This window comes from Pinus tabuliformis, chromosome 6 (genome assembly GCF_031772625.1).
Source record: "Pinus tabuliformis cultivar Carrire ecotype Pingquan chromosome 6, CPIR1, whole genome shotgun sequence".
Lineage (NCBI taxonomy): Eukaryota > Viridiplantae > Streptophyta > Pinopsida > Pinales > Pinaceae > Pinus > Pinus tabuliformis.
Window position 1 is genome coordinate 1,063,447,598 of NC_142292.1, and position 72,089 is coordinate 1,063,519,686.

Here is a 72,089-nt window from a genome sequence, read left to right on the forward strand (position 1 = left end):
AGCCATTATGCGAAATATCTACAACAGTGTGTGAGAAAATAGAGAAGGCCAGGAATGAGCTAGATCAGGCCGAAGAAGCCATATCCGATTATATTGAGTGGCAAGACACTGACGAAGGGAAAGCGGCGAATTTGTCCCGAATCCATGAAGCGTACAAAGACATCCTCTTCACGGAATGGAACACTCAGGTAATGAAAGCAGAAAGGGCGGCTTCCAGGTGTAAAATAATTGCCAGCAATATGATCGACCTAGTCAATGATACACTTTATTTGGCAAATATGATCTCCAAGTGCACACCTGGAAGCATAACAACAGCAGGTATGCTTGAAGAATCAAGTTATCATGACTTGGAGGAACAGAGGAAGTTAATTACCGGAGTAAATACTTTAACCTCTGATGCATATTGGCTCTTTCTAATCAAGCCACATACTCAAAGGTCTGCTCTCAAGTGTTTAACAGATGGCCTCAGATGCTTGATCCCCGACATTCAAGATGCTACATATGATGCCCAGCTAACTTCACGTCTCAACACTCCACCAGAAGTAGAGCCAATGCTGGCGATATGTCAGCTAAGGAGTAAAGGCAAAGAACCCACCGAATGAAGCATTGCCGCCAACTGCCAGATTGCTAAGAAAGATGGAACAAACATTTATTGATGCCAATTTAATAGCTTTTCAGTTGTTTAGATATTTAGATTAGTATAGTATTTATAGACCCTTTCATTGTTTTGGAAAGGGTCGTAAAATTTTGTAACAGACTTAAAAGGCTGAAGTTTGCACTATTGTGCTTCAGTCTATATTCTTTTGTGAAACTCGACCAACGGTTCTGAATTTTGATTAGAAGGCTGTTTTACACAATTGCGCACGACTGTCTATTGTTTGGAATGCTTTCTGATTTGAAGGAAGGACTGCGACATAGTGATTAATATACTGGATTGATCGAGCAGCTTACATGGTACTATTATCTGTATCTGTGTTCCTTCTTATTATATGAATTACTGTGTTATTATCTTTGCTATTGTTGAATGCATGTATGCGATATAACAACGAATCTTCATTTCGTTTCACTATTGAATGTTTTGATGATTTGTTATCTCTTTCACCCATGCATGTATCAATGATATGAATGATTAAGTGTAGTAATTCGCTCTAATCGCTCTGCATAACTAATTATGCAGAGCAATGTTTAAATGGTTTTAAACATCTATGCTTATAGTGTTAGAGTCATCTACATGCCTGCCTTAAAGCACAGATCATCAAACGCTACGCTTTGCGAAGTGATAAATCCCGGGATCCGATTATAGTTATTACATTTTGTTTATAGTTTAGCTGTCCGCTTATTACCATCTTATGTCATAAGTCACTCATCCATCCCGTTCACTTATAATTCTTGGGAAACTGGTCCCATTATCCCCAGTCGGAACCACTATTCCAAACGGAAAAGGAGCTGCACTAAGGTCCGGACCGGGTGGTTTCCCCTTTGTTTTGGCAGCGATTTTCGAGGCCTCAACATATCACTAGGGAAAAGCTATGAAATCAAGAAAAATCGAAGAGAGAGCTCTATTTTTACATGAAGCAAAAAATGCTTTGTTTTTTTTTTTTGAAGCAATTAGCGGTCTCGAAATGACCTTGAAATGGTCATTTCAAATAAATTTCAAAGGTAATTACCAAAGGAAACATATGGAGAATGTAATCCTAGTGGTTATACAATGAGATTTTCAACCTTGAGTCATGAATATTTCAAACTTTAAATGGATGAAAATGAAATGATATTTGTGCAATCAAACATTTTTAAAACATGTACCTATGAATACTTGTGCAATCAAATATTTAGAAGACCTGTAAAAAAGAATGATGCAAAAAAGGACTCGTAAGAGAAAATGATGCACAAAAGGACATGTAAAGGTTGTAGTAATGACTAATAAAGCCTACAACACTAAAACGAGTAATTGAAATGCATGGAATAATAAGTATCTTTTTATCTGGAGTACAAGAACTTGGTTGAAGACTAAACATAGAGAAAATTGAAAAGTAAAGTGGACTAGACTCAGAGACAATTGAAAAGCAAAGGGCAGTCTTGCAAGAGTTTTTAAATTCTCCTATACGTAACTCAAGAAGAATTCCAAGCAGATAGAGGAACGCCAGAATTTCTGAGAGCTACAAAAATTGAGCTGCGGCTAGGAGGAAAAGTAAGAAATGAAAAACTAGAGACCAAAATTGATTTTATAGCCATAAATTGATTGAATGAGTTGACCTTGTAAAAATTATGGCATACGGAGACTATAGTTTCAAATAAGAAGAAATCCCAAAAATTATAGATCTTTGTATCAGTAAAATTGAGTTTTCAAAAGAAAATCTAGTAAATTTCGAAGCCTTTAAGAGTTGAGTTGAATTTGGATTGTGTTAATGGGTCAATCAATTGGGATTGAGTTGGTTGGCTGCATGGGAAATTATAAATCCCAAACCGAAGCTTTGGTTTGCATGAGCCTTATTTAAAATTTGGCATGGCATTTCAAAAAGAAGAAATTTGTGACTGCCAGACATGGGTGTAATAAGTAGATGAAGTCCATTTCAAAGGAGGGTAAATCAAAACTTCCAGAATACCATTTTGAGGGCGTGTAGGCTGCCAGAAGTTAGTTTCAAAAGTGTTAGCTGCAGTGATACTAGAGTCTATTTTTTTGGATATGCAAGAGTGATATGACACAGTAAATTATAGTGATAAGACATTTCAAGATCTAAATTTCAGTGGGACGACAACAGACAATAGAGACATAAAAATATAGTTGTTCTTCTTCAAAACCACATAGCACTCGTAAGTAAAATACCTCCTTAAAAATATTTTCTCAAAATAGAATTCTTTGAGATTTGAAAGCAGATTGCAATTAACAGTTTTTTAAGGGAATCATTTTAGAAAAAGGTTTTTCCATGAAGTTATTTACTAGTGAAGGACATTTACAGTGGCACTGAAAGCAGAAAAAAAAAAAAAAAAAAGCAGAGTCATAAAACCTTAGATATGGAACGTAAATTGGAACCTAAAGGGTTTTACCCTGAAAAATGGACCAAGGAAACATTGGAAAAGCTTTACCAGGTTGGTTTACTAGAATTTTTGAGAAAATTTGATGGTTATGATGCTAAGGTGACAGAGACACTTGTATCAAATTATCATGATGAAGAGACAAATGTAGGAGATGTCACTATACCAATCACAGAAGAATACTTTTCTCATGCTACATGTTTACCATTAATAGGAGAGGGATACCACAAGGGGAATAATTTCAAAGAAAAGATTTGGAATTATTTCCTGGAAAGACCAAGAAAACGAACACTTGATAGGTCAAAAGGAATTCCAAGAGAATGGCTCAAATAACCATGGGCTTAATTAACCCTCAATATTAAAAAGTATTTCACTTGTGATGTTAGATATAGTGTAGTACATTTATATCATATAAGGCTTCTCCAACGCATAAAAGGGGATATTAAGATCAACCTCCCTTATTTCTTTTCAAAATGTTTATTGAAGATGATTGAATGAGTAAAGAACAATAATGAAAAGAAAGAGGTTAGCTATTATCATCATGGGTTGATCTAGGTTCTTATTGAACATCAATTAAGAAATAGAGAGGAGACTTGGGAAAGTTTTCTTGAGAGGAACAATTTTGTGGAACTTCAGGAAGAAGAGGAGCTACTTAGAGATGTGGGAACCTTTGAACATTTACACATTTCTAAACAATCATGCAGTCACCATCATACCCAATAACAAGATCAAAGAAGAAACAGGCTCAAGATAAGTATTGAAAGAAAGAAGTCCTTCACATCCTTTCCTAGAAATTCAAAGAAACGAGTGTCATAAGAACCTTCTAAAGAGGACCAAAACATTGTTGAAGAAGAAATTTCAAAAAAACTATCTCTTGATAGGGCTTAGCAGTTACATCATGATCTTATTAAGAAATTGGAAAAACAAGCACATGAAAAACTCAAAGAAATGGAAGGAGATCCTTGGTATCATCGTCTTATTCAACATATGAAAAAATAACTAAGAAAATAAAAAATATCTCTAAAGAGACTCGTGGAGAAACATCAAAGAGTCATAAGGAGGAACATACCAAGGTAAAGGAGTTATAATAGTTAAACACAAGGCTTCAAGTCACTAAAACAATGGAAAGGCATTTTAAAAAGGAGAATGAGATGTACAAGAAAAAAAATAATCAAATTGTTAAGGAGAACAAGGAGCTCAAGAAGAAAACAAAGACATTGGAAACACAAAACCTTCTCGTTTCTAAGCAAGCATTCAGATGTCTGAAGGAAAAGAAGCATTGGAAATACAAGTATGAAAAATAAAAGGTAAAAGCTGAAGTTTATAAAAGAGAAGAAAAGGAGCAAGAGGGAATTGACATACTCTTACAAGCAGCACAAATTGAAGCATCTACACCAACAAGAAAATCAATAGGCAGGTCAACAGGGAGATCAGCAGGTAGGGGAAGAAGGTCCAAGAGGAAGGACAACCAGGACCTATGAGACAAGAGCCTCTTCTTTGTGAACTAAAATTGAATAAGATCATTATTCAATTAGTGCTTTCTTTGCATTCAACATTTCATACTTATATCTTTCTATTTGTAATATGAATTTCCATTCTTTTAAATATATAAGAAACTACTTCCTAAACTAATGAGATCTAAGATCGATATACTTTGGGTGTGTTTCTAAGTTTACCAACCTAGATTGATATTAAATATATTTTCTAACTTATCTCAATAAATTGGACTTACAATTACGTGTACAATTTACCCTATATTTTCCTCCCTTAGGGTCATATCATACACATTTAACCCATATATTCCCCCCTTGGGTCCATACCATTGTACCCTCCTCAAAAAAGCTTTGTCCTCAAATCTTTGCAATTAAGGCTACTACATGTGATTATTATAGCATATTTTGGCACCTACATCTCTTGGATGTCTTGATCCGGCCACCATGCCCTTTAAAATTGCCTCTTGTAGCTTGGGGTTACTTTGAACACTACTTAAAGTATATCCATGGTACATGTCATTCCTACTCACTAAGTGAGAGTTTATACATAATTGTTGTTGACAAAAGAAGCATATGCCTCAAAAACTAACTAAAAAATATAAAAATTCATGAAAATTATGTGCTATTGAGTGAGGTTTATAGTAAAACTACTTTAATTCCCTAAAACGTGTGTGAAACTATCTCAACCAAATTGAGTTGGTCTAAAATAAGCCTAATGGAAGGAATGAATAGGTAAAGATAAAGTAGTAGTAGAGTTATCCACATGATAGAGTGATGATAGTTTGTTGTAACCCTATGATTTTTATGACACTGAAACCTCTAGAAACCCCTATTTCTTGATTATTTTCTCCCTTTTCTAAATTAAGGAATAAAATCTTTTAGTTTTCTTTATTCTTGTTTGGAGGATATTTCTAGTGCAGTTATTGCGCAACTACATTTTCATGTAGATTTCTTGTTAAGTAGGGTTGCATTTTCATAGTATGTAAAAAGAAAAAACATCTTAATGTTTGCATTTTCATTGTGATTTTTTCGAAAGAAAATCAAGCTTTATAATTATTGAAAACTAAGCACGTTGAAGAATTATAGTTGTAGGAATTTGCAGGGTAAGTTCCTAAGACAGAACACCAAAGGACACCGCTCACAAATAGATCACAGATCAATACACCAGTATTTTGACGTGGTTAAAACCCTCAAAGAGGGAAACAGTCCACGGCCTGAGCCAACGTGGCTACTTCAGGCAATTTATTAATAAAAGAATGAAAATTTACATATGCTTCTCTCATAGATGGATTACCCTACAAATGACCCTCCATGCTCTTTAAATAGAGATCATGGACCAATCAGGTGTTAAGCCACGGATCAATTGTTGGTAATACCGAGGAGAGAATGAACCGTCGGATCACTACATATCGTGACTGTCGGATTGTAAGTTACAAAATGTACATAGTAAAGAAACACACTTTACCTAACTCTATACCTAACTCTATACTAGACCAAGTTGTACTTAACTATTTCCTATGTGTCGGAATATCCTAACATCCCCCCTTAAGAACAACTTGGGATAGGATTGAAGGATTTACAAATATGACACAATAGGAGAAGGAAGGAGGCACTAGAGCCTATCCCCCCCTTAGTGATAACTTCCTGAACTCCAATCATAAATCAAAGTTTAGCGAACTTCGCCTCTGTGAGAGCCTTTGTAAAGATGTCTGCAACTTGATCATCTGTTGAACAATATTGCACTTCAAGAACATGGTCGTGAATGAGATTTCCGATGAAGTGCATGTGCAGTTCAATGTGTTTGCTGCACTGATGTTGGACTGGATCTTTGCATAGCTGAATGGCACTTTGATTATCACACCAAAGTGCAGTCGGATGCTGCTGCTGAAAGCCAAACTCTGACAGGATCTGACGAAGCCACAAGGATTCCTTACTAGCTTCTATGGCACCATGATATTCTGCTTCTGCTGAAGAAAGAGAAATGGCACCTTGTTTCTTGCAAGCCCATGTAATAGGTCCTGAACCAAGAGTGAACACATAACCTGCAGTAGACTTCCAATCATCAGGGTCACCAGCCCAATCGGAATCAGTGAAACCAACCAATAGAGGAGATGCTTCGGCACTGTAATGAATCCCAAACTGAACTGTACCTCGAACATAACGAAGTATTCTTTTAGCTGCTTTCCAATGACTTTCATGTGGGTTTTGCATAAACTGAGCAACAAGGCCAACAACAAAGGAAAGGTCAGGACGAGTATGGGTTAGATACAAAAGTTTTCCTACAAGTTGACGGTATAAGGTAGTATCAACTTTAGGAGAAGTACAAGTGACTGAAAGTTTGACTCCATACTGAAAGGGAGAAGGGGCTGGCTTACAGTCTTCCATGTGAAAGTGGCGTAGAATATCACAGGCATACTTGGACTGAGAAAGGGAAATACCTTCCTTGGATTGCAAGACTTGAAGATCGAGAAAATAATGTAAGTGTCCCAAGTCTGTCATTTCAAACTTCCTTTTAAGGCTAGACTTCACATGGTTTATAAGGTTGGGATCACTACCAGTCAGGATAAGATCATCAACATAAAGAACAAGAATGATAAGAGACTTGTCCACTTTCTTGGTGTAGATAGTATTGTCAGAATGACACCTAGAAAATCCATTTTCTAAAAGAAAGTTATCCATTTTGGCATACCAAGCTCGAGGAGATTGCTTGAGACCATAAAGGGATTTCTTAAGCCGACATACAAGGCTGGAGTCTATTTGTATAAAGCCAATAGGTTGTTCCATATATATTTCTTCATGCAAGTCCCCATGCAAGAAGGCAGATTTAACATCCATCTGATGGACTTCCCATTTGAAAGAGGCAGTAAGGGAAAGAAAAAGGCGGATAGAGTTCATTTTGGCAACAGGGGAGAAGGTTTCAGTATAGTCAATGCCTTCAACTTGTGAAAAACCCTTAGCAACAAGATGAGCTTTATGTTTATCAACTTTCCCATCTGGTCCATACTTGGTTCTGTAAACCCATTTTCATCTAACAAGTTTTCGTCCCTTTGGCAGAGGAGCAAGATCCCATGTATCATTTGTCAATGATGAATGATATTCTTCATTCATAGTTGCTTCCCAATCTGGATGGCCTGAAGCTTCTGCAAAGGTGTCAGGATCATAATTCACTGAAGCTTGAGCCAGTAAAGAAGAGGCTCTCTCGAACTGAGAACGTGTACGTCGCTGATCTGTAGGATCACCGGCAAGATCACCTGCTGCATCCCAAGTAGCACGAACCCATTTTGGAAGTTGAGGAGCTGAAGGAGGATCCTGAGAAGGTGGGGGAGGATTTTCATCCTCGCTTTCATCATCTGAAGAAGAAATATTTTCAAAAGTAGAAGAGATAGGGAGAGGTGGCACATCCGCCGAACTAGGCTTGCAGGCCGATATATTTTCATCAAACTTTACATCTCTTCTAATGATAACATTTTTGGACTTAAGTAGAATAAGTCTATATCCTTTGACATCTTCAGAATATCCAACAAAAATACATTTTTCACTCTTTGGTTCTAAAGCTTTATGTTTCTCATCTGGAATATGGGCCCATGCTTCACTTCCAAAAACATGAAAGTGACTTACATCTGGTTGTTTGAGCTCCATGCTTCTTCTGGAGTGATATTCTTTAAAACCTTAGTAGGAGTGCGATTTATTATGTAATTTGCACAGTTAATTGCTTCTACCCAATAATTAAGACTAAGTCCTTTAGATTGAAGCATACAATTAGCCATTTCCTTTAAGGTACGATTCTTCCTTTCAGCTACACCATTTTGTTGTGGAGTATATGGAACAGTATGTTGCATTTGAATTCCATTCTCAGTGCAAAAGTTGATGAATGTGTTTTTAACATATTCTCTGCCATTATCAGATCTTAGCTTAAGAATTTGATGTCTAGATTGTTTTTCAACAAAGGCCTTAAAGGCCAAGAACATGTTAAATACTTCACTCTTGAGTTTTAAGAAGTATACCCAAGTGCGTCTGGATAAATCATCAATGAAAGTTAAGAAATACTTGTAGCCAGAGAATGAAGCAACTGGAAGTGGACCACATAAATCACTATGCACGAGCTGTAAAGGGGCTGAGGCGTGCCAAGAGGCACATTTTTCAAAACTGTCTCGATGATGTTTTCCGAGTACACATCCGGAACAAACACCATCTCTGCAAGATACCATTAGAAGACCTGTCACCATATTTTCTTTACATAGATTCTGAAGAGAGCGATAGTTTAAGTGACTAAATCGCTCATGCCAAAGTTTGCTCACTTCATCATTATGAGCAACAAATACTGAGGGAAGATTTGATGACCCAAAGTTGTGAAACTTATACAACCTTGTAGAATCATCAGCAATGCTAGTAGCTAAAATCTGTCTAGGATCTCTTAGGTCCTTAATTACAACATCGTGAGGTGAAAATTCAACGATTTTACCTTCACCTGAATGGGTTATCTGATATACAGATAGAAGGCTGCAGGATAAGGTTGGAACACATAATGCATCATTAAACTGACCATTGTCTAGATGAACAGTTCCAGTCCCTACAACACTAAGAGATCTATCATCACCAACATATATATTTTTGGTGTTACAATCATTTAAAGAAGAAAACATGGCTTTGTTTTTGGCCATGTGATAAGAAGCTCTAGAATCAATGAGCCACTCATGAGAATGAGAAGAAGAAGATACATTTAGTGCATAGCCAGACCGAGATGCATGACAACCACATGTAGAAACTGCCATTCCTGAAGATGAAGTTGAAGTTGAAGATTGCTCCAAATGGATGTTATGCTTCTTCATTGCTGCTTCGAAGGCTTCCATCTTCTTAAAGCATTTGGATTCTAAGTGGCCTTCTCGATTACAAAAGTTGCAATGTCTATCAGTCTTCTTCCCTTTGTTTTTATTTGTCTTATCATTTTGTTGAAATGATTTTTCATTTTGAGGCTGAAATTGCTTAGGACCCTTGTTTGGTTTAGGACCATTCTTTGTAGGATACAACTTCTTAGGATTCTTTGGATTTGGTTGCTGCTGGGCGGCTAACACTTTCTTAGAAGAGTTTCCAAGATCAAGAAGACCAAGGTGTAAGAGTTTTTCTTGTTCTCTTATTAAAGAATCACAAAAGGAATCAAAGGAAGGGGACTTGTAGGTTTGTCCTTGAGAAATGAAGGCTTCTCTTGTAGAATGGAAGGTGGAAACAAACACAGAATAGGCTGGTCCCAACTTAGTAAGAATGGAGTAGATAAGGGCTACTATCTTCTTTCTTAACCTTAACACCTTCCAAGAGAAGTCTAAGGGTCTTGAACTTGGACAAAAAATCTTCAATGCAAGAAAAATTATTGGGGTCCAATGTAAGAAATTCATTTTCAAGTTGATGGGCTTTAAGTTCATTTTTAATTCCAAAGACTTTAGTAATTTGTTGCAGTGCTTCATCAGGAGTATCAAGTTCTGCAATATGGAATCTAAGATCTGGAGAAATAGACATCCCTATCAACCCACGTGCTTGGTCTTGCCTATTTTCCCATTTAGCTGCCTTATCTTCATCTTTTGGTTTGGTCTCTTGGCCCGTGGCTATTCTGTAAAGACCTTTACTTCTAAGTAAATCCACAATGTAGGACCAAGACCACCATTGGAAGTAGTTAGTGCTATCAAGAATGACTTGGCATGGACTTTCCATTTTTAACAGAAACTAAAGCTATAGATGGTGAAACTAAGTGTACCAATGGAAAGATCTCGAAAAATTATGCCGTTTCAAAAAAAACGGTTCTGAAAACGGCTTCCGGATGAAGAAGTTATGGCTTTTTTAAAAAAATTGACGAAGTCGCCGACGAAGTGCGGGAATGTGCGGAAATGAAAAAATCCACCCCCACAAAATGGAGACTTGAACCCAAGACCTCTACTCTCATAAATTAGCTTTGCACCAAGTGAGCTATACAAAAAGTTAGAGAGAGAGAGAGAGAGAGAGAGAGAGAGAGAGAGAGAGAGAGTGGTTCTGAAAACGGCTTTCGGATGAAGAAGTTATGGCTTTTTAAAAAAAATTGACGAAGTCGCCGACGAAGTGCGGGAATGTGCGGAAATGAAAAAGTCCGCCCCCACAAAATGGAGACTTGAACCCAAGACCTCTACTCTGATAAATTAGCTTTGCACCAAGTGAGCTATACAAAAAGTTAGAGAGAGAGAGAGAGAGAGAGAGAGAGAGAAACTAAATATTTTCAAAAACGAACCTTGCGGCTCGAAGTTAGCTTTAGCCAGAAACTAAATATTTTTCTCAATGTTTCTAATTTTCCGAGATCACACTAAGGCGCAGCAGAAAAGAGCATATGCATGAGAAAAATCCTTCATTTCTGTTTCTGATTTGCCCAGATCACACAGAGTCACAGGGCAAAGAGCATACGCAGAAATGAAATGTATAGATACGGTAACAAAAAAGCTAAATAAACCGAAACCGAAATAAATACAGAGAAAATAACTGTAAACTGCAAATAAACACTGTATACCTCCAGATCTTAAAAATGACGCAGCTAGGGCTACCAGAAACCTTTTCACGTGAAATGAAAGGGGTTCCTCACTGGAACAGATGCTCCCAACACAAGAGAGCAGTCCTATCGGCCCGAAAGCAGTTAGAAATAGTAGATCTAGGAAATGACAGTCGGATGCAGTTCTACCGGCTTCAGATTTGGATCACCAACGGGCGCGGCCCTCAAATAGCTCTGATACCATGTAGGAATTTGCAGGGTAAGTTCCTTAGACAGAACACCAAAGGACACTGTTCACAAATAGATCACAGATCAATACACCAGTATTTTGACGTGGTTAAAACCCTCAAAGAGGGAAACAGTCCACGACGTGAGCCAACACGGCCACTTCAGGCAATTTATTAATAAAAGAATGAAAATTTACATATGCTTCTCTGATAGACGGATTACCCTACAAATGACCCTCCATGCTCTTTAAATAGAGATCATGGACCAATCGGGTGTTAAGCCACGGATCAAGTGTCGGTAATACCGAGGAGAGAATGAACCGTCGGATCACTACATATTGTGACCGTCGGATTGTAAGTTACAAAATGTACACAGTAAAGAAACACACTTTACCTAACTCTATACTAGACCAAGTTGTACTTAACTATTTCCTATGTGTCGGAATATCCTAACAATAGTAAAGAATTTAATTTTACTAGTTATTTGGTTTTCAATAACAATGTTGATTTGAGGTAGCATCGGATGTGCTATAGCCATGAAATTTGGTGGAGAGGCTAAAGCACATGAGATATCCAAGACCCAAAAATGGTTTGGGCAAATTCTAACCAGTTTGGGAGATATTAAAATAATTAATATTTTTAATGGAGTTCCTAAGTCCAAACTTAGGAAAAATAAAATATTAATGGGTATTAATATAAAGCTAGGTTAGAATGTTCCAAAAGTCATGGATCAAGCCAAATCTAATCTTAGTCATTGATTAGAGATTTAATTTCAGCCGTTGATGGACCAACGAGAAAAGTATAAGAGGAGGCTTGAGGGCCAGTTGGAGAACACACCAGAGTGATCCACCATTGTATTCTCTAGAGCAAGGTTTTCTAAGAGAGATAGAATCAGTTACTAGTAGTGAGGGGAAGTGAATACGTAGCAGAGAGGTAGAGTTGGTACTAGAGAGACAGTGTAGAGCCTAGAGAGGTTGACACAAAGGCAACTTGGTGCTATGAAGAGGCAGCTAGGAGCTACACAGAACTAGGAGAGGCCATCGTGTGAGACGCAGAGGGTGTAGGGGTTGACACAAAAGCTCCAGAAGCTGACGCAAAGGCTAGCAAAGCTGACACAGGGCAAAGAGGAAGTGTTGGAAGGATTTTGTGGGATAGGCTAGGTGTTGGTGAGCTGGGTAGGGTGACACAGTCCCTATCGGAGTGACGTAGAGTAGTGGGAGCTGCAATTGTTGCTATGGGATTGTTCATCCTGTGATTAATCAGTCAGAATATCTGTCTCTGAGGAGAGGTACTATTGTCAAGGGAATTCTCTGTTGGGTGAGCCATTTTTGGCACCCTTGTTGTATTCTGAAAACTACATAATAATAAAACCTTCTGAATAGTTGCATCAGTTTTCTCACATTGGGTTTTTCTGGGGACATTGGTCCAAAAATAATGGTGTCACTTGTGTTCTTTTTTCCTTTTAGTTGATGATATGTAGATGTTGATACTGTACTTGTGTTTATTTTTAGTATTTACATGGCAAATAACTTGTTAAGTAACTAAACAAGTAGAAATAAATAAACCAGATAGTACAGGAAGAATTTCTAACGGGTTAAACTTAGAAACTCCAACATGGTATCAGACCATGGTTACAGATCACGGGATAACTAAAGGCATCAGCCGACCAGAGCATTCGTAGTAGATTTAGCTGTCCCGGGTGACAAAGGTAATCCTTGCAGAAGGTGACAAAGGAAAGAGTGATGCAGAGGGACTGCATCATCATTCTAGGCTAGAGAAAGGTAGCACAGAGGCTAAGGGAGGCAGAATCAAGCTCACGCAGAGCCACATAGAGGCCAGGAGGGTTGAAGTAATTGGCTAGGGGAGCGGATTTGACAGTGCCAAGATTGCACAGAGCCAAGTGGCTCAATCCTTCAGTTTCTGGGGTATAGGAGGTTGCGGGTAATTTGCAGAGTCAAGCTGGTGGGGTACTATGGTCAGAACAGTACCTAATAGGGAAAGACCAAGGAGGAGGGATTTCTAGAAGGGAAATAAAGACTCAAAGGGAGTCGAATTGAGAACTTCCAAACGGGAAGTTGAGAGACTCAGTAAGAGTCAAACAGAGGACTTCCAGGAGGGAAGTAGAGAGACTCAGAGGATTTGACAAAAGAGAAACATAGTGGCCATGAATGGACTAAGAGATCAGGATGGGTTGGACGTGTTAGTTCCAGTCTTCGTAGCCTGTCACCAGGGATCAACATGAGCTCTTACTATGTCTGGTTTTGTTAGATGTTTTGCACATGATGTTCAACACAAGTGTGTCCATCAGAAGAAGCTTGGAAAAATATTTCCAATGGTATATCACACTCCCGTAACCGGCTCTCGGATTAGAAGATATGATCGAAATGAATGAGTGATTCTTGGTTATGCATGTTTTGAGATCAGTTGCTGCACACAATGACAAGTTTAGTACAAAATTGGTTTCTAAAATAATGGTAAGGAATTTTTCAAAAATGAAAGAGGTTTTTTTCATAAATAATAAATAACAAAAACCTCTTTCAGTTTATGCACAGGTGCTACTATGTGGGAGATATACAGTGATATTTGGAGCCTACATTAAAACAAAGAAAAATTTTCATATTTTTTACTGTTTTAGTCATTTTAGTGCGGGGCAATTTTACAACAGATGGAAAGTAATTTTTCAAAACCCAAGGAGGTTTTCGTTAAAAGGATCCATATAAAAAAAACCTCTTTCATTTTATTCATAGGTGTCATGGATTTGGATATGTGACTAGATCATTACAGCTCATTTTTACAGATTTAAATTTTTAATGATTTTCTGTTTTAGAGATGATTTTGTGGAACATATTGCGAGCTTATAAAAACGAATTTCCCAAATTTGAGAGAGGTTTTTCTCCAAAATGACCTCATCTAGAAAAACCACTTTTAGTTTTGTAACAGGTGCTATGGTTTAGGAGATATGAGATCATCTCCAACACCTATTTTCAGAAATTCGACCCAAGTTTAATGTAACTAATTCTATTTTGAAGAAAATGGTTGAGCTCAATCCCTTAGTACAAGGATGAGAAAATGTATATATTTTATGAATTTAATAGTGTAGGGGTTGGATTTTTCGTAGAAGGTTGGACTCTGGAGAAAGCCTTGAGCTTGATTATACATTCATTTTCAGTATTGTGGCTAAGGAATTGAGACCAGGATTTGCAGCACTCTTTGGGATTCATGTGGCAATTTGCCTTGGTACAGTGCTTCTCTTTGTGATTGTGAATTCATTTATGTGATTGCATTATCTATCTTATTTCTTCTGAACTAAACAAACAAGAGTGTAAGTAGAATTCATTGAAAGTGCAATGCTCTACTTGAAGTTTGCTTTAGTTGTTTGATGTTTTCAGTTGTTTGGGGGGGATTCATGATTGCTCTTGCCCTCTTCAACACCTCATCTGTCTTTTCCTTCCATCTCACTAAAATTTAAGTTCCAAAATGATTGCCTACCTTGGCCCATCAAGATCTCTGCAGAACTGACCCTAATCCCCGCACCCAAAAATGTGCCTTTCCCTCTGAGCCAACAAAACACTATTTTATCAAATCAACTCTTTGTACATATACCTAGCCTAAAATCAGAAGATATTTCAGTCATCCCAAGCCCCATAGATCATTATTTGTTGAGATTGACCTGGAGAGAGCCCTCTCTTGACCTGGTAGGGCTAGCTACTAGGCTGAGCATGGTTTGATGTTGGCCTTGGATCCTACCTTTTCAGCCTGAGGTAAATCTAGGCACTAACATAGTGGCGACCATATTGGGGAAGAAAAGTTTATTTGTTTGTTAAAATTCTTTGTTTTATAGACTACAGACGGAGCCTGAAGTTAGCCAGGTAGCCTTCGAAACGCTTTTGCTTTGCATTAGTGCAAGTAGATAAAATCTACTTCAGTCGATCTCCGGTCTAGTCTTATGAACTGAACATCTGATTTGAAAATTGCCCCAGTACATGTATCAAGTTAGATCTGATTGTTGATGGTGGACAACAGTCAGGCAGATATGAAGGCTGAAATATTCACCTGGCGACTCCAATTCAATCCAGAGATTCCAGCGCTCACTGAACTATTCATGCACTAAAATAAAATGGTAGGGTATGTGGCAGACCCTGTGTTTTGTGAAGCTTTACAAGAAGTTAGAGATCAGTTAATGGATATTGAAATTGATGAAGCATTTTTCATTTCCGTGCTTAAATGTTTGAGATCTTCAAAGTTTCCTCCTAAAGCTAAAACTAGTTTCTTTGAGTTAGTTGTTGAAAATTTTGAGAAGAAGATTCAGTATTTAAATGATCAGATCCAATCATATGAATTCCGAGATCCAAAAAAGTTCTTGGAAACTCTCCCTCCTTCAAAACAAGAAACAATAGAGCTGCCCGTGGATATTTGCATTGACAGTTTGCAGTTGGAGTTCAATATTGAGGAGTTGAGGCAGAAAACAGAGTCTGGTTTTTTTTATCCTATTGCAACATACATGGTAATTTTTTTCAGTTTGAATGATAGATCAAATTGTCTTTTACATAACCAGACTCGTTATGTGCATGTATGGATGTCAGCATTTACATTTGTGTCCTGGTTGAAGCACTTTCAAGCAGCATCCTTGTCACAGTTACTTGATTGGTTGATTTGGCATTACAACGTTACTTGATCTATTGGTTTTGCAGCAAAGTAGGGTAGATTTGTAAATAAATAAGCTGCCAAAGGCAACATTTCAGTTTCCGGTATTTGTTTATGTACAAGTTGCAGTATGTATATGTTTTTGGATTGTTATGAGTTGTTTTGGGTTTGCAGTTGTTTGACCATCCATGCCCAATGGAAGAGGCACTATCTACTTTCCATAGATCTTTAGTTCTTGGCACCTCCAAGGAGCTACCATCCCCATTGGAGCTGATGTTAGTTCCAGTCTTCGCAGCCTGTCACCAGGGATCAACATGAGCTCTTACTATGTCTGCTTTTGTTAGATGTTTTGCACATGATGTTCATCACGAAACATGTCACAAGTGTGTCTATCAGAAGAATCTCGGGAAAATATTTTCAACGGTATATCACACTCCCATAACCGGCTCCCGGGTTAGAAGATATGATCGAAATGAATGAGTGATTCTTGGTTATGCATGTTTTGAGGTCAGTTGCTGCACAAAATGACAAGTTTAGTACAAAATCAGTTTCTGAAATAATGGTAAGGAATTTTTCAAAAATGAAAGTGGTTTTTGTTCATAACATACTAAATAAAAAAAAAAACCTTATTTAGTTTATGTACAGGTGCTACTATGTGGGAGATATACAGTGATATTTGGAGCCTACATTAAAACAAAGAAAATTTTTCATATTTTTTACTGTTTTAGTCATTTTAGTGCGGGGCCATTTTACAACAGATGGAAAGTAATTTTGCAAAACCAAAGTTTTTTTTAGTTAAGCACGAGCCATATAACAAAAACCTCTTTCATTTTATTCACAGGTGTCATGGATTTGGATATTTGATTAGATCTTTACAGCTCATTTTCAGAGATTTAAATTTTTAATGACTTTCTGTTTTAGAGATGATTTTGTGGAACAGGTTGCCAGCTGCTGGAAAAGAATTTCCAAAATTTGAGAGGGGTTTTTCTCCAAAATGACCTTATCTACAAAAAAATGATTCATTTTTGTAAGAGGTGCTATGGTTTATGAGATATGAGTTTATCTTCAACACCTATTTTCAGAAATTCGGCCCAAGTTTAATGTAACTAATTCTATTTTGAAGAAAATGGTTGAGCTCAATCCCTTAGTACAAGGATGAGAAAATTTATATATTTTATGAATTTCATAGTGTAGGGGTTGGATTTTTGGTAGAACGTTGGACTCTGGAGAAAGCCTTGAGCTTGATTGTACATTCATTTTCAGTATTTTGGCTAAGAAATTGAGACCAGGATTTGCAGCACTCTTTGGGATTCATGTGGAAATTTTCCTTGGTATAGTGCTTCTCTTTGTGATTGTGAATTTTTTTATGTGATTGAATTATATATCTTATTTCTTTTGAACTAAACAAACAAGAGTGTAAGTAGAATTCATTGAAAGTGCAATTCTCTACTTGAAGTTTGCTTTAGTTGTTTGATGTTTTCAACTGTTTGGGGAGGATTCATGATTGCTCTTGCCCTCTTCAACACCTCACCTGTCTTTTCCTTCCATCTCACTAAAATTTAAGTGCCAAAACGATTTCCTACCTTGCCCCATCGAGATCTCTGCAAAACTAAGCCTCAATCCCCGCACTCCAAATGTGCCTTTCCCTCTGAGCCAACAAAACACTATTTTATCAAATCAACTTTTTGTACATATACCTAACCTAAAATCAAAAGATATTTTAGTCATCTCAAGCCCCATAGATCATTATTTGCTGAGATTGACCTGGAGAGAGCCCTCTCTTGACCTGGTAGGGCTAGCTACTAGGCTGAGCATGGTTTGATGTTGGCCATGGATCCTACCTTTTCAGCCTGATGTAAATCTGGGCACTAACAGGACGGAGCATCCAACTTCATGGTTTGGAAGAGTAGGATCTTGTCCATTCTAGACAGATATTGCATCAAGGACTTCACCTTGAAAACAATAGTGATCCCATTTGACCCAACTGAAAATGAGAACTATGAGGAGGAAATGGCCACGACGAAGTGCATCATCCTTGATGGGGTCAAGGATCATGTGGTGTCGCATATTGCTGAGAAGGACACCAAAAATGAGATATGGGATGCCCTAAAGAAATTTTACAGCATACTTCCATGCAAAGGAAGATGTTACTTGAAAATCAGTTGCAGTCATACCAGATGCATAAGGGAGAGAAGATAGATGTCTTCCTCAGTTGATTGAAGGAGATCTGTGACCAGTTAACTTCCATAGGGGCCACGTCAGATTAGGAATTTATGGTGAGGACTGCATTGAACACAATCTTAGAGGATTGGGAGGTATTTATCCAGAGCATACTGTGCAGGTCGAGCCTTGCAGATTGGGAGGAACTGTGGGTGGCTCTTCGTTAAGAAGAGATCAGATGGGTGACCAAGGTAGGGAGCAATGGAAAAGGGGTCAGAATCAAGAAGGAGGAAGAAGAGGATGTAGCTCTAGCCTCTGTGGGAAAGCAAGAGAAGAGGAAGAAGAAGAACCTCTCCAAGGTAAAATGCTTCCATTGTGGGGAACTGGGTCATTTTGCGAACTAGTGTCCTAGGAAGAAGAGTGAGGGAGAGGCCCCTGAGACCAAAGTAGCGCCAGTGAGGGTGGAGAAAGAAGTTGAGGAGGATGAAGATTGTGCCATGAGTGCTCATGTGCCACTTGAGAAGAAGTGGGGAGACATCAAGCTGTAGTCAAATGGACTACAAGCGATGAGGGGCATGATCCTTGAGGTACCCAACCTCTTGGATTATACCTTGCTACGAGAGCCCCGAAGAGAAGTAGCAAGACTAGCAGATGTCAGTAGAGATGAATGCAGATGGAGCGTCAGATAGTGTTACTGTGTAGGAGTCCCGGGATAGCACAAGGATAGAAGGCTGCAATAGTGCGAGAGGCATGGGAGTGTTGCAACAGTGCAGAATGGCACAGAGAGGTGTGCAATGGTGCAAGGTGCAGGGATTTTTTGCAACAACACAGAGGTGAGTAGAGGGAGCACTTGTTAGTAGTGGCATTGCTATGGGCAGCACGATGCAGCGTGATGAGAGGGGATGAAGTGCAGATGCAATGCTGTGAGGATGGACCAGCAACAACACAGATGCAGAGGGATTTTTCGTACAAATGCAACAATGGATGTGGTAGGGCCATGGGCAGTAGTATAGGATGTAATAGTGTAGAGGATGTTGGGTGGGGAGGCCTAACATCAGCATAGAGACTGGTGCTAGATAATCAGGGTGATACTCAATGTGGAGTATTACTAGAGAACAATTCTTGCTAAGAGGGAGTGTTGATTTGAGGTAGCATCGGATGTGCTCTAGCCATGAAATTTGGTGGAGAGACTAAAGCACATGAGATATCCAAGACCCAAAAATAGTTTGGGAAGATTCTAACCAGTTTGGGAGATATTAAATTAATTAATATTTTTAATGGAGTTCCTAAGTCCAAACTTAGGAAAAAAAAATATTAATGGGTATTAATATAAAACTGGGTTAGAATCTTCCAAAAGTCATGGATCAAGCCAAATCTAATCTTAGTCATTGATTAGATATTTAATCTCGGCTGTTGATGGACCAACGAGAAAAGTATAAGAGGAGGCTTGAGGGTTAGTTGGAGAACACACCAAAGTGATCAGTCATTCTATTCTCTAGAACGGGGTTTGCTAAAAGAGATAGAATCAGTGATCAGTAGTGAGGGGTAGTGAATACATAGCAGAGAGGTAGATTTGGCACATGAGAGACAATGCAGAGCCCAGAGAGGTTGACGCAAAGGCAGCTAGGTGCTATGTAGAGGCAGCCAAGAGCTGCGCAGAGCTAGGAGAGGCCAGCGTGTGAGACACATAGGGTCTAGGGGCTAAAGCAGAAGCTCCAGAATCTAACGTAGAGGCTAGCAGAGCTGATGCACGGACAAGAGGTAGCGCTGGAAGGATTTCGTGGGATTTCGTGGGTGTTGGTGAGGCAGGTAGGGTGACGTAGTCCATATCAGAGTGACACAGAGCAGTGGGAGTTGCAATTGTTGCTTTGGGATTGTTCATCAGGTGATTAATCAACCAAAATATCTGTGTGTGAGGAGAGGTACTACTGTTGAGGGAATTCTCTATTGGGTGAGCCATTTCTGGCACCCTAGTTGTATTTTGAAAACTGCATAATAATAAAACCCTCTGAATAGTTGCACCAGTTTTCCCACATTGGGGTTTTCCTGGGACATCGGTCCAAAAATAATGGTGTCACTTGTGTGCTTGTTTTCTTTCAGTTGATGATCTGTAGATGTTGATACTGTACTTATGTTTATTTTTAGTTTTTACATGGTAAAGTACTTGTTAAGTAATTAAACAAGTAGGAAGAAATAAACCAAATAGTACAGGAAGTGTTTCTAATGGGTTAAACTTAGAAATTCCAACATACAAGAATATGAAAACATCATAAGTTGCTTATTATTCTCCTTAATGATCAACTACATTATAAAACAAATTCTTCATTTAAAAAAAAAACAAAAAAAAATCTTAATATAAAACTAACAATAGTCAAGTAGTAGGACCTTGGATTAGGGTAAGAGAGTAAACTCTCCAAGCCCATGAAATCAAAATAGAATTGAATAGTGTCTGCAAAATCCATTTGTAGTAAGAAGTGCTTGCCAGGAAAGCACCTCTAACATAGGTGTCAACCATGAGATCAAAATAAGAAAGTGGAGGTGATATCCCCTTTTGACTTCTTTGATGGGATTATTACATATTTGAGAGTTTTAGATTGAGTTAGCAAGTCCTGAAGGTGACACCTCATCTCTCTCAAGATTTTGGTTAGTATAAAGTATTGTATTCCCTACCCATTCACATTCTTGACCCAAAATTGTTCCACCAGGTCACCAATTGTGAAGTGGTAACCTTACAAGTGGGAAGTTCTTTCCATACTTGAGACAAATGCATCATCACTATTTCAACTCCCTTGTAGGGTTCCCATCTTCATGAGGGTACTTACACCTTGGGTGATTGTTTTGTGTATTTTATTGTAACTATATTCCACACCTTTATTATTTGGAATTAGGCCCTAATCATCCCAAGTTAACTTCCAAAATTTTGTCTCAATCAACTCTTTGTTGTTCCATATCTAGGTCCTAGCCACTTTAGATTGAGATTTGGGAGAGTAGTGTTGAAATATGGCAACAAGAATATTCCAATTTAATTTGTCCTTGAATTAAATTATGAATTAAAATCGAATTTAGTCTTAATAGCTACTTGGAAATAATTAATTAATTTAGTTTAAATTAATTAGTTGGAGAAATTCAAGTTAGAAGTCTTTCTGAAGTCATGCAAGAGTTATCCCTTAAATTAAGGAGATAAGATTGAGTTATATTTGAGTTGTAATTAGTTAACTCATTTTACTGAGTTAAGTCCAATTAAATTAGTTCCAAACTGTTTGAGGAACTAATAGTGAGTTAACAATCAATTAATGAATTAATGCACTCAACTAGTGCTACTCCAGTTAATTGAAGATTACCTCATTAGAAACTCATGCATGTCTATTCTGAGAAAGACCCAATTGAGATAAATGTTCAAGGACAGTGTACTATCAGTTGCATGTTTTTTCTCATGGAGAAAACTCATGCATGCAGTCAAGGATTCATCCTTGATGATTGAGCAGTTTTGAAGGATTGGTTTTCCACTTGGTAATAGGAAAATCATCCACAAGGAACAGTGCAAGGAAATAGGAGCTTGGAGGGCAAAGAGGAAGGCTGGAGAGAAGCCAAGATTTCTTGTGAGCATTTGTGAGGATTGTACTGAGAGCTAGCTAGCTGTGGGAGTTAAGGCTTTGTATAATTCCTATGTATTTCCACCATGTATGATAATACAATAGTGTGGGGTTTTTTATATGAGGATTTCCCCAAAGTATTTTCATGCGTATTGTGCCATTGATTCTTCTTCTTATGGTTATATTATTCAGTTTGATCTTTAAGCTTTCGCAAATTGATAGTAGAAGTAGGTTATAGTATCCTACTTTGATTTATATTGCATTATCGGGTTAACCTACACAGATTTTCTACAAGTAGTTTGTTTAGTAACTAACCTTGGGAATTTTTTAGTTTGAGTATTTATGGGACCTTGAATTGTACATTTAGAGGCCCATAGATTAACTCTATCACCTAGGTATACATTCATTTCTGACCTTTATTATTGTGCATTTTTCTATTTTACAAGTCATTCCTTATGTTGAAATTTTTTCCTAAGAGATTTAACCATATTGATGACCTTTGTGACCTTTAGCAACCTTAGCATCATAATTTGGATGGGTTTTTGAAGGCCAAAAATATCCTCCAAGAACCTACCATAAATATAAGGGCCTTGTCCCCTTAGATATCAATATACACCTACAATATCACTAAAAATCAGAGTTATCAACAGTTAAAGGCAAGGTGGCTATGCAACAAGCCTAGGGTAACAATTAACATGATTCTATGGATTCTTGTAGGAGATGTATCCCTCATATTGAGGAGGCTTATCCATCACATTTTGTATAATAAGGGGAAATCAATTCAGTAAAAGGCACTTTCTTTTTTTAGAGAAGAGAAGCACATTATTACTTTGTAGATTTCTAGATTTTTACATTTCCATCTCTGTAATGGCAATTTTCCATTAATAAAAAGAGATGTTTTTTTGCAGGTTTTCTGAGTTGATTTTTCTTGAAGTTCCTAAGAAACGTAGGGAGGGCCCACCCACAGGAACTTTGGAAGCCTTCTTGTACTTTATATACTTTATTTCCACGCGATTCATTGAATTGTTATAATTTTTAATTAGTGTACAATAATATTGGCATAGTTTACTATTCTTGTAGCTACTTGAAGATATCATTTCTTATTTGTTGAGTGTTGATCATATTTTCCATGAGTTATTATTAGGTCCATGTACTTTATTTCATATTTATTTCATTCATTTACTTCACATATGCCATTTCTAGAGTTTTTATATATAATTAAAGGCTTTCATGTAGAAATACATGGTTTCATGTATAACAGACCCGAGAGCACTATTTTTGTGATATTATTTAAGATTTCATATTGATTATTTACATAGTATATCATACAATAAATTTAGCATGGTTAATTGAATGAAAAGGAATTGAAGAAGAAGTTTCCATGACTACCAAATTTCTTGCAATACCACAAATTGTCTTATATCACTTTGCCAAATGGATTTCTTTACTTTTCTACAAACAATAAAATAACATTGTTTTCCTTGCAAAATATTGTAGCTTCTTGAGTTCCCTTAGTGTATTTATATTTATTGCAAAATCTCTTCCAACATTATTATTTTTGTAGCTTTGTTTCCTTTGATTCTTGTAACTTTAATTCTGAAATTTCAATTCTACACTTGGATTCATGATTCATCACGTCTTTCCAGGCTAGACCAATTAAAATGATAGTTGATTAGCATTATCACTTGTTTCACCTAATCAATAAAATCATCGATCTCATAAATTAATGTGCATTAAAAGAAATGAAACATGGTAAATTTCATACATAATGTGTGATACCTCTTAAACTTGTACGAACAATGGGTTGACATATTAAATTTGAGACCCTCAAGGCTATAATGTTTATATAATATTGAGGGTCATCATTTTTTAGACTCCTTTCTAGAGAGGTGTCAAATTTCATAATATTTATTTTCTTCTTATCATAGGAAAAGATTAAATTTTCTTTTAAAAAGCATGCATGTCTCATAGACTCAAAGATAAGTTAGGAATTTGTTTACCAAAATCCCCCACTTTTTAGCCTTTAAGTAGCAACCAAAAATCATTAGTTGATGTTAATTTTAGGTATGTTCTATGCTAGAGAAATTTATTGAAATTTTCATAGTTAGCAATCACATTAGTATTAAAGTAAATTGCAGATAGAACATAAATATAAATCATAGAAGACAAGCCAAGACAAGAGGACACAAGATGTGGCACCAACCAGGGACAAACCCTAATGTGGGGAAACCCTTGATCAAGTCTTCTTTTATGTTCTTCAAAGTTCAGCAGAGAAAGTGAGAGAGAGATAATACATTTACAATAGAAGTCAATATTTTGACTTTTGATATCTGCAGAGATTAGTTGAAGACATATTGCTTCAACTGATTCTCTAAGGTGACTCCTTCACCTATCATCGTGTTGCCTCTCATCCATTTCCTCCACATAACCATGTGATATCATGTTGTATCGTGACAGTGTTGAGCCTTGATGACTGAGTTGCTCTCATCTGCTTCTCATCATCATGCTGACCATAATGTTGCATCTTCCATCATCATGCAACCTTATTCATCATCATGATGATCTTCATTTTGCTGCCCACGCCCATCGTAATCTGAGACTGATTAGCCTTATCCTTCTCATTGTGTTGAGATCATCATGATGCCCATTCATCATAATTTAGCTTCAAATCATGGCTTCCACAGGCTGCTCAATAATCTGATTCAAGTCTGGTCAACACATTAACCCAATACACAACAACCTTGCCTCCAAATTTGTTGTCTCACGCTGCCCTTGATTGTTCCTGGTTAGGGCACTTTAACACACTGCAACAGCCCTCAAACAATCCCCGAACAGTCCTCAAATAGCCTTCAATTCCTACGGCTCACCTTAGTGTGATCCCTCTGCTTCCACGTTGGAGACTAGGGCACAATACAACCCAAAAACAAACCCACGCAAGTGATTGCTATGGTGGTATGGCTTGTGGCCTACCACATAGCCTACCTGTAGCTAATTGTGATGTGTATAAGAGATTTCATGACAGTGAGGGAGTGTCATCATTAACTGTGTATAGACTACATTTAGATGTCTTCAATGACCAGTGTATTAGGTCTCCATGTTGTGCGTATTAGTGTCTCAAAGACCAATGTATTAGGTCTCCTTGTTGTGCGTATTAGAGTTTTTATAACAGTGTTTAGCTTGGCTGTGGCTTCATGCCTTGACCCAATACCTCTGCAGCTACCCTTTATGATAGCGTATAAGTGCCTCATGGATAGCGTTAAGATGTTACCATGACTGCGTTGTACTGCGTGTAACTGTCTCCATGTCTTGCATATATATGTCTCCATGAGCAACGTATATATCTCTGCATGAACAACATCATCTCTGTGTTGGAATAAGTCTTCATGACTGCGTTGGATATCATCTATAGCTAGGGCATCCAATGTTTTCTTTAGTGTCTCTCCTTCTCCAAAAACCCAAGACGTGGAGAGGAGATCATATTAAGAGTTTACGTGTATATCAAAATGACTTGAAGTCCTCTATATCTATACTAAAATGTAGAGGTTGAATAGACATGACCTTTGGGCTTATTGAGCCTACATAAGTTGTTGGCCGACTTGACAATTAGTCTTATAACACAAATCAATTCATAACTCCATGGATACTTATTGGAATCAGATGATATTTAGATCAATCCTACACCTTTCGATGAGAGGGATTTAATAAAAATATCAGCTTCCATAAATAAGATGACCCACATGGAATTTGGCCCTAGTTTCCAATTTTAACACTCCCTCTCAACTAGGAAGAACTCCATCTGCTGATCCATATATCTGACTGTACTATCTTTGCCATCAGTGCCCTGCACTACTGTTCTTTACTCAACTATGCTTAGCTCTCCTTTGCTTAGATTTTCTCTGCTCTACTCTACTCATCTCTGCTCAGCGTTGCTCTGCTAAGCTTTGCTCAGCTCAGCTCTACTCAGCTCTACTCTGATCAACTCAGCTCAGCTCTGCTCAGCTCATCTCATCTCTGCTCAGCTCTGCTCAGCTCAGCTCAGCTCACCTCTACTCAGCTTAGCTTAGCTCAGCTCTGTTCAGCTCTTCTCAGCTCAACTCTACTAAGCTCAGCTCTGCTTAGCTTTGCTCTGCTCAACTCTGCTCATCTTTTCTTTGCTCAACTCTGCTCTGCTTAGCTCTACTCTGCTAAGCTCTGCTCTACTCAGCTCTGCTCAGCTCAACTTTGCTCTGCTTAACCATGAAGAAGAAGAATTGATCGAGAATGTCTCATATGATTCTCCACTAACCTAAAGTCAGTCTCAGAGTGTGTACCACTAGTCCTAGACTAGTCTCAACTAACCCAAAGTTAGCATCATAGTGGGTACCACTCCTACTACTGGTCTCAGACTAGTATCATCAGTCTTAGAGAGTGTACTACTGGTCCTAGACCAGTCTCAACTGACCCAAAGTCAGCGTCATAGTATGTACCACTCTCACTGGTCCCAGACCAGTCCTCCACTGACCTGAAGTCAGTCTCAGAGTATGTACCACTGGTCCCAAACCAGTCTCAACCAACCCGAAGTTAGCATCATAGTGGGTACAACTCCTACAACCGGTCCTAGACCAGTATCATTGATCCCAGATCAATGAAGGTCATCCTAGCATAGGGAGTACAGTAGATACAATGATGCGTCCATCAGTACTATTGAAAATGCAACAAGATGATGGAGCTTAGTGGAAAGGAGTTGCTTTCACTAAGTGGGCCCGCAGGCTATTTTTGGCACAAAGTCTATTTTTAGACGATGTCTATTTTTAGACATATGGATCATGGTCTATGAGTTGCAGGATGTTATTTGTTGATGATTGGTCATGTTGGTAAAAATAGATGGACTTCTATTTTTAGACATATGGGCGGAGTCTATTTTTAGACTACGAGGCTAAAAATAGAACATTCGAATATTATTAGCTCATAATAATATTTGGACTATAAACATTATCTTATCCTCTTGGAGCACTTCAGTTCGAGCTATGGATGTGGCACATGCAATTTCCAGAAGGAAATACGCTTTTATTATGGGTTAGTTGAGCTATTGCATGATGGACTTCAGTTAGAACTCATGTGGTTGAGTTTGGTGGAGTTGATTGTGGAGCTGATGGAGTTGTGTTTAGTTTGACTTGGTTAAACTACTTGTATTTAGTCTAACTACAGAATACACTAGTGATGAGTGATTTGAATTAATTATTAATTAATTAACTAATTATTAACTCATAAAGCAACTAAATAATACATCAGTTAACTCAGTGCATGGACAGTTTAGTGGAGACAGGTGTTAGAGGTTGAGATTGCTATCAGTTGTGACTATAGTTGTGCATGAGATCTTGCGCAATCAATGGGATTGAGTAATGCCAATGAGGATTGTGTGGTTTAGCCAAGGAAATACGAGTTTGCTTCAGCCATTCATCATTATTCTCTTGCGGGATTGCGCAGTGGAGGCAGGCAAATAGTGGAGGAGATTTGAGGCTTCAGATCTGAGCTAGTTTGTGTGTAACAGGTGGAGATAGTACTGAGTACTTGTGAGGAGTATTGTACTATGTATTGTTACATGTTCTCAATCAATATAATATACAGATAGTGTGGGTTTTTCAGCTATATGCTTTCCCCGGGTTACATACTATGTTAATGTGTGCATGCAATTGATGTTTCATTGTTTTTAATGCTGCTAAATTGATGATTAACGTAGAGGAGATTATGTATTGTGCATGTATTCCGCAATAGTGTATAATCGGGATAATATATGTGAATAAGTGATTAATTATTCAAAATTTCTACATGGTATCAGAGCATAGTTGATCATCAAATCTATTATTTAGAAAGTGGTTACGTTTTATTTCTTCAGGCAGAGTCTGTAATTGGGCCAGGTAGCCTTTGGATTCATCCTTCCTTTGGAAGGTGAGGTATCTGGTAAAAGCCCATACAGTCAATCTCTGTACGAGAAATAATTTGTTCTCACGAATTTTAGATCAGAAGCGGTTGAGTTTTGAGCTGGTGGAATTCGAATTTGTTGCAGTGTTTTCTTGGTGTCAAAGAAGCAATGTCTTTCAACGGATTGCGATTGGAGTATGCTCTTGAGGGCAGCTCGAATTATATTGCATGGAAAGACAGGATGTAGGCGGTGTTAGATGACAATGGGTTGAAGGATTTCATAAATGCTGAAGTCCCAAAACCTACTGATACTGCGCAAGTTGATGCTTGGGAAATGAAGACAACAAAGTGTTGAAGGATTCTGTTGGAGGGCGTGAAGGATCACATTGTGTCTAGCCTGCAAGGAAAGGCTTCTCCATACTTGATGTGGAAAGCGTTGACAGATCTATTCCAAAGCAATAGCGATCAGAGGAAGCTGGCGCTCAAGGATAAACTCAGAAACATTAAGTGTGAGAAGGGAGACAATATGCCCAAGTATCTCACGAAGTTCACTCAGTGCAGGGATGAGCTGGGAAGTGTGGGGGTGACTATTGATGATGAGGACTTAGTGAGCTTGGCTCTCCTTGGTCTTTCGAAGAGTTGGCATTCCTATCAGGACTCTGTCAATGGTCTGGAGAAATTTCCAGGATGGGAGAGACTTTGGTCGGATCTTGTGCAAGAGGAGATCAGACGGAGCACCAGAGACAGTTCTTCATCCATGCATAATGAGGAGAACTGTGCCTTAGCAAGTAAGGTGAAGCAGGGGAAGGAGAAGGGTTCTCTTTCTGAATCCAGTTCTTCCAATGATGGGAAGAAGGTTGACAAGTCGAAGGTGAGATGCTTTTGTTGTCATGAGTTGGGCCATTATGATACTAATTTCCCAAAGAAGAAATCCAAGAAGGGATTAGGGGAAGGATCTGAAGGTGAGGCACTTGCTTCACAGTTTGAGTTGGATTTCACACTCTTTGCATGCATGGTTTCATCCATGGTGGGAAGTGGTTGGTTTCTTGATAGTGGAGCTTCTTTCCACATGACCGGTGACAAGAGTTTGTTCAATAATTTGGAGGAGAAAGATCTCCAGATACTCATAGCGATGGGTAATGATGAGAAGTATAGTGTCTCAGGTGAAAGCACGGTTATTTTTCAGAGGGATCATGGAGCTCGCCTTACCTTGACCGATGTCAAGTATGTACCAGGACTGGAGAGAAACTTGGTGTCGATTGTGATGCTGGAAGACAGAGGCTATGATGTAGTCTTCAGTAAGGGAAAGGTTTTCCTTAGACACATCATCACTAGACAGGTGGAGCAGATTGGTTCATGGGTCAAGAAATTGTATGCTATTGAGGTTCAAGATGCATGCAAAGCCTTGAGAAGCAAGGCAACTGATGGAGACTTGGTGGTTGAGAGGGAGCATATATTACCACTCAACATGCAGAGCCAGAAGAAGTCTCAGACGATTGTCGAGGAGCCACGATTGGTGCAGCAGCTTTAGGAGGTTGTGGAGCAGCCACAACAAGGGAAGCTGAGAGGAGATCGAGTAGAGACATATACTCATGCAGAGACCTCTAGCAGGGGGAAACTTCGAGCCAGGTGGGATGAGGGATCGCATGCAGCCATACTTCCAGGTAGGAGGTGGGGTGATGTGGATTGATCGTCCCAAGGAGGAGGGGTAGGATCCTTGAGGTACCCAACCTCTTGGATGAGACCTTGCTACAGGAGCCCTGATGTGGAGTAGTAGGAACTGACTGATTGGGTAGAGACATATGCAGATGGAGCGGCAGAGAGAGCGACAGTGTAGGGAATCCCATGACAATGCATAGCTAGCAGGCTATAGCAATGTGAGAGGCACAAGTGTTTTGCATAGTGCTAGGTGGCACAGAGAAGTGTGCAATGGTGCGAGATGCATGGAGATGTTGCAGTAGCATAGATGTCAGAGAGGGAGCACTTGTCAGCAGCAGGTAGAGCTTCAGCATTAGAGTATGTTCCTAGCCCAACAGAGTGGTCAGTTGGGAGTGTTTTTGTTCCAAGTGTTTTTGGAGCAAAGTGGACCGAGCAAATGTGTTGCATTCATAACATTCCAGAGTTGCAGGATAGGGGTTGCAGATAATCCATATCTTTTTGAGAGGGAGTGTTGAAAATGCAACAAGATGATGGAGCTTAGTGGAAAGGAGTCGCCTTCACTAAGTGGGCCCGCAGGCTATTTTTGGTGCAAAGTCTATTTTTAGACTATGTCTATTTTTAGACATATGGATCATGGTCTATGAGTTGCAGGATGTTATTTGTGGATGATTGGTCATGTTGGTAAAAATATATGGACTTCTATTTTTAGACATATAGGCAGAGTCTATTTTTAGACTACTAGGCTAAAAATAGAATAGTCGAATATTATTAGCTCATAATAATATTTGGATTATAAACATTATCTTATCCTCTTGGAGCACTTCAGTTCAAGCTACGGATGTGGCACATGCAACTGCCAGAAGGAAATACGCTTTTCTTATGGGTCAGTTGAGCTATTGCATGATGGACTTCAGTTAGAACTCATGTGGTTGAGTTTGGTGGAGTTGATTGTGGAGCTGATGGAGTTATGTTCAGTTTGACTTGGTTAAACTAGTTGTATTTAGTCTAACTACAGAATACACTAGTGATGAGTGATGTGAATTAATTATTAATTAATTCACTAATTATTAACTCATAAAGCAACTAAATAATACATCAGTTAAATCAGTGCATGGACATTTCAGTGGAGACAGGTGTTAGAGGTTGAGATTGATATTAGTTGTGACTATAGTTGTGCATGAGATCTTGCAAAATCAATGGGATTGAGTAATGCCAATGAGGATTGCATGGTTCAACCAAGGAAATACGAGTTTTCTTCATCCATTCATCATTATTCTCTTACAGGATTGCGCAGTGGAGGCAGGCAAACAGTGGAGGAGATTTGAGGCTTTAGATCTGAGCTAGTTTGTGTGTAACAGGTGGAGATAGTACTGAGTACTTGTGAGGAGTATTGTACTATGTATTGTTACATGTTCTCAATCAATATAATATACAGATAGTGTGGGGTTTTCAGCTGTATGCTTTCCCTGAGTTACATATTGTGTTAATGTGCGCATGCGATTGATGCTAAATGATTATCAACGTAGAGGAGATTATGTATTGTGCATGTATTCCACAATAGTGTATAATCAGGATAATATTTGTGAATCAATGATTAACTATTCAAAATTTCTACAGGTACTACTATGGTCCCTATCCTCATTTCCCTGCTCATTGATCAGATGAGAGGTACTTCCCATGAGTCCCACACTGCATGGGTAGGATGCCTTGACAAGAGAACTAATCAATCCTATCCTCACAGGAGAACTAATCATCCTACTACACAATCGCCATGGAGAACACATCATCTAGGCCTCATAGGAGAACTAATCATCCTGCTACATAATTGTCATGGAGAACACATCATCCAAACCTCACAGGAGAACTAATCATCCTGCTACACAAGAGAGTGAATCATCTTGTCCATAGGAGACCGAATCATCGTGTCCCACAAGAGAGCGAATCATATTGTCCACAAGAGAGCGAATCATCCTGTCTAGTGTGCACCACCAGGGGAGGGTGAGTCACCCTGTGGTCATTTGTTGCTCTAGTAAGAATCACAAGCCCCAGAGATCCCAGAGCTTAATGTATGCAACAAGTAGGACCCTTTTACAAGGGTCTCTCGATGACTCTAAGTCATTTGGGAAAATCACAAATTTGATCTTTCCCCGGGGCTTTGACAAAGTGTAGCAACCTGTACATCATCTCAGGGAGATGGAGCCTCCTCGATCATCGACTTACCATATCCCAGATAAGGTAGTATCTGATGTCTATCTGTTGGAGAAATCATCAAATACAATATTCCTCAATAATCAAATCCCACCTCTATTTGTCATAGAGAATTACAATGGTATTCATCATGTGTACAAAAAACTCACTTAAGAGCTTCTGCAACTATGCACTTTAGACAAGATCATACTCATAGCCATGTATTCGGTCTTGGCAGTGCTTATAGCAACTGAATTCTTCTTCCTGCTCATCCATGATATAAAAGTAGAATGCAAAGAGAACCAGCACTGAAAAGTGCTCTAGTGATCCTCCACACTGCCTGCCAATTTAGCATTCGAATAATAATGAAGTTTCATATTTTCGGCAGTGTATCTCAATCCATGAGAGATTGTGCCCCGAAGATATCTCAAAATATTCTTGGCACCAATCCAGTGAGGCTCAACCAAATATGAGCTCATCATACTAACTGCAAAACATATTTCTGGATAGAATTTCACCAAGAACATCAACGTGAATGAAACTTAGAGGCATTTCCCAAATCTGGTCCAACATCTCTACCATATAACTTTTGAAAGTTAAGATCCTCGAGGCAGTCACAGGCTTGCAGTTTATCATTCCATGTCCGGGATCCAACTCCCTCTTACTTCTACAAATGAGAGGGTCTGTACCTTTCAAAAATAGGTTGTCCTCATAAGGTGCCGATATGAGAGGTCTATCATCCACAACCTTTGGGTAATGGTTTAGATCGGTTTCACTCCTAGTGAATCTCAGCTTCATCCGACAGCTATCAATCCTCTCATACTATGCTCAGTGTGTTTTGCTTCAAGCCATAGAGGGCTTTCTTCCACCTGCATATGTGAGATTCCCAATCATCAATCTCAAACCCCTCGGGTTGTTCCAAACCTATGGACCTGCTACATGAGGGGAATGGTCCCCTTGGAACATTTTCCTTCGATACATTTCAAACATGTACTTTCATTCTCTTTTTGAATGTAGGCATCCCTAACACCATATGACTCATATACCTTCGGTGCTATGTGTTAATGGACATGGTCTCCAGTGGACTTCTTGCAACTTGATACAAGCCTGAACTCAAAAACATCTTTGAAAATTATATTTTCAAACACGTACCTTTCCATTGATGAGTGCCACCCTGAAACCTTTGACTTCCATTGCTGAAATGGACACCAGGTTCTTCTTGCGATCATGTACATAAAAGAGATTTATGTAAATGAATCGAGTTAGCCTCATTCAATTGGTGGATAACATTCCAAACATCCTTTCTAGGGAAAGGTGGCATTGGCTCCAAGTATAATCCCACAGTTGTTTCCGTCTCTACCAAATTAGAGATTGCACCCTTCTATCCAATGAAGTGCCTTGAAGCACTACATTCAATAAGCCAGATTCCCAAAGAATATGAAGGAGAGGGCCAATCCAAAATAACATTTCTTTATCATATCAGAAACAACATTTGATTCTTCATACCTAGGGTTCCTTGCTTTCTATGAAGAGTTGGCCATTACCTGTCATTCCTTTGATCATTGAAGATGTCCCTAGAATGATTGTTATCAACATCAAGTGATGTGTCCCAGCCATTCAGATACTCCTTTGCATAATGGCTGAACTAGTTATCTGTCTTTCCTTCCACCTTGAGATCTAGTCTTCCAATGAAGTGATCTTAAGGTAGTCCATCAAAAACTTACATTGCACCATTCTAATAATATTCTCTGGTTCAACTTCTCCCTCAATGAATTTGAAGAGGGATGAGGAACCCTATCCAAACTGTCTTTGGTGATTGCTCTTTCACTCTTTCTTGGGCATTGTCTTCACCTCAGCTCTGATACCATGTTAATTTTAGGTATGTTCTATGCTAGAGAAATTTATTTAAATTTTCACAGTTAGCAATCACATCGGTATTAAAGTAAACTGTAGATAGAACATAAATATAAATCATAGAAGACAAGCCAAGACAAGAGGACACAAGATGTGGCCCCAGCCAGGAACAAACCCCAATGTGGGGAAACCCTTGATCAATTCTTCTTTTATGTTCTTCAAATTTCAGCAGAGAAAGTGAGAGAGAGATAGTACATTTACAATAGAAGTCAACATTTTGACTTTTGATATCTGCAGAGATCAGTTGAAGACATATTTCTTCAACTGATTCTCTAAGGTGACTCCTTCACCTATCATAGTGCTGCCTCTCATCCATTTGTTGCACATAACTGTGTAATATCATGTTGTACCATCACAATGTTGAGCCTTGATGACTAAGCTTCTCTCATCTACTTCTCATCATCATGCTACCCATAATGTTGCATCTTCCATCATCATGCAGCCCTATTCATCATCATGCTAACCTTCATTTTGATGCCCATGCCCATTGTGATCTGATACTTATCATCCTTATCATTCTCATTGTGTTAAGATCATCATGATGCCCATTCATCACAAATCAACTTCAAATCATGGCTTCCAAAAGTTTCTCAATAATCTAATTCAAGTCTGGTCAACACATTGACCCAATACACAACAAACTTGCCTCAAAATCTATTGTCTCACGTTTCCCTTGATTGTTCCTGGTTAGGGCACTTTATCACACTACAACAACCCTCAAACAATCTCGGAGCAGTCCTCAAACAACCTTCAATCCCTGTGGCTCACCTTAGTGTGATACCTCTACTTCCACGCTAGAGACTAGGGCACAATACAACCCCAAAACAGACCCACGCAAGTGCTTCATATGGTGGTATGGCTTGCGGCCCACCACATAGCCTACTTGTAGCTAATTGTGATGTGTATAAGAGTTTTCATGATAGTGAGGAAGTGTCATCATTAACTGCGATTAGATGTCTTCAATGACCGGAATATTAGGTCTCCATGCTATGCATATTAGTGTCTCAAAGATCAACATATTAGGTCTCCTTGCTATGCGTATTAGAGTTTTTATAACAGCGTTTAGCTTGGCTGTGGCTTCATGCCTTGACCCTGTTACACAGTAATTTGTCACTGCCTTCACCCCAGTCCTTGTACTGTGTCATGTGTCCAAGTAAAACATGCTCATACTGAACAAATGCTCTCTGATGTTGCCAAATGACCCACTTTTCCTAAGTTATCTGCCTCATCGCGACTATGGACTTAATATACACATTGAACGATGCTCATAAATAGTCCAGCCGCGCTTTCAGCGCGGAAGTACATCTGATTCCTGTGATGGTCCGATTTCATGCTCTAGCGTGAGGTTACTTATTATATTTAGTGATGATATGACTAGCTACATTGCTCACTAGCAATGTCAATGCTAAAGCTCAATTATGCACTCGCGGTGATCTAGATTGGGCGAATTTGTTCCAACAGTTGACCTTCTAGATGACTCCAGACCTGGTTGTTGGCATAGTTTCTATCACCTTTCCTCCTCTGGTATGGTTGTTCCGTCATTTGTGCTACCTTCCTTGGGGATAAGATCACTCTTCCACCTTTCATGGAGACTCCTTCTCCTATTTAAACTCTCACCATTACTATGCTCTGATAGTTGGATAGTTGGCTAGTTGGTAAATTATTGGATTGAGCAGTGCTGTTAGTGTTTGTGAGTTTGCTAGATAGCTGGTGTCAGTGTGACAAGTGTGGGATTGTTGATAGTTTGTGGAAGTTTGTGAAATGCCCTTAACATTGTGTAAAACTTATGGGTGAGGGAGAACTTTGTATGTTGGGAGATCCATCTTCAAAGAGTGAATGCTTGAAGAACATGCTGGCTGGATTCCTCTGAGAAGGATTGCGACATCAAGAATTTGGTTGTAAGCTTTCTCTTATTTCATTATTAATACAATAAATGATGTTTTCCTATGTCTTGTATGAAATTTACTTGATAGCTCATGACTTCTTTACTTTGTGAGTAAATAGATCATTGTTGTTTTCTGGTTACATGCTTTATTGTATTTCCTTTGCATTGTTTCAGGTTGATCACTCATCGAGGAAGCGAAGCTGGAGCAGTGAAATAGAACTCCATCGACCACAGGTTGAGGTAGGCCTCCAACTATGACTATTTAAGGAAAGATATTGTTGATCTATCCTTGTTTGTGACTAGACCCACTCTAGGGCTAGAGGGGTTGCCTCTGTCCGCAGAGGGAACACTTTCCTGCATCACAAATTGGCAATTCCACTGGGGAATCTGTCCTTTGTATGTTGCTTCTCTTGTTTGCTCTTGTTTTGATCTTGATTTGGTCTCTCTTGAATTTTGAGGATTAATTATCAGTCTTTTGGGTCACCTAGATCGATATGGGAAACCCCTCTATTGTCTGTTGGATTGATTGGTTCTTGCTTGGGAGTTCTTTGCTTGTTTGTCATTATTTTTTACATCATCATGGAAGATAGCCTAACAGTCGCGACATCATCGCCATTTTATAGCTTTGTACCCGTGACGATCTCGGGTTACTAGTTTAATTCCTGCAACGACTCTTGAAATCGGACTGTCGTGGAAAATACGTGTACTTTCGCGACCATCTCTAGTTGTCAGTGTAACACTAGCGACGTCAGCTCTAGTTGTTTGTGCATCACTAGTGATGGCCTCTAGTTTAGCGATGATAGCTCTAGTTGTTAGTGTAACACTTGCGATGATTCTTGTAAAGTTGTTTTTATAACTTTACCTCCTGAAATCATCAATATTGCTTATCCCTTGTTGTTTCTTGTCTCTCATTAGCTTGTTTTAATTGTTTTTGGTTAGGGTACTGTCTCTTTGATTTCATTGAGTCAGTCTTGTGTTTTTTGGACCATGTGACCTAGCCCTTTAGAAGTTTCGTCGAGAAACTGTTTTCTTGGGTTACTTGTCTGTTCAAGGTTCATCCACAACCATCTTATTGATTTGCTTGAGGCTTTTTCACTGCTTGTTTTCTTGCTGGTTGATTTTTAGTCTCGATTATTGAACCAATTTTTTATGTTGATTCAATTTCTTCACTACCAAGCATAGATCACAATTGTTTGTATCGATCAGTTCACACTTGCTTGTTTGTCTCTTTAAATTCAAAAAAAAATAATCAAAATTTTGCATTCATTTAGCATACGAAAGTGAAGTATATGTGCATTTCAAATTTTCGTGTTTGAGAAATTGAAAAGAGAACTCTAAATGTTTCATTAGTAGTATCGATGCATCGTGAGATTAGTGTATTGATGCATTATGTTTCTTAGTGTTTGCAATCGCTTGTCTTGGTTTGGGAAAGAACTCTCTACCTTTCTGTAAGTAGGTATTCATCGAAATGAAAGATGCTTTACTCATTCTAGCTGCATCCTAGTTTTTTGATATACATACGGTAGGGCCTAGAAACTGAAATGTAATTCAAGATAAACTCTAAAATGAATTTAATGAACCTAACAATTCATTGGAACATAATGCACACTATTTAGATATCTAGGCTAGAGACGTGCTCTGGCGTCGTTAAACCTAGTCACTATTGTTTGCACTCAAGGTTGGGTGATTCCTCCTTCCGTGACTCAATAGCGGTCTAGTACGGAATTGTGCTCCCATGTATCGTCGAGTATATGTTGGGAGACCCCATTAGGTTATCATCCTATATCCTTAGGAAGCCGTGTCTATCGCCTTGCAAACTATAGCGCACCAAACATAGCATTCGGGAAGATTGACTGTCGTACAGAAAGTCCTTGGTTTTCATATGACCGCCGAGGTGTATGTGCAGTTTTACAGGTTGTTTGGTAAACCTTTTGCCTATTTTCTCCAGAGTAGTCACTTTCGTTCCTTTCCAAAATCCTTAAAAGAAAAGGTCCATCTGAGAACTTGTCCTTTCAGGCTCATTAAACCTCGAAAGAGGTAGAGTCACCTTTTTGTCCTTTTCTCGACTCTTGAAACATGAAAAGGTCAAGTTTTGTTCCTGCTTCATAAAATTTACTGCCCACGAAATATTCCTGGTAACAGTTTGAGTTCTTGGTTGTGAGAAGAGTGTTTTTCAGGCTTGTTCTCGATGGCAACATTCCCCGAGTATCGGCCAAGGTCTTCCCCCAAATGGAAATCCTGGTCTGTTTCCTCCATTTGGAAATGTCAGTGCTCTGTATATGGCAACATTGTCTTTGCCTGGGTTAACCATTGGTATTCCCGTTTGGTTATTTTTGACCTCGGTGGTCCCGAGTGTCATGACTCCTGTTCCACCATCTCCTTCGTCCAAACCACGACATGATGATTCCAAGGTTGAGCCTATGCCTTCTTCCCCTATTTCTTCCTCCTCCTCTCCTCCTTCGCCTAGTCAAAGTTTCACATCTAGTAACTAGGAGACTAAGAAGAAGAAGAAGAAGTCCAATAAACGTGAGGCCACATGTGCAGCTATTGCTCCGAGTACATATCAGGTCGGACCACCTTCTGCTCCTCTGTGGAAGGTTAAGTTTCCTTGTAAATTGTGCAAGGGTGACCATCTTCTTCGTGATTGTCTTGGTATTCCTAGGATCTTAGACGAATGGTCTCGCGATCCAGTTCATCCCTCATCATCCTCTGAATCTCATGACTATGCCACCCTATCAACTGGAAGTGGTAATAATAAAGGGAAGATTCTATTCTCCTGTAGGCTATGTGAAGGCCACCATCCCCTTCACCTTTGTCCGCTCATGGATAAAGCTTCCGTCATTTTGGAAAGTCTTACAGCTTCTTCCCCCCAACTTCTCATTGGTTATCAGAGGCTCTCTTCAGACCGTCTCCCCGTTGGCAAAGAGATTGAATTAGATTCTTCTCTTGTCCATCCTCCTCTTTCTGAGCCTGGTTGTACTAAGCCTGTTCAGGACCAACCATTGGTCGAAGAGAGTGTCGACTTGGGTTCACCACATGTTGATCACTCTGTTTCAGAAGAGCATCATGCTCATGTTCTCCTCATCTCATCAAATTCTCTAGAGTCTGAAACGACCCTCCTATCCCCGCTAATCACGAGAGTCCTTCTTCAGTTCCTGTAGAGCAGGGGGGCAATCATACGATTCCCCCACCAAATAGTTCGGTCGTTTCCTTCAACTGGAGTCATTTGACTACATTCCACCTTCCATCCTATGTGCCTTTCCAGATTACAGTACATGCCTATGATAAGGCAATACCTGGCACTATCTTGGATGAGGGTGCGTCTATCAGTCTTATGCCTTCCACTACTTGGCAAGCTTTGGGCTCCCCACAGCTTGTGCCAGTCACGCAGAATCTGTTGGCGTTTGAAGGAGGAACCAGTCAACCTTTAGGGATCCTCTCGAAGCTTCATGTTACTTTGGGGGGGCAAAACTGTCTATATAGACATCATGGTTGTCCAAGGTGCTTTAGATTTCAGTCTTCTCCTTGGCCGTGACTATGTTTATGCCATGGGGGCCCTCGTCTCTTCAAGTTTTTGTGTGGTTTGTTTTCCACACGATGGAAGAATGGTGACCATCGATCAATTATCATTCTTTAGTCCCCCGGTGCCTCCTACGCAGCCATCATCCCCTATCAGTTCTTGCTCGCAAGCAATACCTTCCTTGATGCAGGTGAATTATGTGGCTACCCATTTCGTCTCCACCTCTTCTGATGGTCATGCAGATGGTCTCATACATCATGTACTGGGAGCATTGGAACCTGATCTGTCATTGGTGTCTAATGACATGTATTCCTCCAAGAGTGCGGTTCTTCCATCCCGTGAAGATCTCTTGGGAGCCATGTTCTCATATGGCCCATGAACAGGTGTCCCGAGGATAGTTTTGATCTTGTGTCGACCTCGTTAAAAAATGAAACAAGGTGTCCGAGGATGGTTCTTATCTTGTGTCAAGCTCGTTAAAAATGAAACAAAGAGTCTTGAGCATAGTTCCTAATCTGTGTCAAGCTCGTTAAAAATGAAACAAGGGTTATGAGGATAGTTCTTTTTCATTGTGTCAACCTCATTAAAAAATGAAACAACTCCCCTTTCCAAATCGAGTCTTTGATGAAGATCTCGTAAAATCCAAGTCGATTCTTTCCAAGATCTTGAATGTGAACCTTCATTCCATCCACCTCGTTGAATGTAATGAAGCTTGGAGGGCATGTACCTCGATTTGCGTCATTATGCTGGGGGCATGCGAACTTATAACAAGCATAGTTTTTCGTTTCAAGCTTGTGTAAACATGAAACTGAATCCAAGCAGAGTTCTCCATGGTTCAAGCTTGTGTAAAAATGAACCCATACCTAATTTACACCTTGTGATTGTCATTTTTATCCGCTAAATTCTGCTAGATGAGCCTTGGTTGTTTCATTCCATTGCCCTATCTGTTTGGTTGATCATATGCTTTCACTTGATTGTTTATCCTTTCCTGAGGAACCGCAACGATGAGTGGTTTTATTAGCTAGCCTCTTGACCATTACATGTTTTGAGCAGTTCCACTATTGTTGGAACCAGTTGCTACCCTTTATACCACTCATTCATCTAGGATGAGTCAACTTTAAGCCCTTTTCTAACTCGTAAAAGATAAAAATATTGCCGAGTATTTTTTCCCTTTTTGACTCGTTAAAGAGAATAAAAATGGAGGTCTGCTTTCAGCTCTTTTTCGACCGTTTAAAGATGAAAAGATTGTCGAGTTATCCCTTTTGACTCGTTAAACGAAATAAGAGGTGGTCTACTTTAAGCTCTTTTCTAACCGTGTAACATGAAAAAGATTTCCAAGGTTTTTTCGTTTCGGGTTCGTTATTGGTTACGAAACGACGTGATTTTAATCGCTTTTCTACTCTTTCGGGTCAAGGTCACTAATCACGAAAAGTATTCCTTGATCGTAATGGTCAAGCGATTCTTTCAAGTATCATTTTATACTCTTTTGGGATAGAGAGACACAAATCTATGAAAGAGGACCCCCCTAGAGTTTTCTTTTCTGTGTCTTTTTCAAACTCTCTAAACATGAAAAAGACTCCGAGTTTCACCTATGTCAGACTCATTAAACGCTGATGACGTTGGACTCGTCACCATGACGAGACTCGAGCTTCTCCTCCCTAGGGCTCGTTAAACTATTACTAGGTTGGATTCAACAGACAGTCGAACTTATATTACAAGCATATGCTATCCCCTTCAAGTTTGTTTTCAAAAATAATTGGGGTACTCAACAGTAATGGTGGGGGGAAGTTTGGAAATCATCATTGGCAGCTAGTCACTCTTGAACATTGACACTTTTGCTTCTTGTTGGGTTGGGACATCCATAGATCATCATCTGGCCTTCCGCAGGTTTGGGTTGCCATTTAGCCTCATTCCATCTTATTCATGCCGTCTCCATCGAGCCTCTGATCCCTTGGTACCTGAATGCTGCCACCCTCTGGAGTCATGTCGCCGACATGTTCAAGAGTATAATCCTTTTGCAGTTTACATCCTTGCCTCCTCCTCTGATACTCTGTTTCTCCATCTATCACTTGTTCCTTATCTCGTGCCATTGATGGGGGAACATTATGGCCCTCTTGCGACGGGTCGTCTCCTGTTGACATCAGCTTATTATCCAGGAGATTGATCTAGAGATGCCCTTTGGTACCTTAGAGCTTGCATGCCTCAGTGGAAAGTTCTTTGCACCTGATGATCGACTTTCATCATTGGTCGTTGATTAGGTGATTCCACGAGTGTTCAACTTAAGCTCCTTCTTCACACTTCATGGATTGTGTTAGATAGTACCTTGAGAACCATTGGCATTATTGGTGGTTTCTCTCGTGCTTGTTAACGGTTTCCATCATTGACCGGTAATCAAACGACTTTCTATCATGCTCGACATCAGCATATCAATTCACATGTTATAATTTGTACTATGATCAGTTGGGTTCAAGATCCTGAATTCAGATTACACATGTTCGGGCTGCGTGGATTGGTTCATGATTACATGACTCATTGATGGATGGCTGCAACCATACTTGAGTCTTCATGGATGGCTGTGACCATACCTTTATTATTATCATGGTCTTATAAGCTGGATGGCTGCGTCCATCCCACAGACCTAGTTCGTATGTCTTTTGGATAGCTGCGCCCATGCCTAGACTACATGTATTTCACTATCAGAGATATTAGCTATACTTGTGCCTGCAAGTTCTTCCAAATGGTGTTCCAGATCAGTCAGTTTCATAAAGCATTTCACCCCTCCCATTCTCTCAGGCTTCATACTTTAGGGGGCATCTATTACACAGTAATTTGTCATTGCCTTCACCCCAGTCCTACTACTATGTCATGTGTCCAAGTCAAACATGCTCATACTGAACAAATACTCTTTGATGTTGCCAAATGACCCACTTTTCCTAAGTTATCTGCCTCATCACAAATATGGACTTAATATACGCGTTGAACAATGCTCATAAACAGTCCATCCGCGCTTTCAACATGGAAGTACATCTGATTCCTGCAATGGTTTGATTTCATGCTCCAGCATGAGGTTACTTATTATCTTTAGCGATGATCTGACTAGCTACATTTCTCACTAGCGATGTCAGCGCTAAAGCTCAGTTATGCACCCGCAATGATCCAGATTGGGTTAATTTGTTCCAACAGTTGGCCTTCTGGATGACTCCAGACCTGGTTGTTGGCATAGTTTGTGTCATCTTTCCTCCTCTAGTATGGTTGTTCCGTCATTTGTGCTACCTTCCGTGGGGATAATCTCACTTTTCCACCTTTCATGGAGACTCCTTCTATTTAAACTCTAACCATTGCTATGCTCTGATAGTTGGATAGTTGGCTAGTTGGTAAATTCTTGGATTGAGCAGTGCTGTTAGTGTTTGTGAGTTTGCTAGATAGCTGGTGTGAGTGTGACAAGTGTGGGATTGTTGATAGCTTTTGGAAGGTTGTGAAGTGCCCTTAACATTATGTAAAACTTATGAGTGAGAGAGAACTTTGTATGTTGGGAGATCCATCTTCAAAAAGTGAATGCTTGAAGACATGCTGGCTGGATTCCTCTGAGAAGGCTTGCGATGTCAAGACTTTGGTTGAAAGCTTGCTCTTATTTCATTATTAATACAATCAATGATGTTTTCCTATGTCTTGTATGTAATTTACTTGATAGCTCATGACTTCTTGACTTTGTGAGTAAATAGATCATTGTTGTTTTCCGGTTATGTGATTTTTTGTATTTCCTTTGCATTGTTTCAGGTTGATCACTCATCGAGAAAGTGGAAGCTGGAGCAGCGCAACGGAACTCCATCGACCACCAGTTGAGGTAGGCCTCCAACTATGACTGTTTAAGGAAAGCTATTGTTGATCTATCCTTGTTTGTGACTAGACCCACTCTAGGGCTAGAGGGGTTGCCTCTGTCCGCAGAGGGAACACTTTCCTACATCACAGACCTAATACCTCTACGACTACCCTTTATGATAACGTATAAGTGCGTCATGAAGAGCGTTAAGGTGTTACCATGATTGTGTTGTACTGCGTGTAAATGTCTCCATGAGCAGTGTATATATCTCTACATGAACAACATCATATCTACGTCGGAATAAGTCTTCATGACTGCGTTGGATATCATCTGCAGCTAGGGCATCTAATGTTTTCTTTAGTGTCTCTCCTTCTCCAAAAACCCAAGACGTGGAGAGGAGATCACATTAAGAGTCTATGTGTATATCAAAATGACTTCAAGTCCTCTATATTTATACTAAAATGTAGAGGTTGAATAGACATGACCTTTGGGCTTATTGAGCCTACATAAGCTACTGGCCGACTTGACAATTAGTCTTATAACACAAATAAATTCATAACTCCATGAATACTTATCGGAATCGGATGATATTTGGATCAATCCTACACCTCTCGATGAGAGGGATTTAATAAAAATATCAGGTTCCATAAATAAGATGACCCACATGGAGTTTGGCCCTAGTTGCCAATTTTAATAGTTGATTATGAAACATTACCTTTTGCTACAGGGAGATATGAGAGTTATCTAGAAGAGTAGGCTAGAGAAATTGAAAACCTTTCAGAAGCAGTGTGTTCCACATCTCATTATATAATAACTAATAATGGAACATACCTAAGGCATTTGAATTTCCTATTAGGAAGCCCAATGGGTAAGTTGTAATTAAGAACGTAAATCCATCTATACTTCTCCACTTCTATGGACTAAACATTGAGGATCAGGACACTTTTCTATTTGATTTTGTTGTAGTATGTAGGAGTTAACGATTATTTAACAAATGAACATACACTACAAGAAAAAAAGACATTGGTGAGGGGCGAAAAATGTCACCATAAGCTCATTGGTAACGGTCAAAAGAGCCTTTGTCACCAAAAACTGAACGTCACCAAAGGTGGCGTCATCAAAAGTATAGGAGTTGTATCGGCATTCAAAGTTTGTAATTAATAATGGTTTATAATTAAGGATAAAGACTGTCACCATTTCATATGAGCAATGGTGATGGACCATAGCCTCTGTCACCAAAAACTGAACGTCGCCAAAGGTGGCATTGCCAAAAGTATAAATGTTTTAGTGACATTTAAAATTTGTCACCAATAATCATTTATAATGATGGATGTGACCATCACCATTTCATATGAGAAATGGTGACAGACCATAGCCTCCGTCACCAAAAACTCAACGTTGCCAAAGGTGTCATAGCCAAAAGTATAAGTGTTATGGTGACATTCAAGGTCTGTCACAAATATTGATTATAATGTAGATACTAACCATCACCATTTCATATGAACAAAAACGATTTATTGTGATGGATATTGCATGGCCACCACTATTGGTGCATATATATGGTGACGTTCTTTGACCATCACCAAAATCTGCATTGCCAAAAGTATAGGTGTTGTGGTGACATTCATGGTTCGTCACGAATAATGACTGTAATGACGGACAATGACCGTCACCATTTCATATTGTCAACAATAATTTATGATTATATACCTTTGAGGGTCATCACTATTGATGCATATATATGGTGGAGTTCGTTAACCATCACCATTTCATATTTTGATGAGGGTCAAAAAATTCCACCAAAGCTCATTGGTGATGGTCAAAAATCCTTCGTCACCAAAAATTGATCGTTGCCATTCCATATGGATGTTAGGGCACGATGGAATCGAACCACCAACGTCCTGCTAGTAAATAAGGTGCTATTTCATTGGTTTAACACCCTTTAAAGAATTAGACTTTTAAAAATTAGACCTTGAAACTTCATAAATTGTAAATTCTACAACATTCAATAAATTAAAGTCTTGGCAATATTTTACTAAACAAGCAAAGAAACATCAAAGCTGCAGGTCCCTACAAAATGGTTATGGAAGTTATGAAAAGTGGGTGGAGGGAAAAATGATTATGTATAAGAGAATCAATATGTTCAGTTGAATACTCAATTAGAAGTGAAACTCTGAAGACATTTATAATCTATAAATGACCTATAACTAGGAAATGCACCAAATATTGCAAAGTAAATGTCATAAGTGGATAACATATGGAAGAAGAACATTGATGAAGATAGATGCAATATGTTATAGGTTGAGTGAAAGAAAAATCTCAATGTTGTTGTTGTTTGGTGTTTAGACATTTGAATGATATTTGAACTTCTGTGAAATATATATATATCCCCTTTACATAAACCAACATGCAATTTGGAATTTCACAAGTCCGCACTCAAAACATGATAGAAACCAACAAATAAAAGAAATTGACTTGGACAGAAAGCAATAGCTTCACCTTCATGCTTGAGATGTTTCTGTTTATTTGAATTTGACTTGTGACATTCTTTATCTGACAAGGAATCAAAATCATAACTAGTATTTAATTCATCCAACATAGAATTTGAAGATCCCACTAACATTTGCATTTTTGTTGCCATGCCTAAAAGCCATGGAGATCCATGTTGATAGTAGAATAATATGTGTGTCTGTTGCTCAAGAACACATTCCTTGTTAACCATCGTTACCTGACAGAAACCAAAGAGACAACACAATATCAGTGTACACAAAATCCCCTACCGAAATATAATCATAACTTAGCTAAGAAGTCTAAAAGATGTTCTTAGTTAATAAACTTTGTATTTGGAAATTTTGTTTCTTTAGATTTAAAAAGACTATGTTGTACAACACTTTTGTCTATTTACCCAGGCAATTATATCATAGCATATGTCACATGGTAGAAATATATAGTACCTAAAGTAAAAAGACAAATTTGCTCAAGAAAATAGATTTAGAAAAGAGCTTTGAAAACTATATGCTTGTTATCAAAGCTTTAATTACTTGAACAACAAACTAGTTGGAGTTTGAAAATCAAAACCATTCATAGGAAATGAACAGGACAATGGCTAAAGTCGCTTTCATACAGATAAAGCTAGAGTCACTATTGTCATTGTAGATAACTGAAATTTGGGTAGTGGTCTAACAATTAGAACTTATTTGTAGGGAAGACTCATCAATACCATCATTTTTTTTTCCACGGTTTGTTGTGTCCCTAGATCCAGATTAGATAGCTTGTTATTCTCAAGTTCTACCTTTCAAGTGTTGATTTCTAGTTCACCATTTAAAACACAATTCTACCACTCCATTTGATTTTGTTTTGTCAAGAGAATTGGTAGGACCTTCCCATCCTTTGTTTTACATCAATCAATAACCATCAATCAATGATATAAACAATAACAGATACACAACAAAGGCTAAAGATGCACTTGTTGTATACCTGTGTTCTAGGAATCATCTGACCTTACTGGTGCAAAGAGCTCACCCTAAAAAATATCATCCACGTGGAATTTACAAAACTTTTTAAAATCAAGCTCAAAGTAAACCAATCAAAATATGAACATCCTTTTAATCAGTAAAATCTCCAACTTAAAATAAAAGTGGCCTAGAATTGAATGTTATATCAACCATGTCAAGTAACTAACATCAAGTGAGAAATATAGGCCATGCATATTGGATTAGCAAAATAATTCATGTGATAAAGCTCAAAATCAAACAGATGACTTACAACTAAGAAATGCGAATAAATGACTTACAACTAAGACATGAGGTTGCCCTTTCAACCCTGTCATTAAATAACTCTTCTTTATGTCATGGACCATTAAAATTTTTCTAATACCAGGTGGAAGTGGTATTGTAACATTAACCTCTGATAGAGTCTGTGTCCATGACTACTTCTCAAGATCTACTCCACTACCAGCATTTGGGGCTAGATAAGATACATGCAAAAACCATCAACATGAACATGAAATCTACATCCTTGTAAAAAAATGGGAGGAAAAAAAATCCACAAATTGAAATAGGCTGTAGGATAACTCATTCCTACAACATGATTAGCCTTTCATGAACAATAAAAAAAGAAATCAGGAGAAATTTAATTTTTACCACATTTTGACAAGCATTTCCTTTTGCATATTCTATGAGAAATTGATGAAAAAAGACAGCTAAAGCTTGTCAACATCAAGATTATAGTAAAACATAAAGGAACCAATCCAACACATATCTATACAAATAAGTATTTATTGAGTACATTGTATTTTGTGAAAATATGAAAGTCAAATCTTTTAATAACACAATTTATGGTACCATTGCCTTACGAAGTCCATTCATTCGAGTATTTACGGAGTCCATTCAAGAATTTCTTCAAAGTTCAAAGTTAAACAATTAACATGTAGCCTAAAAAATCTCAGATTTGAAAAGCAGATAACCCAAAGATGTAGATTATATATCTCACATTTATATATCCTAATTTCCAGACATTGAAATGACACTTTTTAGCATACTATTATGAATTTAGCTCAAAATGCTAGAAAAAAATATTGATGGTTATTTTTGTTAAAAATGAAAACTAGGGCCAAATTCCACTTTGAATAGCTCCTTTGGGGAATATAATTGTGGCATTGAATTCCTCTTTTCTAGAGGACCAAAATCGATCTAAATATCGTCAAATTCGAATAAGTAGAAGTGGAATTTTGAATTTATGTTTCTCTCATGTAAATTATTTAGGTCAGCCTCAACTATATGTCGGCTTAAGAAGATCAAAAGTCACATCCCCTAAAATCCACTAAATTGTATATATAGAGGATCATTCTCTCTCATTTGGGACACATCAATCAAAAGAAAAAATATATCTCTGTGGCAATGAAGATTAAGGATGATAAATTATGGTTATTTTTGGGACTATTTTGGTTAAGGTTTTGTCATAATAGGTCTGAGTTTGGAAGCAATGCTTTGATATGGTTAAGGAAAATATTATATATGGGTTGTGACTTGTTTCGTATGGGACTTCTTCCTATAGTTTGGTCGTAGCTAGAAGATATTCTCACAACTTGAATGCAGGCTTTGAATCACTTGCCCAGGAAGCTGAAATACAACAAAAATTCGTTGACCTTATATGATAGTATTCAGGTTCTTGTTGAGGATGACAGGGAAATTTAAAAACAGGTTAGGACTAATAAAAATAATAGAGCCCTTGTAATAAGAAAAAGGTTGCACTATTTATATAATTCAAGGGCTGGAGCAGCATGCTTCAAAAGCCCTAATCCAGAACCATAAAGATAATATCAATGATGACCTTAATGTGGTCCTAAACCAACTCCTTAAGCCAGCCAAAGGGAGCATCATGTGAAATAAGGAAGGTCATAGTAGAAAGGAGGATTTTTGGATCAGTCAACTTAGAAAGCAGTGGACTGTTGTTGTCCTACCCAGACAGGTCTTGTACAACAATATGATTTGTCCTCTATGAACAAACTTCTCAGATTACAGGATTGAATGGATCTAAGAGAAGTGATGTCTGATCTTCATATTGGAAAGTTATTTTATATAATTTTACTCTCTCTTTCTCTACTGAACATTTGATGATAATAATAAGAATATTTGATCAAGGGTTTTCCCCATCTTGGGGTTTTTCTTTGGCTTGAGCCATATTCTCGTGTCTTTCTGTCTTTTCTTGTCTTCTACATATATCATTTATGTTATTTTGTCAGTTACTGTTATATAATGTCTAATGTGATTGGTAAATGGATTAATGGGCATATGGTTGAATGAAGTATCTAACCTAAGAAAATAACATGTTAACTGAAAATTAACATGGTATCGAAGCTCAAGTGAGGAAAAGCCCAATCTTAAAGAGATTTTAATCACTAAAGAATTTCATTGATACCTCCATCTCTCTATGGTAAATCAAGTCAGAGTTCAAATCTGGGTTATTTTTCAAGGCCTTCTTTAATCCCTAATCAGTAAACATGGGCACCAATCCTAAAGATATTCAACTATCATGGGAAAAATTTGGAAGACAACAAGGTATGTTCTTGTACTTTATAACAGTCCTAATCATCAAGCTTACGACTGTATCATCATCGTAATCTTATGGAAAGATATTTTCTATGATCCATGGAGGTAAGGTCAATCCTCTACAGATCTCTGTTTGAAATACTATTCTCATCTCTAGAGGACTGATCAAGTGCAGGAGATATCTATCTAAGATATATCGAATACTTCAGATAACGAGTATAGGATTGCATTCATTCTATCATTACTTTTGAAGATGAGATTCTTTCCTAAGAAGTTACAGTCCTAGACATCGATCAAGAGTACCAAATCCTAGACCAAAAAATATTTCAAAAGGGTCCCAGAATCTAAAATTCCTCCATCAAATTCTGAGCATGATCACCATGATCATTGATTAGTATCAACTGTTCAATGCCTATTCTCTCTATCATTTCCCATTGTTTTGGAAGGATATTTTTCTTTGAAGGTAGAATTTTTTTACGATAGGGTCAATTCACCATGATGCCTTGCTTGAAGGATCGAATCATCTAACTTGTTGTAGGAATAAGGTCGAGGGATCGCGTAAGAGAAAAGTTAAAGAAGGATCATATTGATCTCAAGAAACATAGTATGGTTATGTTGGAGGTATCCCTAAAATAAGGTTATCGATAATCTGAGCATAGGAAGGTTCGATTAGTCAACACTTGGCACTCGATGGTGATTTTACACAATCTCTCAGCATCCTTGAAGGTCATTGTTGCAGTGAAATTATAGTATATTCATGTTAGTGAAAGCTGCAGTGATAATGCAGACTTGGTTATTATTATCTGGAAGGCTCATATCTGAACCCTGTAGCATATTGAACTTGCTCGCTGACTGAAGCATGATAAACTTGTCATTAACATAACTCTATGGCCTCCTTGAGAGAGAACTGATTCATTATACCATCCTACGACTTGCAAGTTGATTGGCTATTAACTTTAGATATATGTGAGCATGAAAGTTTAAATAAGTCACTTTGTCAAGATTCTGGTAGAGGTAAATTGTAGGAGCAAGACAAAGATGACTTTATCTGATGGAAAACAATAACACAAATGAGACTAAATGAACACAATCCACATGAAAATGGTTTTAAACTTTTATTTTTGAATATATTACAATTGTGATAATTATCATAAACACATGTATCTATTGTCCTTTGATAACACCACCAGTTTGATAACTTAAAAGCAATACAGCTGAAACACAAACAAAAAATTTACTACATGTAGAATTGCTTACCAAGATTCTCATCAGATTTGTACTTGTTTGTTTGTGCTTTATTGTTGTGACACTCACTATTTCCAAACTAAGGAAAACATGGAAAAAGATAAAAATAAATTGGTGGGGTTGAAGGCTCTATTTTCGTTATTAACATCTTCCTTTGACAAGGATATTGGTCATGTATAGGTCTTCGGGCACTCAGCACTGGATGTTAATTGGATGAATGCACAAGGTTAGATTCAGGACACTTCCTTATCTCCCTTAGCTACTCAGATGAAAGAGCTCTCTAGGCAGTTCCAGATGATCATAACCTCTCATGTGTTCATAAAACTTAATAGGACAACATATACTCTCTCAAAAGGAAGGAGTACAGTTGTACGAGAACTAAGTTCTAGAGAAGGAATTCATTGGTGGTCATTTATCTTATTTAAGATAAAATCATAATAGGTTCCACAACATGGAGACCTTCCTTTAGAGCATTCATATCAAACTACAGTTGTTTAACATTTTTAATTTGCAGTAAGCAGAGAAAGGAAATTTTATTGATGTCTAACAAATGACAAAAAATATGCCAATCAGACTAGAATGTACAATCAGTAACTACCAATTTATAGGGGTGTCCTCGGCTACCTTGAAAGCATAAAGAGAAACTTGTTTAGTTTTGTTAGAGCGCACTTGTGCCAAAGTTTTAATTATAAATTTGGTTGCTCTTTACAAACAAATTCCACACAAGTCTCCCTAAGATCCCACTTTTATTAATAAATGATACCCACATTTATTGAAAAAACCAATAGTGGAGTTTTAAGGTCTCCTAGTTAATAGGGAAGTTGATTATTAGGATTACTTGTGACATCCTATGTATTTTTCAAATGCCACACCATATATAATTCTTATGTATTTTAGAAACTCCAATGCAAAATCAATATTACTAGGAGTCATCAAGGCCAACAAATATATCTTCAACCATATAGCTGGCCTTGATGACTCCTAGTAATATTGTTTCCTTCACTAAATGTATATGTAAGATGAATTATACTCACATCCAAATATATGCTTCTAATAAATAGCTTGTAGATTATTAAGGATCATTGAAGAGGTAATGTCCAAATCATACAATTTAATTGTGTGTGAAAGTGTTGTAAAATTTAAATATACCTGGCTCTGGTTTGCAATGCTCTATTTACATTTTCCTAAAGGTAGATAGGATCATGTACCTCATGTGGAGTGCTCTGTTTACTTTGTCCTAAAGGCAGATAACATTGACTAGAAGTGGTGAGGTATACTCATCTGGACAATTGAAAAAAGCTATTTTGTTTACTGTCATGTCTTGAGGTTCCACTTCTCAACATACCAAAAAAACTTGAAACAGTGTTGTTGGAAAGGCATGACACCATGGCAAAGGTTGTACCACACCTGTCAATGAACTTGTATGAACCTAAAGCTTCTGGAATTCCTGGAAATTGTTTTTATTGATTTTGTTTCTTACCCTTCCCTTTCTTCATAGAACACTAAGAAGCATAGTGTCCATCTATACTCAAAGCTTCTACAATTCTTGCAAACTATTTTATTGTTATTTTTGCTTACCCTTCCCCTACTCCTCAAGATACTGAGAAGCATATTGGCCATGCTTCTTGCACTTGATATAGCTCAAATTATTATTCTGCTGGTTAAAAGAGCTTGAATCTTCCTTCTTCTTCTAAACCTTCACAAATCCTATTTTATTTCCTCCTTTCCTCACCCTCCCAATGAGGGATAGCTCTGGTACATCCTCATCACTAGCTAAAACCATCTCCAATCTCATTTCCTCCTCGATAAATGCATCCCACAAAATTTCGATTGAGCGTAGCTTCTCACAAGCACATACAAACTGTACAAAATGGTGCCAAGATGGACCAAAGCCATTCAAAATGACCCAAATTAGTCCATTCTCTTCTACCTTGTCATCTTGTGTAGCTCATTGATCTCTCAAATCTTGATCTTTATCAGATAGATAACTACTGTAGTAGTGTTTCTCATGCAAGTAATGGACGATTTCTTCATTAAGAGCATTCTCCTAGACATGTTCTCGCTCCAATACAATGTAATAAAGGTAATATGCATTTCCATATCAATATTATTCTCTACAATGAAAGGGGTTAGATGATTCTTCACCAAATCCCAGACTATTCATTCTAGTTTGACTAATTTCTAATCATGCTCAGCCGACTCCTTGGTATCTGTTGAAAGTAAAATCTCTTTCAAAACTATGTACCACAATTCAACCTCTTCCAAGAGATGTTGCATCCTGAACTATAATAGAGTTGGATGTGCCCTCCAACATGTCAAAATCCTAAAGAACCTAACTACTTGTGATTACAACTCTTTAAACAAACATGAAAACATATCGAGAACCAAGAATCAAAAGGTGGTTGAGGCCACCTTTTGCAAACACGTAAAATAACACTCCAATCCCTGGAGAAACTGGGACATCATAGCCTATTTGCCACAACCTTTAATGAGTAAAAATCACTTCACTTGCTAAAACACGGGCATCCCACCCTTGAAACCCTTCAACAACTCCCTCTAACAAGTTGCAAGCCTATCCATGCACAACTTCCTATTAGTTTCAGTGAAAGTGCTCTGATACCATGTAATCCAAACAATAGTAAGTAATTTTTTCACTAAAAGAATATTCCTAAGATCCTAGGTAATTTAAAGCCCTTGATGGGTTCTACAAAAATACATTGTAGAAAAATAATAAGATCATGTACACAGATCTAAACTCTCAATCACAACTATCTTCTATTGAATGCAGAGAAAAGAAAATACAATGCAATACCTCAAAACCAAAAGCTTGATAACCAACACGAAAGTGTTCACTACATCTCCTTTATAGAATAGCAAGATGAGAAAAGATATAAATTATCTGGTCACATGCATGAAGCACTCAAGGTGACTCAGTCAAATGCTAGCCCAAGTTTAATAATCTAGTGTACCCTTGCTACATGGATAAGTGTACTAGGTAAGTGCATCTCAAATAGAAGACAAATAGAAGCATGCATCCCCTTCCTTGAGAATTGTGCCCCCTAGCTAGACTGGAAACTTATCATGCAAAAGCGCTATGATTATATAGGGTTTTGTGCCCTCCAAATATTAGATCATGCATGCAGAATTGAACTAAACTGAATCTGAACTACAAACTGAAATGAACTGAAGAAAAAATGGAATTTCTTAATCTTAAACAACATGAAAACTCAAATTAATTGAGGGTAGAAAATCTAGAAATATACCATCTACTCTCTTACATAACAATGCCTCCCTCATACTATAATGTGCATAGGAACCATGAAAAACTGTTGCCATTATTACTGCTGTATGGACCTGCAAAAGGTACACCCTTACTACCGCTATACCTACCAATTAAGTGCACCCTGGTACTATGGAGAAGACTATCAGAGTTAAACAAGGTAGAAAATTTAACAAAGGATATGAATCAACTGATCAAAAAAATATTACCACAGTGATAAATTGAATCCTTATAAGAGTGACTAGTGTGGGAAGACACAAAGTTAAATCAAACAAAGTATAAATCATTGCCATAGACAAGATAAAATTTACTACATGGTTTTAAGAAAAATCATCTCAATGGGAAAATAAATTGTTTCAAAACCCCCAAGATTGAAAGGAATGTGACTTAATGTACAACAAAATGTTAGTATTTTTTTAAGTTGCATCTACAATTACTCAGAGGTGTTGATTTGATTCTATATAATTCTTAAAGCCATGTCCAACCTACAACGAGTCTCTAGCTTTTATGTTGTTAAATTTGCAGGCCTCTTTTAGCAAAGCTAAGGGCTTTGATCATGATGAAATGTAGTTAAATGGTTTTTTCTCGATTTATATATTTTTCACAGTGTAGTTTCAATTATGCATTGTTCCATACCAAGCAAGAAATAAAACAAACCATTAGTAGACAAAGAACATATCAATCAGAGCTAAACATGTAAAATAGAAAGGATAAAGGATATACAAATGCAGAATGGAAAGTTTTAACTCAGAAACTGAATAGACAGTGTGGTGTTAATAGTACCTATATAGCAGGATTTTATATTAGGAGTAAAGACACACCAATTCCATCGAATGCCTCTTTCCAAGAACCCTCAGTAAGAGTTTGCCAAAGTACCTTTGATTTCCCAAATGTGCTAATTTACATCCAAGTAGAAGCTATGTCCAGTGGCTTTCCAAAACAAAATAAAACCACCACATAAGATAGTGTTTATGTATAAATTTGAGCAAGGAATGTACAAGTCAAAATACCAAAATTTGGCTAGAAAATCCAAATCACTAGGACAAAGCAGGAAGAAAACGAGTTGTACATGTGTTATCACAACTGTGCAAGCTCTACTTGCAGCACCTACAGCCAAATTTTCCTTTGTTTCCATATACTTGTTCTATGTTTAAAGTAAAATCTCTTAGACTATAGCTATAATAGTGTTGGTTAAATTTCTGATGTATAATTACTTGATGAAAATTGAATAAGCTAAACTAATGGTAAATAACATCATAAGTAATTATCTGGAGATCAAAAAAGGTATTTCAACATGGTATCAAAGGAGTGAGATCAGGCAGTGGAGTGTGTCTTGGTGGAATGATCTTGCATAAAAAAAATCTATGTATTTTCCCTGGAACTAGTTTATCTGCGGATCTGAGAATTCAAGTGTGCAGTAAAGATCCATTGGCTCTATTATTATACACAACTTCTTTTGAATTTTTGTTTTACCTCATTCTAGAACAGGTTTAAGGAAGTGAGAATGATCATTCTCCATATTCAAGTTGAAGGGAGTCGGAGCATCAGTTGTGTGGAATAGTAAATATTAATTCATGACAATTCGCAATTCCAAAGGCATGGTTTTATGTAGTCTCCTCTACCACAAATATAAAAAATTGAAGGAAAACACAAGGGGGCATTCCAATAATATTACTCTATATTCGAAGAGTTGTCACATAATTTCCAGACATGCATTGGAAGATGTACATATATATGTCAACAAAATAGAACACATACATGTCTGGTGCGGTCAAATTCTCCACAATCTAAATATCACACCATGAGATAGAATGTCTGAATCTACTTGAGGATAAGCTAGTGTAACAATGGCTCAGTATAGTAGTGGAAGCATTTACTGGTGGTGCAGAATGTTGGCATTATGATACAGGTGTTGTCCTTGATGGAAACTCTCTTAGAGGTATGATACAGGTGTTGTCCTTGATGGCAACTCACTCAGATGACAGATCATAGTGCAGTAGGTCAAGAGTAAAGAATTAATGATTAGAGAGAGGTATACATAGGTTAACCTTGATGAAAGTGCGTATACATGTGGGTTAGCAAAACAAAAGGTGCGTATACGTACACATGCAGTTTCATAAAAGGAAAGGCATGTACATGTTGGAAAACTAGGTTTTGGCCCGTGGTATTGGGTCCATGGTATTTTGGTATTGGTCCACAGTATTTGGTCCGAAGTATTGACCCCAGGTATTGAGTCCAAGGTATTGGTTCTATGTGGTTTTGGACCATGGTATTGAGAGAGGCCTAAAAATATATAAGGAGAAGATCATTAGGCCAAGAAGGGAAAGTGTGCAAGTGAGGAATATCTGATGAAGTGTGAGATCTAGTATGTTGGTTATGGGTTTGTGATGCTTTGCTTGATCTGAACTAAGGAGGCACCTATGTGGTTGATAAAGGTTGATGGACCGGGATCATGAAGACTAAAATGCATTATCATTATATGGTATTATCATGAATAGATATGAATATTGACGCATGCCTTATCCTTTATATCTTATGTTCTGGGTATATCTGAAGTTGAAAATTACAGTGAAGGTATAAGTAATTATTTTCAGATCTGTACGCAGGTTCCCTCTGGTGAAAGTGCGTATACACACTAGTTTGACACAGTCAAGTAGCATATACATTATGAGATTTGATATTTCAGGTTGTTGTTGGTTCTAGTGATCATTGCAGAGTTCTGGGCTCTAGTCTGTGTTCTGGTGACTGTGTTTTGATGACAGGGTTTCAATGATTCAGTTGTTGGGTGATTTAGAGTTAATGATTGTATTGCATTGGTGATTGTTTTGTATTTATGGATCCAGTCTGAAAATTTTTAAAACGTGGTCCCTGGAAGAAAAGAGAAGGTTGTAGCCTTCTGTAGATTAGTACCTATGTACTAGTACATCAACTAGTACAAAAGCTAAGGGGGTTGTAGCTCCCTTCCAGGAGAAGCTGGAGAACAAGAGAAGGTTGTAGCCTTCTGCAAATAGAAGCCTGTGTACTGGTATAAGACTACACAAGTACAGAAATATTGTAAAATGAAGTTTCTTATTAAAAGAAGATAGAGACGAATTGCAGCAGGTGGTTTTCACCCACATTGGGTTTCCACCTTATATCATGGTGTTCATTTGTGGTTCTTATGTGTGATGATCTGTTCTGTTTTACTACACATATTTACTGTTCATATGGTTAATAATGTTATGATGCACTCATTGAAGATCAACTAACTGAATTATAAGTTTACTGGATATACGCTAGTTGCATTAAACACAGTTGCGTATACACGCGGGTTGCCTTAACTGAAGTAGTGTATATGAATGTGATATTGGAAATGAAAAGATTATTGATTTGCTAATACTGATTCACCCCCCCAGTATTATTTCCAACAATTGGAATCAGAGCAGATCCTTTAGAAGAAGCTTGATTGCTTGAAGGAAGATCCATCAGGATGAGTAATCAAGAAAGAGAGGCATCCATCAGGCCACCAATCTTTGATGGGAGCAACTTTGTCTACTGGAAGATAAGAACCACTCTACAATCGCTTGGAATGGATGTTTGGGGAATCGTGGAAGGAAGATATACATATCCATCAGCAATTCCTACAGATACAGCAAAGAGAAAGCAATTTGAACTCAATGCCAAAGCTGTTACTGTCTTATTGGGAAGTTTGTCACAATAAGAATTTGTCAAGGTCATGCAGTTCAAATAAGCCAAAGAAATATGGGAAAAAATCATTCTAACCTATGAAGGAGATGATCAGGTAAAACGTGTTAAGCTTCAAACTCTTAGAATATGGCATGAAACTCTTAAGATGCTTAGTAATGAAATCATAGCTAATTAGTTCCTACGTATAGATGAGATTGTAAATTGTACGAGGAATCTGGGTGAAGAAATTAAGGAAGTTATCTTAGTTGAGAAAGTTTTGAGATCCTTGTCTGCTAAATTTGAATCCAAAGTGTCTGCCATAGAAGAAAAGGAGGATCTGCAGAAAATCACTATGACGCAACTTCGCGGAATCTTAACTGCTTTTGAGATGAGGAAAGGGGGACCATCAGATATGAGAGAAGCCACATTTAATGTATCAGCAAATGGAAAAGAAAAAATCAGTGAATCTGGATACATTTTAGAAGAAGAATATGAGGTAAATTTTGTCAAGAATCTTGAACGGGGATCTGAAGGTTCAAAGGTAAGCTACATTTCAAACTCTTTTCTTGTGGTAGAGTTGGTCACTACGCTACTAGATGCCCTCATAACAAAGGAAAGATGTCTGAAGAAGGTAATAGAGGTTATTATACTCATGATAAAAGTAATGAATCATCCAATATTGATGGAGACATTAGAGTTCTCATGGCATATGGAAATAAGGACGTAGAAATAGAAGAAGTTACCAGATTAAAAGAACAACTAGAGAGAGTAACCAGAGTAAGGGCGTAGCTGCAGGATCTAGCAAAAGATCAGAGCCTAATAATTTAGAGACTTGAATCTAAAATCCTCTCTCTAAAAGAAGATCTTAAAGAATCAAAGAAGCAAAATAAAGAAGCTCTTGAAGAACAAGAACATGAGGTGCTCGAATTAAGGCAACAACTAGAAGAAGGAAGAAAAGTTGAAGAAAACATAATGAAGAAATATCTGGAAAAGGAAAAACAACATCAGGTTGATGTAAATATCTTAAAAGGTAAATTAGAAGAAAAGGATAAACTATTACGATTTCAAGACGGTACTAAGATTTTGGATGATATTCTTAGTAGTCAAAGATCCCCTGCTATCAAGACTGGTCTTGGTTTTTATGAAACTGTCGAAGGTGAATCAAGCTCACAGGGTGAGGAAAGGAATTCTAATACAAAATCTGAAATGATCAACAAGGAGATAAGTGGTAAACCCTAGTAGCAACTAAGGAAATCTTTTGTTCCTAATGGTTGAAGTGATAGACGATTATTTCCTTCGATGAATAATGTTGAATGCTATGTATGTCATAATCTTGGACATGTTGTAGCTAGATGCAGAAGTAGAATGGTTCAAGACCGTCACACAGAAAGATCATCACATTCCAGGTACTTCAAGGGATATTGTTTTTCTTGCAATATGTTTGGTCACAAAGCCATTGAATGCTATAGGAGGAATATGAAGAATGTAAGATGTTATGCATGTAACAAGTTTGGACATAAAGTAAGGGAATGCAGGAGCAAAATTCAAACTCCAAAGCAAGAGGATCATACATCATCACAATTCTAGGTATTAAAGAAGACAGAATTAGAGACAGAAAGATGTGGCATAACTCAGTTAGCTAACATAACAGACACAGGGGAAACTGAAAGTGTAGACCTTCAGTATTCCAATTTGCATACATAGATATTATGAAGATAAGTCGCGTATATATGCGAGTTAAAGGCTGTAGAGTTGTGTATATGGAGCTCTGAAGAAAAAGCAGTAGAATAGACTCAGGAAATGGTTCGGTCATGGTATATGATGGTTGGCACAGGCTTAGGGGGAGTAGTCAAAGATCCCCTGCTATCAAGACTAGTCTTGGTTTTCATGAAACTGTCGAAGGTGAATCTAGCTCACAGGGTGAGGAAAGGAATTCTAATACAAAATCTAAAATGATCAACAAGGAGATAAGTGGTCAACCCCAGCAGCAACCAAGGAAATATTTTGTTCCTCATGGTGGAAGTGATAGATGATTATTTCCTACGATGAATAATGTTGAATGTTATGTATGTCATAATCTTGGACATGTTGCAGCCAGATGCAGACGTAGAATGGTTCAAGACCGTCACAAAGAAAGATCATAATGTTCTAGGTACTTCAAGGGATATTGTTTTTCTTGCAATATGTTTGGTCACAAAGCCATTCACTGCTATAGGAGGAATATGAAAAATGTAAGATGTTATGAATGTAACAAGTTTGGATATAAAGTAAGGGAATGCAAGAGCAAAATTCAAACTCCAAAGCAAGAGGATGATACATCATCACAATTCCAGGTATTGAAGAAGACAGAATTAGATACAGAAAGATCTGGCATAACTCAGTTAGCTGACATAATAGACACAGGGGAAACTAACAGTGTAGACCTTCAGTATTCCAATTTTCATACGTAGATATTATGAAGATAAGTCGCGTATATACGCGAGTTAGAGGCTGCAGAGTCGCTTATGTGGAGCTTTGAAGAAAAAGCAACAGAACAAACTTAGGAAATGGTTTAGTCATGGTATATGATGGTTGGCGCAGGATCAGGGGGAGCACATGCTTCTAATAATGCATTGTTGGCATTATGGTTAAAGGTCTTTTGTGATGATACATCTTGCTACTGATTATTTATTGGCCAAGAGAATGGATTACTGGTTACAGATCTAGATGCTAGTGACAGATGATTATAGTGCAGATCATATATGATGTACAATAGTTGCTGATGACTATCATGACTCAGCATGTGCTCAGGGGGAGCATGGACAGATTGGTACATCTTGGTATTTACAAAGGGGGAGCTCAATCAAAGATTTCAGCACGTACTCAGGGGGAGTATGGACAACAGAAGGTATATCAAGGAAGAGAATATTTTGGTCTGCCCTTTGCCTTTGATGTCAAAGGGGGAGAGTGACTTGGTGTGGTTGTTGCCATCAAGTCCAAAGGGGGGGAATTTTTGGCATTATGATAAAGGTATGATACAGGTGTTTTCCTTGATGGAAACGCTCTTAGAGGTATGATACAGGTGTTGTCCTTGATGGCAGCTCACTCAGATGATAGATCATAGTGCGGCAGGTCAAGAGCAAAGAATTAATGATTAGAGAGAGGTATACGCAGGTTAGCCTTGACGAAAGTGCGTATACATGCGGGTTAGCAGAACAAAAGGTGCATATACGTACACACACAGTTTCACAGAAGGAAAGGTGCATACATGTTGGAAAATTAAGTTTTGGCCTGTGGCATTGGTTCCATGGTATTTTGGTATTGGTCCATGTTATTTGGTCCGAAGTATTGACCCCAGGTATTGGGTCCAAGGTATTGGTTCTACGTGGTTTTGGATCATGGTATTGAGAGAGGCCTAAACTTATACAAGGAGAAGATCATTAGGCCAAGAATGGCAAGTGTGCAAGTGAGGAATATCTGATGAAGTGTGAGATATAGTATGTTGGTTATGGGTTTGTGATGCTTTGCTTGACATGAACTAAGGAGGAACCTGTGTGGTTGATCAAGGTTTATGGATTGGGATCATGAAGACTAAAATGCATTATCATTATATGGTATGATCATGAATAGATCTAAATTGTAATGAAACCAGCTCAAGAAAAAGATAGAAAAGATAGATCAACACCTTAAAATTCAGCCTCTTCGAGGGGGAAACCTCCTTTACATTACATAAATGAACAATTATTAGATGATTCAAATGACAAAACCTCCTTTCTATATATAGGAGTCCAAGGAGTCACAATATAACCCAGCTAACCTAACAATAATAATATAAAGCCACAAAAATAACAATAGAGGGATTCTATGGGGCATAGTAATAACAATATGGGGACAATAGGGGCACAACAATATTAATAAGGGGTACAACTACAATAGTAATGGGGTAATCACTAGTATTATAGGGACCCAACATGCCCCTCTCCTTCAAAAAAGTGTTGTCCTCAATGCTTGAGTAGTTCTAGATGCTTCTGTATAAAATTCTCATCCTCCCATGTGGAATCTTCAGCAGATAAGTTCTTCCACTTGATAAGATACTCTAAAATTGATCGATTTCGTAGCTGTCGAGTTCTTGTTTTTGTGACTGCTTCTGGTTCCAATATAATTTTTCCTTCCTCGTCAAGTTCTGGAAATATTGTTTGAACTGGGAGCTTATCACCTATAACCTTCTTTAAACATGAAACATGGAAAACTGGGTGCAATCAAGAAGCTGCAGGAAGCTCTAATTTGTATGCCATAGTACCAATATTTTGCAACACCTTGTACAAACCATAATACTTTGGTGATAATTTATTATCCTTCTTAGCTTACTTGAGGGACATTTTCTTATATGGCTGTAGCCGTAGGAATACCCAATCACCTACATCAAAACTTCTTTTACTGCGATGTTGATCTACATGTTGTTTCATTCTATTCTGTGCCAACACGAGGTTATCCTTTAAGAGTTGGAGGACTTGTTGTTGATGTTTGATGTGATGTTCCACTGCTTGAACCTTAGAATTTTCTCTTAAATATGATGTGATGGATGGCAGCTGATACCCATAAAGTGCCATAAATGGGGTCATTTTTGTTGCTGTATGGAAGGAAGTGTTACACCACCATTCAGCCAGAGGCAACCATTTGACCCATTGTGTCTGTTTATCAGATACAAAGCAATGAAGATATCCTTCCAAACATTTGTTTACTATCTCAGTTTGCCCATCAGATTGAGGATGATAAGATAAGCTATGAGCTAATTGAGTACCAAGACAAGAAAATAATTCTGTCCAAAAATTTGCAGTGAAAATGGATCTCTGTCACTTACAATAATCTTTGGGTTTCCATGTAGCTTTTGAATTGTTTCCATAAATGCAGTAGAAACTTTACTAGCTTTAAATGGATGTGATAATGCACAAAAGTGTGCATACTTGGTAAGTCTGTCAACTACCACCATGATGACACTCTTTCCCTCAGACTTGGGTAAAACTGTGATAAAATCCATTGAAACCTCCTCCCAACGTTGGCTTGGAATGGATAAAGGTTGTAATAGACCCGGTGTCTTAATTGTTTCAACTTTATTTTGTTGGCAAACCAAACATTCTACCACAAACTTTTGAATATCTGATTTAAGGCCATCCCAAAAAAATTCCTTTTTAACCCTGTGGTAAGTTTTTAAAAATCCTGAGCCCTCCTAAGGGATAAGTGTGCAATTCCATAAGAATCTTTTGTTTTAGCTGGGAATTCTTACAGAGGTATAAGCGATCTTTGTACCATAACGAATCATTTTTCCAGCTAAATGTATCCGACATACTGGAATCTTGTTGTAATTTTTGAATAAGTTCCCACACTTCTTCGTCATTCTTCCATTCCTCCCTTGCTTCGTTTATCCAATCTGGTTGGATAATATAAATGGCGCACAACAATGCTTCCACATCCTCATCCTTTCTTGAGAGTGCATCTACCACCACATTTTGCTTCCCTTTTTTGTAGATGATTTCAAAGTCATAACCCAACATCTTTGTGACCCACTTTTTTTGCTCTTCAAAGGATAATCTTTGTTCTAAAAAGTATTTAAGGCTATCATGATCTGTTTTTACCTTGAAGTGTCTTCCCATTACGTAGGGTCGCCATTTCTTAAGTGCATGGAGTATTGCCAACATTTCTTTCTCATAAATAGCTTTTTGTAAAAACTTTCCCTTGATTGGACGACTTTCAAAAGCAATGGGTCTTTCATCTTGCATTAAAATAGCACCAACTCTATTTCCTGAAGCATCACATTCCACAATAAAGGTTTTTGTGAAGTCCGGTGTAGCTAAGACAGGTGCTTGGCACATTGCCTCTTTAAGATGTTCGAAGGCCTTTGTTGCTTCTGTAGTCCATGAAAATGCATCTTTCTTCAATAGTGTTGTTCGAGGTGCTGCTATTCTTCCATAATTCTTAACAAACTTGCGATAATACCCTGTCAACCCGAGAAATCCTCGCAGATGCTTTATGGATGTGGGGATTTTCCATTCCTTAATGGATTTAATTTTGCTAGGGTCTACCTTAACTCCTTCATGAGATACAGTATGACCTAGATATTCCATCTCTTGCACTCCAAAGAAACATTTGGATCTTTTTTCATATAATTGTTTCTCCTCTAATAGTTGTAGCACCCTGTCAACATGTTCAACATGATCCTTCCAAGACTTGTTGTAGATTAGTATATCATCAAAAAATACTAACACAAATTTTCTAAGGAATGGTTTGAAAATTGAATTCATCAAACATTGAAATGTTGAGGGTGCAGTGGTAAGGCCAAAAGGCATTACCAAAAATTCATAATGACCCTCATGAGTTCTAAATGTTGTTTTCAGAATGTCTTCATTCTTCATTCTGATTTGATGATATCCTGAATGGAGATCCAACTTGGTGAAGTAAATTGATCCATGCAATTCATCCAGTAATTCATCAATGACAGGAATGGGAAACTTATCTTTAATAGTGAGCTTGTTGATCTACCTATAATCTAGACACATGCACCATGATCCATCCTTCTTGTCCACCAATACTACTGGAGCAGAGAAAGAACTTTGACTCGGTTGAATTATACCAGCCTCTAGCATTTCTGCAACCATACGTTCAATTTCACTCTTTTGGGCATAGGGATATCTGTATGGCCTGATGTTTGGAGGAACACTTCCTGGAATCAAATGAATAGCATGATCATGATCAAAAATAGGTGGGAGACCTTTGGGAGTCTCAAATACCTTGGAATGATTGTCCAAGACTTTTTGGAGATATGGATAAATAGATGATTCCAATGTGGAAACATCTAGCGAACATAATTGTGCAATTACACCTTTTCGTTCCTTTCTTAGAAGCTTTGTCATAACATTAGAGCTGATTATCTTTCCCAGTTTCCCTGCAATACCCCTTAATTCAACTTCCTTTCCTTCCACAGAAAATTTCATGAAAAGTTCTTGAAAATTAAAAGCTATTGTACCCAAGGATTGTAGCCATTGGACTCCTAATACAACATCAGCACCTCCCATTGGAATGGAAAGCATTGGGTTAGTCAATACATATTCTCCCATAGATAGCTTGATATTATGGCACTTTATAGAGCAATTTATTGTTCCTCCATTTGCAACCATCACTTGACACTCTGGTGCTGGATATAAGAAGCAATTCAATTCTTTTGCCACCTTACAATGAATAAAATTGTGGGGACTTCCTAAATCAATCAACATTATTACCTTTTTCTTCTTGATTTGTCCTTGTATCTTGATCATTTTAGGAGTGGTAATTCCCACCAATGCATTACAAGATATGGTCGGATTCATTTGTTCTTCATCTAGGCTTTGTTCTTGGAGTATATCCTCTTCTTTTGACCTTTCTTGCTCCTTTTCTTCTTCCTCTTCACAATCTATGTAGAATAATTTATTCTCAGCACACTTATGACCTTTAGTGTATTTTCTATCACAACTGTAACAAAGCCCTTTTGCTCTTTTTTCTTCCAATTGTTGTGGTGTCAACTTTATAGGTTGTGGAAGACTAGCGGCAACAACACTTCTGTCTTTATAGTTGTGAGTGGTATGCTTCTTGGTTGCCATAATTTTGCTTTCCATTTTTCTTGCTAACCTGAATGCCTTCTCTAATGAATCAGGTTCCCAAAGGCAAACATCATGTTGGATATTATCCTTTAAAGACCCTATGAACACATCAATCCTATGCTCCTCTAGAATATTTTTTACCCTTATGTTCAATTTTTGGAATTCCTCAATGTGCTCCATTATTGAACCCTTTTGTTTGAGACTTATCAATTGGATAAAAAAAGTGTTGCTTTTTTATCCTCATAATTTTCTATCAATTCTTCCGTAAAAATTGCCCAAGTGATAAATTGTTTACGAGAGCAAAGCCATTGATACCATACAAACTGATTTGGTTCCAAATATAAAGTTGCAATACGTACCTTTTGTGTGTTTTGCACATTATTGAGATCGAAAAATTTCTCCATCTGTAATATCCATGTTGCGGGATCCTTGCCATCAAACTTACTCATATCGATTTTTGGAATATGGTGCATCTTTGATCAAACATTAGAGTCTATGAAATCATGATTAACATTTCCTTTGTTTGCATCATGAGTTTCCTTTCCTCCCCTTTCACCATTAGTAAGTATTTCTTGTAGAAAATTTGTCAAATCTTCCTTCAAATCTATCTTCAAATCTTCAATCTTGGCTTCCATGCCCTTTATCTTAAATTCCACTCCATTTATCTTAGCTTCTGTTAGCTTTTGTGAGAGTGAAATTTGTTGCACTTGGTCTTGTAATTTTGATATATCATGTAGCATTTCTTCCTCTTCTTCATGAGTCATGGTAGAGCTTTCAGATTGCTTACTAGGTGTTTGCATTTTCTTTCCTCAGGGCATCAGTTACCGATACTAATGCTCTACTATGCCCTTTGAATTCCTTCAAAATAATTTTTCAAACCAAGCTTAAGCAAAAATTTAAAAAATCTACACACCTTTTTTTCACTTTGTAGGAGCTCGATATTGCCTCTGATGTATCTCTGTAATTTTGGATCATCCAATTCTGAAATTGAGATATTTGGTAGTCCTCTGTGTCCTCTTTCCAATGCCACCAGTCTGACGCCAATTGGATTCTCCAATGAAGAGTTATGCCAAATCTCCCACAGTGACCTGATTATAGACTAATTCAGTAGAGGGAAATTGTACGACATGCCATGTGTCCCTGTTTTGAACTTTGGCTCTATAAAATATATACAAGAAACTACAGTTCGTCCTATTTCTTTATCTTCTTACAAAATTTCAATCCGATGCTCAGAGAGAAAGTTATGATGATTTTCCCCAGGTCACCTATTTGGAATGTAATTAAGGAGTCTGCAAAAAGACTAACTTCATTAGATCATATCTCTGCAAATATAGCGCAAAAAACTATGAAATTTGGACCCGAGCTTTAGCACGATGTCTTCCCAAATGGGTTTTGTTTTTAGCTTTTGAAACATCGCAGAAAAAAGTTATAGCGAAAGTGCCACGATGACCTGTTTGGAGCAGCGAAACCCTAGAATCCAAAGCTCTGATACCAAATGTTATGAAACCAGCTCAAGAAAAAGATAGAAAAGATAGATCAACGCCTCAAAATTCAGCCTCTTCGAGGGGGCAACCTCCTTTACATTACATAAATGAACAATTCTTGGATGATTCAAATGACAAAACCTCCTTTCTATATATAGGAGTCCAAGGAGTCACAATATAACCTAGCCGACCTAACAATAATAATATAAAGCCACAAAAATAACAATAGAGGGATTCTATGGGGCATAGTAATAACAATATGGGGACAATAGGGGCACAACAATATTAATAAGGGGTACAACTACAATAGTAATGAGGTAATCAATAGTATTATAGGGACCCAACGTAAATACTGACGCATGCCTTATCCTTTATGTCTTATGTTCTGGGTATATCTGAAGTCGAAAATTGCAGTGAAGGTAGAAGTAATTATTTTCAGATCTGTATGCGGGTTTTCTCTGGTGAAAGTGCATATACACGATGGTTTCACACAGTCAAGTAGCGTATACATTATGATATTTGATATTTCAGGTTGCTGTTGGTTCTAGTGATTGTTGCAGAGTTCTAGGCTCTAGTCTGTGTTCTGGTGACTGTGTTTGATGACAGGGTTTTAGTGATTAAGTTGTTGGGTGATTCAGAGTTAATGATTGTATTGCAGTGGTAATTGTTTTGTATTTATGGATACAGTCTGAAAATTTATGAAACGTGGTCCCTAGAAGAAAAGAGAATGTTGTAGCCTTCTGTAGTTCAGCACCTATGTACTAGTACATCAGCTAGTACAAAAGCTAAGGGGGTTGTAGCTCCCTTCCAGGAGAAGCTGGGGAACGAGAGAAGGTTGTAGCCTTTTGTATGTAGAAGCTTGCGTACTGGTATGAGACTACACCAGTATAGATTATTGTAAAAAGAAGTTTCTTATTAAAAGAGATAGAGACGATTGCAACAGGTGGTTTTCACCCACATTGGGTTTCCACCTTATATCATGGTGTTCATGTGTGCTTATTATGTGTGATGATCTATTTTGTTTTACTACACCTGCTTACTGTTCATATGGTTAATAATGTTCTGATGCACTCATTGAAGATCAACTAACTGAATTATAAGTTTACTGGATATAGACTAGTTGCATTAAACACAGTTGTGTATACACATGGCTTGCCTTAACTAAAGTAGCATATATGAATGCGATAATGGAAATGAAAATATTATTGATTTGTTAATACTGATGCACCCCCCCCCTCTCAGTATTATTTCCAACAATTGGAATCAAAGCAGGTCCTTCAAAAAATCTTGATCGATTGAAAGAAGATCCATCGGGATGAGTAATCAAGGAAGAGAGGCATCCATCAGGCCACCAATCTTTGATTGGAGCAACTTTGTCTACTGGAAGATAAGAACCACAACATATCTACAATCGCTTGGAACAGATGTTTGGGGAATCGTGGAAGGAAGATATACATATCCATCAGCAATTCCTATAGATACAGTAGAGAGAAAGCAATATGAACTCAATGCCAAAGCTATTACTGTCTTATTGGGAAGTTTGTCACAATCAGAATTTGTCAAGGTTATGCAGTTCAAATCAGCCAAGGAAATATGGGAAAAAACCATTCTAAGCTACGAAGGATATGATCAGGCAAAACGTGCTAAGATTCAAACTCTCATAATACAGTATGAAACTCTTTAGACTCATAGTAATGAAAGCATAGCTAATTACTTCCTGTGTATAGATGATATTGTCAATTGTATGAGGAATTTGGGTGAAGAAATTAAGTTGTCTTAGTTGAGAAAGTTTTGAGATCCTTCTCTGTTAAATTTGAATCCAAAGTGTCTGCCATAGAAGAAAAGGAGGATCTGCAGAAAATCACTATGACGCAACTTCACGAAATCTTAACTGCTTTTGAGATGAGGAAAGGGGGACCATTAGATATGAGAGAAGCCGCATTTAACGTATCAACAAATGGAAAAGAAACATTCAGTGAATCTGGATACATTTTAGAAGAAGAATATGAGGTAAGTTTTGTTAAGAATCTTGAACGGGGATCTGGAAGGTTCAAAGGTAAGCTACCTTTCAAATGCTTTTCTTGTGGTAGAGTTGGTCACTACATTGCTAGATGCCCTCATAACAAAGGAAAGATGTCTGAAGAAGGTAATAGAAGTTATTATACTCACGATAAAAGTAATGAATCATCCAATATTGATGAAGACATTAGACTTCTCATGGCATATGAAAATAAGAACATAGAAGTAGAAGAAGTTACCAGATTAAAAGAACAGTTGGAGACAGTAACCAGAGAAAGGGAGCAATTGCAGTATGTAGCAAAAGATCAAAGCATAACTATTTAGGGACTTGAATTTAAAATCCTCTCTCTAAAAGAAGATCTTACAGAATCAAAGAAGCAGAATAAAGAATCTCTTAAAGAACAAGAACATGAAGTGCTCGAATTAAGGCAAAAAGTGGAAGAAGGAAGAAAAGATGAAGAAAACATAAGGAAGCAATATTTGGAAAAGGAAAAACAACATCAGGTTGAGGTAACTATCTTAAAAGGTAAATTATAAGAAAAGGATAAACTGTTACGATTTCAAGATAGTACTAAGATTTTGGATGATATTCTTAGTAGTCAAAGATCCCCTGCTATCAAGACTGGTCTTGGTTTTATGAAACTGTCGAAGGTGAATCTAGCTCACAGGTTGAGGAAAGGAATTCTAATACAAAATCTGAAATGATCAACATGGAGATAAGTGGTCAACCCCAGCAGCAACCAAGGAAATCTTTTGTTCCTAACAGTGGAATTGATAGATGATTATTTCCTCTAATGAATAATGTTGATTGTTATGTATGTCATAATCTTGGACATGTTGCAACCCGATGTAGAGGTAGAATGGTTCAAGACTGTCACACAGAAAGGTCATCATGTTCCATGTACTTCAAGGGATATTGTTTTTCTTGCAATATGTTTAGTCACAAAGCCATTCACTGCTATAGGAGGAATATGAAAAATGTAGGATGTTATGCATGTAACAAGTTTGGATATAAAGTAAGGGAATGCAGAAGAAAAATTCAAACTCCAAAGAAAGAGGATCATACATCATCACAATTCCAGGTATCGAAGAAGACAGAATTAGAGACAAAAATATGTGGCATAACTCAGTTAGCTGACATAACAGACACAGTGGAAACTAAATGTGTATACCTTCAGTATTCCAATTTTCATATGTAGATATTATGAAGATAAGTCACTTATATATGCGAGTTAGAGTTTGCAGAGTTGCGTATATGGAGCTCTGAAGAAAAAGCAGCAAAACAGACTCAGGAAATGGTTTGGTCATGGTATATGATGGTTGGGACAGGCTCAGGGGGAGCATATGATTCGAATAATGCATCGTTGGCATTATGGTTAAAAGTATTTGGTGATGATACATCTTGCTACTGATTATTTATTGGCCTAGAGAATGGATTACTGGTTACAGATCTAGATGCTAGTGACAGATGATTATAGTGCAGATCATATATGATGTACGATAGTTGCTGATGACTATCATGACTCGGCATGTGCTTAGGGGGAGCATGGACGGATTGGTACATCTTGGTATCTATAAAGGGGGAGCTCAATCAGAGATTTCAGCATTTACTCAGGGGGAGTATGGATAGCAGAAGGTATATCAAGGAAGAGAATATCTTGGTCCGCCCTTTGCCCTTGATGTCAAAGGGGGAGAGTGACTTGGTGTGCTTGTTGCCATCAAGTCCAAAGGGGGAGATTGTTGGCATTATGATACAGGTATGATACATGTGTTTTCCTTGATGGCAACTCACTCAAATGACAGATCATAATGGAGCAGGTCAAGAGCAAAGAATTAATGATTAGAGAGAGGTATACACAGGTTAACCTTGATGAAAGTGCATATACACGCGGGTTAGCAGAACAAAAGTCATGTATACGTACACACACAGTTTCACAGAAGGAAAGGTGCGTACATGTTGGAAAACTAAGTTTGGGCCTGTGGTATTGGGTCCATGGTATTTTGGTATTGGTCCATGGTATTTGGTTCGAAGTATTGACCCCAGGTATTGGGTCCAAGGTATTGGTTCTATGTGGTTTTGGACCATGGTATTGAGGGAGGCCTAAGCCTATATAAAGAGAGGATCATTAGGCCAAGAAGGGAAAGTGTGCAAGTGAGGAATATTTGATGAAGTGTGAGATCTAGTATGTTCGTTATGGGTTTGTGATGCTTTGCTTGATCTGAACTAAGGAGGCACCTATGCGGTTGGTAAAGATTGATGGACCGGGATCATGAAGACTAAAATGCATTATCATTATATGGTATGATCATGAATAGATCTTAATACTGACACATGTCTTATCCTTTATATCTTATGTTCTGGGTATATCTGAAGTTGAAAATTGCAGCGAAGGTATAAGTAATTATTTTCAGATCTGTACGCGGGTTTTGTCTGGTGAAAGCGCATATACACGTTGGTTTGACACAGTCATGTAGCGTATACATTATGAGATTTGATATTTTAGGATGCTATTAGCTCTAGCGATTGTTGCAGAGTTCTGGGCTTTGGTCTGTGTTTTGATGACACGGTTTCAGTGATTCAGTTGTTGGGTGATTCAGAGTTAATGATTGTATTGCAGTGATGATTGTTTTGTATTTATGGATCTAGTCTGAGAATTTATGAAATGTGGTTCCTGGAAGAAAAGAGAAGGTTGTAGCCTTCTGTAGGTCAGCACCTACGTACTAGTACATCAGCTACTATAAAAGCTAAGGGGGTTGTATCTCCCTTCTAGGAGAAGCTAGAGAATGAGAGAAGATTGTAGCCTTCTGCAGGTAGAAGCTTGCGTACTGGTATAATACTGCACCAGTATAGAAATATTGTAAAAAGAACTTTCTTATTAAAAGAAGATAGAGACGAATTGCAGCAGGTTGTTTTCACCCACATTAGGTTTCCACCTTATATCATGGTGTTCATGTGTGATTCTTATGTGTGATGATCTTTTCTGTTTTAGTGCACCTGTTTACTGTTCATATGGTTAATAATGTTCTGATGCACTCATTGAAGATTGAATAACTAAATTATAAGTTTACTGGATATACGATAGTTTCATTAAACATAGTTGCATATACACGCGGGTTGCCTTAACTAAAGTAGCGTATATGAATGTGATAATGGAAATGAAAAGATTATTGATTTGCTAATACTGATTCATCCCCCCTTCTCAGTATTATTTCCAACAATTGGAATCAGATTAGGTCCTTCAGAAGAAGCTTGATTGCTTGAAGGAAGATCCATCAGGATGAGTAATCAGGAAAGAGCGACATCCATCAGCCCACCAATATTTGATGGGAGCAACATTGTCTACTGGAAGATAAGAACCAAAACATATCTACAATCGCTTGGAAGAAATGTTTGGGAAATTGTGGAAGGAGGATATACATATCAATCAGAAATTCTTACAGATACAACAGAGAGAAAGCAAAATGAACTCAATGCCAAAGCTATTACTGTCTTATTGGGAAGTTTGTCACAATCAGAATTTGTCAAGGTCATGCAGTTCAAATCAGCCATAGAAATATGGGACAAAATCATTCTAAGCTACGAAGGAGATGATTAGGTAAAACGTGCTAAGATTCAAACTCTCAAAATATGGTATGAGGCTCTTAAGATGCATAGTAATGAAAGCATAGCTAATTACTTCCTGCATATAGATGAGATTGTCAATTGTATGAGGAATGTGGGTGAAGAAATTAAGGAAGTTGTCTTAGTTTTGAAAGTTTTGAGATCCTTGTTTGCTAAATTTGAATCCAAAGTGTCTGCCATAGAAGAAAAGGAGGATCCGCAGAAAATCACTATGACACAGCTTCATGGAATCTTAACTGCTTTTGAGATGAGGAAAGGGGGACCTTTAGATATGAGAGAAGCAACATTTAATGTATTAGAAAATGGAAAAGAAAAACTCAGTGAATCTGGATACATTTCAGAAGAAGAATATGAGGTAAATTTTGTCAAGAATCTTGAACATGGATCTGGAAGGTTCAAAGGTAAGCTGCCTTTCAAAAGCTTTTCTTGTGGTAGAGTTGGTCACTACACTGCTAGATTCCCTCATAACAAAGGAAAGATGTTTTAAGAAGGTAATAGAAGTTATTATACCCATGATAAAAGTAATGACTCATCCAATAGTGATGAAGACATTAGACTTCTCATGGCATATGAAAATA